General features: G+C 35.5%; 5 protein-coding genes across 5 annotated transcripts in view; 2 read left to right on the top strand and 3 right to left on the bottom strand.

Annotated features, from left to right (window-relative positions):
• The first annotated feature begins 18,407 nt into the window (after nucleotides 1–18,407).
• On the top strand, nucleotides 18,408–25,920 carry LOC142621118 (protein REVEILLE 6). Its single transcript, XM_075794428.1, has 8 exons — nucleotides 18,408–18,738; nucleotides 21,608–21,665; nucleotides 22,596–22,719; nucleotides 22,804–22,980; nucleotides 23,111–23,215; nucleotides 24,023–24,132; nucleotides 24,413–24,472; nucleotides 25,366–25,920. Exons 1-8 carry the CDS (start codon nucleotides 18,491–18,493, stop codon nucleotides 25,462–25,464), a joined length of 981 nt encoding a protein of 326 aa, XP_075650543.1. The 5' UTR covers nucleotides 18,408–18,490; the 3' UTR covers nucleotides 25,465–25,920.
• A 1,179-nt stretch (nucleotides 25,921–27,099) lies between these two features.
• Nucleotides 27,100–31,722, bottom strand: LOC142620168 (uncharacterized). Its single transcript, XM_075793581.1, has 9 exons — nucleotides 31,649–31,722; nucleotides 31,142–31,240; nucleotides 30,975–31,024; nucleotides 29,871–30,064; nucleotides 29,587–29,695; nucleotides 29,153–29,463; nucleotides 28,230–28,541; nucleotides 27,242–27,623; nucleotides 27,100–27,134 (listed from the first exon to the last, which is right to left on the bottom strand). Exons 1-9 carry the CDS (start codon nucleotides 31,720–31,722, stop codon nucleotides 27,100–27,102), a joined length of 1,566 nt encoding a protein of 521 aa, XP_075649696.1.
• A 2,988-nt stretch (nucleotides 31,723–34,710) lies between these two features.
• LOC142620000 (small ribosomal subunit protein eS10z) lies at nucleotides 34,711–37,859 on the top strand. Its single transcript, XM_075793432.1, has 5 exons — nucleotides 34,711–34,850; nucleotides 34,940–34,988; nucleotides 35,520–35,799; nucleotides 35,931–36,063; nucleotides 37,620–37,859. The coding sequence occupies exons 1-5, from the start codon at nucleotides 34,848–34,850 to the stop codon at nucleotides 37,695–37,697; spliced, it is 543 nt and encodes a 180-aa protein (XP_075649547.1). The 5' UTR covers nucleotides 34,711–34,847; the 3' UTR covers nucleotides 37,698–37,859.
• Nucleotides 37,860–59,650: 21,791 nt separating this feature from the next.
• LOC142619128 (heat shock protein 83-like) lies at nucleotides 59,651–63,002 on the bottom strand. Its single transcript, XM_075792198.1, has 4 exons — nucleotides 62,756–63,002; nucleotides 62,518–62,659; nucleotides 62,145–62,425; nucleotides 59,651–61,445 (listed from the first exon to the last, which is right to left on the bottom strand). The coding sequence occupies exons 1-4, from the start codon at nucleotides 62,891–62,893 to the stop codon at nucleotides 59,895–59,897; spliced, it is 2,112 nt and encodes a 703-aa protein (XP_075648313.1). The 5' UTR covers nucleotides 62,894–63,002; the 3' UTR covers nucleotides 59,651–59,894.
• Nucleotides 63,003–69,645: 6,643 nt separating this feature from the next.
• Nucleotides 69,646–72,089, bottom strand: part of LOC142619129 (heat shock protein 83) — a 3,347-nt gene continuing 903 nt past the window's right edge. The window contains exons 3-4 of the mRNA XM_075792199.1: nucleotides 72,029–72,089; nucleotides 69,646–71,404 (exon numbers count right to left, since the gene is read on the bottom strand). The exon at nucleotides 72,029–72,089 is cut by the window's right edge and continues 220 nt beyond it. Coding sequence (XP_075648314.1) covers nucleotides 69,854–71,404; nucleotides 72,029–72,089 — 1,612 coding nt within the window. The 3' untranslated portion in view covers nucleotides 69,646–69,853. The remainder of the gene's footprint in view (nucleotides 71,405–72,028) is intronic.

The raw sequence follows: 72,089 nt of genomic DNA on the forward strand, positions 1-72,089 counted from the left end.
ACCATGAAGATTAGACCAAAAAACAAGTAAAGAAAAGATATTCATTAACGCTGGACATATTCTCGACAGCTGCCAATAGATAATTTCTATAGAAGATTAATAAATCTTGACAAATAGCTCGACAGATATATCTATCGAGGTCTTGACAGATAACTTGATAGCTATATCTATCAAGAATTACGAAATCAGAATTTTCAAATTTAATTTTCGAGCCATGTTGACACGTATGTTGGATTTCTTTCCTCACAACTCTAGACATATATAAGGCAATTTTAAAGGCCGTCACATAGGAGAATACAAGAACACATACAAAAGGTGACCGATACTATGTATTTGCGTTTTAGGGTTTTGTAAACAAGTGCTTCTTGATCTTCATTGTTGATGAAGTGAAGAACTTTGAAGCCAACATCTTCTTCAAGTTGGTGAGTTAGTCACGTACTAGGAGCCGTGCATCTTTGGTTAGTCACGTATTGGGATCCGTGCAAAAGGGTGGAGTTCATATATTGAAGAATTTAGGAGTTCTGAAGCGGTAGAAGGTTTCTGCTGTGAGTTCATCTACGGAGATTGTAGAGTTTAGGGACAAAGGTTTTTTACTAGATCTGAAACTTCTCTTTACTATAGTGAATTGCTTTTTGGAAAGGTTTCCCCCTAGGTTTTTACAATGAAACTAGTTTGTTTCATTGGTTTTCCTAGGTCATCATATATTGTCTTATTTACTTTTCCCTTGTGCATAATATTGATGTTTGTTTGTTTGTTTATTCATAATAAATCTAATTAACAACTTGAATTTAAAATGTGTTAATTCTATCAACTGGGGTCTAAATTTCCAAACAGATTTGGTAACGTATTTGGGATTTAAAAGAAAAGTTAACTTGGTTTACCCTTTTGGATTTTGATGTGAAAGGAAGTTTTACACTTAAGCTTAAGGCCTCCCATTAAAAAAAGTTCCAAATTTTATTATATTAGTTGATTAAAAAAATAAGTGAGATATACACCTTTTTTTTTCTTATTTTTAAGTATGCCCCAAACTACTAGGCCAATAAAAAGTCGACCCAATTAAAACTTTAAAAATGTTTTTAAAAAATGTTGCAAAAGCGCCAAATCATCATTGATCATCTCTACTTTGGGGATTTTGATTAAAGTATTATTTTTTAATTTTCTTAATAGACTATATTGAAGCCAATCATGTTGCCTGATGTTTCCTACCCCCCCCCCCCCCCAAAAAAAAAGCATATATTAAACTTGATTATTTTGAAATTATTAGAGCATCGTAAATTTTAATGATTACGTGCCAAAAAAAAAAAACAAAAAAAGAGAAAAAGAAAATATAACTTAATTGGCATCTACATTACAACTTCAAAACAATAAGACAGAACAGTTTGGAGCCTTATTTTGTCCGATGTCGAGGGGAATCCCTCAATTCCGGCAAGCATGATCCTTATTCTGTAATTTTAAAGGAATTTTCTACGTAGCCTACAAATTGATAAAGAGGCAGTTGAACATAAAAAATAGGAATAGGATTTGGGTTAAGACTTAAGACTCTTCTACTTGCCGAAGTCAAAGGTTTTCCTTTTGGGTCTCCAATGGGCATCTTCTCGCAACATTTGGAGCTCTTTTCTTAAATACTCCGTTACTGTTTTTGTCTGCAGTTTCGCAATGAAGGGAAGCATTCATGAATCCAGCAGTGAACATGTTGTCCAATGTTGATCTTCATTGAACATATCGTGCCTTTTGCAATGAGCTATGTATGTTTCTTTGAAAATTATGAATGGTTAGCCTACCATATATAAGTTTTGCGTTAACAACATTTTTCATATTACTTTTATAATAAATTTTAAGTAATAGATTGTTACTAAGGATGACAATTTTACTCCACCTTGTCTTGCCCGCCCCTCCCCGCTTCGACCTACCCAGGTCTTTCTCACCCCACATAGGTGGTGGGGGTGACATTTTAGCCCCCACTATGAGGCGAGGCAAGGGTGGGTTTAGACATTTTAGCCCACCCTGCCCCTCCCCAACCCATTCCCACCTCGCCATTATTGATAAGGACTATAATTGTAAATTTTCATAGCCTAATTCCAACTATTTAAACAAATAAATCAATACTAACTTATTCAAATGCATGAATATTAAGATTTTTGTTTTTGTTGTAATATTCTCTTGTTAAACACTTGGATAATATTATTACTAAAAATTAGTTTGATTTGATGAGATAAATTTAGTTGTAATTTCAAGTATACTAAAGAAATAAGTTTTGTTAAAAAAAATTGAAATATTTATAAGGCAAATTTACATGAAGTAGAATTTTGCAAGGCGGGATGGAGCCCTACGGAGCCCAAGGGGCAGGGAAGTTTTTTCCATTATATGTGGCAGGACAAGGATGGGGTAAGACAAAACCATGTGAAACGAGGGTGAAGATCCCAACCTTCAGCCTCGCCCCTCCCCATTGCCATCCCTAGTTGTTACCTATTTTAATCTGAATCCACCATTAAAATTATTTTTTTGCCCACCAATAAGTAATAACCTGTCACTAAGATTTGTTGTGAAAATATTGTAGACATAACATTTTTTTTAACGTTAATGTTATATATCTTAACCAATTATAAAATGAATCCATCAATTAGAAAAAAAAAAAAAAGTAGAAAAATATCACAAAATTACAAGGTAATTAGTGTCATGTTAAAGTTTGTTTTGAAACTATATAAACAAATTGCACTTTATAATATGTGCTTGTATTCATTGCCAAAAAAAATTAAGAAAAATGTTTTGATACCCCTTGCAATTTGGTGTAATGGCACTTGCACTCTACAATTTTTCATTTTAGTCAATTTAATTCATAAATTTTACATATGTCAAATTGCTATTTTGGTTAGCTCGCCGTTTAATAAACTAACTTCCTACTCATGCGACATGCATGTGGACAAAACAATTGCCAAAAGTGCATTGGAACCGAAGTCATATTTATGTTTAGATTAAAATTTATTGAAAAATTATTTCAATAATCATTTTAAAAAGCAAAAATACAAACTTGACCTTCTAACTTTCAGTCTTTTTCATTTTAATCATCTAATTTTTAATTTTTAAATAAAACGCATAAACGTGAATGGCTAATAAGAAAATGGAAAAAAAAAATAACGGTTATGAATTTTATATCAAAACCCAAATTGAATTTCACGGATTTTTCATCCTAAAATTGCAAGTGAAGCTAGCAAAAACTAATCAAAGGGTGTTTTAGAAGAATTATAAAATCCCCAATCACACCTACTTAGAGGGTCACTTTTGCATTTTTGTCTAAAAATGCAAAAATATAAAACTGACCCTCTAACTTTCAGTTTTTTTTTTTTATTTCAGTCTTCTAACTTTCAGTTTTGTCATTTCAGTTCTCTAATTTTTAATTATTATCAAGTTAGTATTACGTTAAACTCTAATTATGTTCTGTCGTTAATTAAATCAAAACGACGTCATTAAGGCTTTTTTTAAAAAAAATCAAAATTTAAAGAAAAAAATAAATTTAAAAAAACAAAACAGAGGGACAATAGTCTCCGAGACGACGTCACCAAAAGCAAAAGTCTCCGAGACTCACCTGGTATGTACTTTATACGAGATTGCTACAAATTTATGTACATGTTTGTGTGCATGTACGTGAATTTCATTTCTTTTTGTTGCAGAGGAAGGTCAGGTGGAGTTGTAAGAGGCGGTGAAGTTACGGAGCAAGAGAGATCAAGAATCGCTGATGAACAATCGGAGCAAGAGGCAGAGAACCAGTTCTAAACGAGAAGAAGGAGAGGAAAGCACGGAAGAGAGCTTCGGAGACGAAGAATACTCCACCGTTGTCGTCGGCGACAACAACCACCGCCGGCTGGCGAGATCCTCAATGCACCGGAAAGTCGCCGATCAAATGATCAGCGTCTCTGTACAGAAAAAAGCTCGCTCCAGTAAAAATCTAAATCTCCCTAACACCTCATCGTTTTGTGATTGTAGGTACAAAGAAGAGGAAAATGGAGGGTGAGAAAAGTTCGGGTATGGTTGAGAATAGTGAAATCGAAAGTGAACAGCTTGAAAAGACTGAAACTTCTTCTTTACCAAAAGAGTGTGTCATTGGAATCACAACAAGAGGTGGACGCTGCAATAACAATGATAATGGAGGAGGAGGATCTGAAACCATCGGATAAAGAAGCCGGAATTGGAGACTGTGTGTCGCCAAGGAAGGAATCAACTACTCCTTGTGGTGGTGATGAATTGAATGCTGTTGAGGATGTTCAAGATTCCACAAAAGGGTAAGCCATCAAAGAATAAAAGAACATGTTGCTTTCTGTTTTATTTTTTGGATTTTTTTTTTTGATTGTATATGGGTTCTGTTTTTTCAGGGTTCTGACTGTTCCGGAGGCTGAGAACAAATGAGAGGAGAAGTTTGATTGACCCTCAGTTTTTTTCCTCTTTAAATTTCGAAATTTATTGTAAAAAAAAAAAATCCAAACAACGTCATTTTGGCTCAATTAACGGCATGACATAATTGGAGATAAACAAAGCACCAAATTGACAATAATTAAAAGTTTGAGAACTGAAATGATAAAACTGAAAATTAAGGACTGAAATGAAAAAGATTAAAAATTAGAGGGTCAATTTTGCATTTTTGTCTTTAAAAAAAATGAATTTTTAAATGAAACGTATAAACGTGAATGACTAATAAGAAAATGGAAGAAAATAATAGTTATGAATTTTATATCAAAACCCAAATTGAATTTCACGTATTTTCATCCTAGAATTGCAAGTGAAACTAGCAAAAACTAATCAAAGGGTGTTTTAGAAGAATTATAGAATCCCCAATCACACCTAGATTGCACAGAGCAATGATTCCTCCAAATTCTACTCCAAAAATCCAAAAATTTCACATGTTTAAGCCTATAAATCAGGTTCAAGAAAACCACCATAATTTGAGAAATCTAATCACGCCCAATTTAGGGGATTTCAAAGGCATGAGAATAGAAAAGCTTCAAAGAGAAAGTGAGACTCTATGAAGCACGGGTGCGTTTCGGGATTCGGGTGCGGGTGTGGGAGCGGGTGCGGGACTCGGCAATTTCTGAAAAAGTAGGGTGCGGGTGCAGCGAGGTGCGGCGATTAAAAAATTATTAAAAATATTTTTATTTATATTTTTAATATATTACTAAACATACTTTTTTCACATTATATAAACATATACCAAATTTAAGAACAATAGTAAATAATAACTAGAATACAACTTCATTATATAAACATTCCATGATGTTCGAAAATTAAAATACAACTCACAAGTTTGAAACTAAAACAAAATAAAAGATACATCAACAAGACAATCAACAAGACAACCAAACACCAATTTCATCATCATCAAGATCAATAGCTTCACTTCGAACTTCACTTTCACTGGTAGTAACACTAGTGCTAACATTCCCAATAACCATGGCCTCCAACTCTGGCTCATCAAGTGTAAGAGTTGCATTCTCAAGAATTCCAGCTCCTCCATGTATGTCGCTCCCATTCCAAGAGTCTCCTGCAATATCCCACATCTTTGTATCTCTATTTATGTACTCCGCATTGCGCCTTGACAAGAGTCGAAGATTAGAATGCACATATACCAAATCCTCAGCACGTGCAGGAGCCATTTTGTTTCTTTTTAAGGAATGAATAAATTTGTATGTGCTCTAATTCCTCTTAGCACATGAGGATGAACAAGGTTGTCCAAGAAGTTTAAGGGCAAAGGTTTGAAGAGTTGGAAATGCGGAGCCATGGTATTGCCACCAAACCAAAGGTTGTAAGACCCACCTATCTGTCAAGACAGCTGGTGAAGGAAACCTCCCTCCTGAAAATGCAGCAAACTCAGACTTCACCACATTTAATTCATTCACATCTTCAAAGAATCTATCCAAACACTTGCTCCCTTCCATAGAAATTTCATGATCTCGATGTGGAGGGATGCGTTTTTTGAATTTTTCAAAAGCCATTCAGTGGAGTAATACCTAGAGTTAAAGATTAAAAAACAAATATAAATGAAACGTGTGTTTTACTAGAAAGGGGAACTAAAGAAAATAGAAAATAGAAAATAAATGTACTTACCTAGGATTTAAGGAATGAGCCAAGCAGTGTAGTGGAGTACAATTTTTAGTCCAACGATTAATAAGAATATCATACGCCACACTCCAAAATGAGCTATACTCATCATCTTCCAAGCCTTCATGTCGATATATTGCTACCTTTACCTTCTCTATCATTGAATCCCACATCTCATACACAAGATGAAGACAAGGCTTATCTGTGTCGGTTACTCGTATCATATCATAAATAGGTTCTGTGAATTCAAGGATATAATCAACCTTATCCCACCAAAGATCACTTAGAATCATCTCTTTCACCTTTTAAGCTTTTCCAACATCATCCTCCCTATAAGAAGCCCATTACTCACTAATTGCCATGGCTTGAAAGCATCTTTTTATCAACTTCAACCTTTTAAGCATTATAACAACCGAAGCAAATCTAGTATCAGCAACTTGGAGCAATTTTAATGGACAAAATTCATTAAACATTGCCAACCTCATTGAATGGTTCATGATAAAAACACGTATGAAGGATGCATCATTAGCAATATGTGTAATCCAACTACATTCCTCATATGTAACTTCATTCTTTTCAGTGTTTTTTGCTACACAAATATTCTTCAAAACTAGATTGAGAGTGTGGACAACACAGGGTGTCCAAAATATTTTAGGATACTCATCCTCAATAAGAGCTCCAGCAGATTTCATCATATTAGCATTATCAGTGATGACTTGGACAACTTTCTCATGTCCAATCTCTTTTATAGCATCCCTCAACACCCCAGCAATATAATGTTTTTCTTTGAACTCACCTGACCCATCAATTGCCTTAATAAACGCTGGACCCCCATCTGATACAGCCATAATATTAATAAGAGGCCTCCTTTGTGGATCTGACCATCCATCAGAAACTATACTTACACCATTTTCAACCCAAAAGTCCTTAATTGGTTTCAAAAGTCTATCAACATGAGCTTTTTCTCTTTGCAAAAGTGTTGTTCTCAAGACATTGTATCTAAGAGGAACATAACCTGGAATGCTATGAATAGCAGCATATAAATAGGAACTACGATAATATGGGTTCCTTGCAAAGTTAAATGAAATCCCACCGGTGTAAAACATCCTAGCAATTTGACTATCCAATTCATGTCTAGCATTATTCTGGAATAATTTCTCCACCGTAGGATTCACAACCTTCCTCCTCTTATTACCATCAAAGGGATTTGTACTATCACTCTCTTCTTGTGTTCGAAATGGGGGAATACTCCCAATAGGCCCACGGCTTGGGGGAGGTGGGGGTAAGGGAATTTTTTTTCTCCGTTCTCTTTCTAACTTATCATTCTCAACTTGATCATGCATTTGCTGCATTTCCAACCTATGGCTCGGTGTCACACTAGGGCATACTTTAATACCTTTATTAACAATTCTTAATAAATGAGCCTTAACCCTAGAATAGGATCCCAAATAAATATTACCACAATAGTTGCACTTAAAGTGTGTGTTTCCACCTGATTTAACAGTAGAACCAGATGGTTTTTCTATTTTAGTCACATACTGCCAAAGAGGAGCTTCATCATTTGGCACTCCTTCATTAGATGAAGGTAAACTTTTTGTGCTAGTAGCTTCATCCATTTCAAATTCAACAGATTCAATTTAACCTACAAATAATTTCCAAATATATAATAACTATTAATTAAATAAAAAATCAAACCCAATGTCACAGACTCACAAAAAAATAAAAATAAAAAAATCAGATCATCACAGATTCACAACACAATCACAAATCTGAGTAACAATAACTATTAAGTATTAACTAAATAAAAAATTAAACATCACAAGACTCACAAAAAATAAAATAAAAAATAGAAAAAAATCAGCTCATCACAGTCCACAACACAATCACAGATCATAATAACTAATAGTTGCAAATTTAGCTATTAACTAACTAAAAAATCATCTATTAACAATAAACTAAGAGTGTGAGTGTGAGAGCCATCAGCTATGATACTTGACAGTGAGGGGAGACGGAGAGCAAGGGAGACGAAGTGGAGCGCTGAAAAATGAGATGTGCTGAAGAGTGAAGGACTGAAGGTAGAGAGTGGGAGAGACTTGAGAGCACTAGCTTGAAGAGGCAGGGGCTAGGGCGGCTGAGAGTACAGAACCAGACTTGAAAAAAAATGAAGAGAGGTTTATGGCTGCTGGGACGAGTGATCTGTGAGGGAGTTAGGCATATAAGGGTTTCAAATTTTTTTTTACAAAACGCAACCGTTTGGCATTTTTTTTTTCGGCTAAGTAAAACGGTGTGTTGCGCACCTGTTTCTTTTTTTTCTTTTTTTTGAATTTCGGCCGGTATCGGCCGATTTCGGCATTGCGCCAGATACAGACCGATTCAGGCCGAATCGGCGCGCGTCGGCCCGAATCGGCACCGTATCGACGCGAATCGCGCCAAAAAAATTGATTTTTTATTGCCCGACGCGGCATGGACGCGCAGGCAGCGGCGTTGCCTGCGCATCGCCACATCCGACACGGGTGCGGCGGCCCAAACGCCGCACCCGTGCTTCATAGGTGAGACTGTTGTGGCCATTAGGGATCAACAACTATGTGTGGGTATGGCCCTTATTAACTGATACTTTATTCAACAAACTGAAGCTAAAATTTGAAGCTTTTCGATTATATGCTGTGAAATAATAATTTTCAGTTGAAACTCTAATCTCTTATAACATGCACCGTAATGTTAGCTTTTCGATCGCACAAACACCAGAATATTATATAAGGGTTAGAAAAATAGGAGACTAATTAACAGAACCAGTAAAATAAGTTTGATAGATGAGTGGAAACTTGTCGATAAAATCTGGCTCCTGCAACCTTCCTCAAGATTCAATGGCAAGCTTTGGTTGTGTGCACTCACAAACCAAAACTTTGAACTCGTGTCAACTGTCAATGCTCAAAAGAATGAAGGACTTTTTTTGCTGAAGAATGAAGGGACTTGTGATAGATAAAAAATAGAGTGGGATATTTTTTCTGGATTAATATTCGTTTAATTTTAGAACGGGAAAATACCTCTTTTTATATAAGATCACTTACTAAAACTTTAAGGGAGAATTTGACAGAAATAACTACATAGTACATATTTTTCCTTCTTGATTGCCTTGTCTCCAACAATAACGTAGGATATTAAGGAGATTGCCATGAATTGGGGATTGCTGAAGCATAAAGGGAAGTGCTCATTTTACTTGATTGCATAAAGGGAAAAATGTAAAAATCGTGGACCAAAAGGGTTAAAGCGGATAGTGGGGTTGGGTGAGTCTATTTCTTTATGTTCATTTGCTAGTCACCTTGTGTCTAAATGAGGTGCAATACTTAGGTAGTCTAGAGCATCCCAATAGATTAGTCAAAATCATTTTTTGGAAAGCAAACCCAAAAAATCATCTACAACAGATTCTCTATAAGCAAAACTTTTCAATTTTTTTTTTGTAAATTGTTACGGTAGTTCTATTAATCTAGAGAATTATGTAACAACTCCAAATCATTATTTTATCTTAAAAAAATACTCAGCCATATAAAAAACTAATCTTTCTCTCTCATATAATCTCTTTTCCTTATCTATTGTTTTCTTAAGGGTCATCAAATAGCCCATGGCCCACAGCTCAACCCAAAAACCCGACGGCCCACTGGGCCAATGGGTGGCTTGGCTAGTTGTTATTGAGTCCCATGGGCAACCCACTAGCAATGGGTCAGGCCGTGGGCTAGTTTTTATGCCCATGAGTACCCGGTGGGCTAGCCCAGTAGCCCAACCAATTAGCCCAACCCTTTACCCAGCCCAATAACTCATAATTCATAACAAAAATATATAGGAGGTGTATGAATGATTGATTTTGAGAGAACTCCCCCAACCACTAAGATACTTTAAAGTAATTGTGCTAAACTTAGTTTACTAAATATATATATTTTTAGTAGTCTAGCAAATTTGAATTAACCATTTGACATTTTTTATATGTAAGATAAAAATAAAAAACTATTTGAAGCCTTAATAAAAAAAAAATTAAATAGGTTTTCATCAACAAAACAAAAAATTATATAGATTTGACTGTAAAAAAAAATTGTAATTAAGTATTAAATTCTTTGATTCTTTCCTTTAAAAAAATAGATTGATTATTCTCTTATAATTAAATTGATTTTTTCCTTACAAAAATAATAAAATAATATGCTAATACAAACCTATGGGTAGCCTATTAGGTTCAACCTGGTAGCCAGCTCGCTAAAGACAAAATGGTCAATGCCATGGGCAGGGTCATAGGCTGGAGTTTTCTCTTTCGGCCCATTATACCCAGACCATTGTGCCCATGGGCCAAGTAAAAATGGGTCAGGCCAGCCCAACCCGGCCTATTGATGACCCTTATGTTTTCTCTTGGTTTCCTCTTTCCTCCCTTTCTCTTTCTTCCTCACGAGAACTTTCTCTCTTCCTTATCTCAACGGCTACAAAACGCAGAACACAATCTAAACATAAAAACATTTTTTCTCATAAACCAAATGAAATCAGAACAATAAAAAAAATTAAAAAAAAAAAGAGAGAAAAGAGAGAGACCCGGCCATCTAGTTTTTGTTCTCCACCAGCTCTCTCTCTCTCTCTCTCTCTCTCTCTCTCTCTCTCTCTCTCTCTCTCTCTCTCTCTCTCTCTCTCTCTCTCTCTCTCTCTCTCTCTCTCTCTCTCAAATGAGGTTTTTCGTATTATGAACTTTGGTTTGTGATGGTCCGTGAAGTTGTAAAATTATGCAAGAGGTATATGGTGAGAAATTAACTATGTACTGTCAACAGTACAGGAAGTAGAAAAACAAGAACAAAAGTGAAGACTAAGAGAGGAGAAAGAGAAAGAGCTAGATGTTTTGGAGTGAAGTAGAAAAACAAAAACAAAAGTGAAAAAAAAAAAGTGAAGATAGAGAGAGGAGTGGGTATACGTGTGAGGAGGAGCGAAAACAAGTAAAAAAAAGAAGAAGAAGAAGAAATGTATGGATGAAAAAAAAATAACGAGAAAAAGGAAAAATAAATATAACAAATCAAATTTGAGAAATGCTACCACAATATTTCACAATAAATTTAAGTGATAGATTGTTATTAGCTAATATTGGTGAGTAAAAAAATAATTTCAATAGTGGGTTCAAATTAAAACTAATAACAACTTACCACATATAATTTTTTTTTTGAAAGTATTGCAAAAATGTTGTAGACGTTACACTTCTCATTAAAATTAGTTAATCTTACAACTCACTATATCGCTGTAACAAGTGCTCAATGATATTTGTTAAAAAAAAAAACATTATTGGAAAATTTAAAAATATTACAGTTGGAAGATTAAAAAATATAGATGTTAAGAATTTGAAAAATATAATCATTATGAATGAAGGAAGGAAGATTAAAAAAAGCAAAAAGAAAAAAGAAATAATGAAGAAATAATATTTAATGAGATAGAGAAAAGATATAAAATCTGTTGGAAAGTGTATTTGAAAAAGTAAATAAGTAAAAGGTAAAAGTCACTGTTTATTCTCTAAACAATATGAAAGACTGTTGGAGATACTTTGAGAGCAATGCTTCGAGCACTCATAAAGTAGATGGGCTCCACACGTGGGTCCTACCCACTTTGTGCCTAGAGTAGTACTCTAGGACTACCTAAGTTTTTCCCTTAAATGAGACCAGTTGTCATTATTTTCCAAATTTGAAACTTTTTTTTTTCAACGTAAGGATTTGACGGATTAATTTTTCCCAATTGTATATCATACAAAATAGTTCTCCATCATAAAATAGATGTATATATTATTTATTTTTTGTCATTTGTAGTTCTATCAACCCCGGCCCTATATCAATTGCAAAAACACAACAATCATACAGCCTGCAAGGCACCAGCCTGACAAGTTGCTAAATTCTTTTGCTTGTGAATGTAGGAATGTGTTATTCATGTTTCAACAGAACACCAAGGAAGTAAGATTATGTTTGATAACAGTTTTTATTTTCTATTTTCAAAAACCTATTTTTAGGAATATAAAGAAGAAACAATTTTCTTGTATTTTTGAAATCAAAAACATGTTTGGTTAGTTGAAATTAAAAAAAAAATAGTTTTTTGAAGAAAAGAATAGAATATACTAAAATATGTTATTACTAGGATTTGAACTCTAATGCTAACTTATTAAATGAGACAGATTTATTAAATTAAATGTGTGTTTTCATTGACTTTTGAAAATTAGAAATTGAAAATAGTATTTTGCATGTTTTCAGTTTCCTTCACAAATTGAGTTTTGAGAACAATTTTTATTTTCTGTCCATTTTGGGTTACCGAACAAGTTTTTTAGTTTCAAAAATAGAAAATTGTTTTTAGAAACAGAAAATAAAAGGAAAAAACAGTTACCAAACATACCCTAAGGATTCAGATGTATTGGTAAAGAAAAGAACACAACTTGATGCTATAATATTTGTTTCTTTTTTACTCAACAATAAATCATATAAGCTTCCAATTTTGTACAATTGTACCCAAAAGAAAAGGTCGCCATGTAACAACAAAGAAACTAATTACATATAATATATGTATGTAAGATTTTTTTTTTTTTTTTCTCTATCAGAGGAGCCGGGAAAATTTAGTTCGGTTAGTGACGATCAAGACAGGGACTTGGGCCAAGCCCACTGAATAGGCACAATGAGTAGGACCAAAACTGGTATACCTATTCAGATGGATGTCACAATTGAACAACAGTTGGACCAAAGTTCCAGCTCAAAGTTGAAAAAAAAAATATTAATAATAATAAAGTCTTAGAGAAATTTCATAAGTATCTTCACCTTTCAAATCCGCATTCAAATTTCAATGCATGGCATGGCATGGCATGTACATGGATTTGGATAAGGTACAATACCATTCACTATTCTTCTTACACAATTTTTGTTTTACTATTTTTAATTTTTAATTTTTTTTATTTAAGTGCTGGAATTGAAAGTTACTTAGTTACTTTTTTCAACTATCAATCTCAATTATTGATAGGTATTGCATCGACGGTATTGTAGGGACATGATTTTCAAACCAAGCCCAAAATGTAAGGGATCTTGGCCTAGTGAACCTAGAACAATAAATTTGTAGAGAGTGGGTCAAAGAGTGGGTCAAAGAGCTAGGTTTTAATGCATGGATAACAGTTAATATGGTTGTGGATGATGAGCCAACAAGAATTGAACCCGGTTTGTGCAAGAAAGTTTGTCCTCAGCACAGTCCGAGGAGCTCTGTTTTAGTATATATTAGATAACAATGGTTACAGGAGTTGTTGAGATTGCTATAGTGATTTCTCTTCTCCTTTTTTCATCCCCCTTTCTCTGGAATCTCTACCCTTATTTATATTGCATCTCTCCCTTCATCCTTACCCTACACGTGGACTACATGTGGACAGTTGATGGTTTATGTTGATATTTGTCCCATCAACCCCCTCTAAAAGTCTTCTGGGGTGGCTGTAAGGCTGTCATAATACTGTTCAGAGGTCACTTCTACATTAATGTGGTGGTAACAACTTTCCCTTAGATATTTTTGAGTCTTTATCCCTCTTGTACATTCATGATGCTCGTTGCTATCATTAGAACTTCCTGAAAGGTCATCCTTGATCATTAGGATCTATACCAAATTTGCGTTTAGTTTTATCCGAGGAGATAGTACTCCTCGGACTCGGACCACCCATGCTTCTCGGCTAAAACCACATGCTCTCGGCCAAATTCCAAAATCCATGACCCCACAATAGCCCCTCAAAACTCTGGTTTGCTCCTCGCGTCCGAAGAGAAAAGTGGGGTTTTGAATTCTTAAGAGTTGATTTTGCTTTGATCCTTTAATTTACACCTATGGGAGTGTCGTTTCATGCACCCCATATTTATATTGTGAATTGCTCCTTTTAGAGCTACCAATTAAAAGATTTGGTTATAATCTTAGGCCTGTCTTGACACTTAGTGAAAAACAAATAGATGTTGTGGAATGATAATTCCCCAAAGTATGTGGTCCGAGGATCGAGGCATGATCAAGTTTATAGTTTAAATACCTTAAAGAGAGGTGTCATGAAGTGTTAATTTTCTCACATCATCTGGTCCGAGGACCGAGGCATAATTGAGTTATAGTTTAAACACTTTAAAGAGAGATGTCATTATGTGTTAATTTCCTAAAAGCAGGAGGTCTGAGGACCCGGCATAGCTAAGGCTCTTTTTAACACTTAACAGGAGGTATGTGGGACCTAACGTAGCTAAGGCTCTTCTTAGTAGGAGGTCTGTGGGACCTGACGTAGCTAAGGCTTTTCTTAGCAAGAGGTCCGAGGACCCGGCATAGCTAAGACTCTTTTTAACACTTAGCAGGAGGTCTGTGGGACCTGACGTAGCTAAGGCTCTTCTTAGCAGGAAGTCTGTGGAACCTGACGTAGCTAAGGCTCTTCTTAGCAGGAGGTCTGTGGGACCTGATGTAGCTAAGGCTCTTCTTAGCAAGAGGTCCGAGGACTCGGCATAACTAAGACTCTTTTTAACACTTAGCAGGAGGTCTGTGGGACCTGACGTAGCTAAGGCTCTTCTTAGCAAGAGGTCTAAGGACCCGGCATAGCTAAGACTCTTTTTAACACTTAGCAGGAGGTCTGTGGGACCTGACGTAGCTAAGGCTCTTCTTAGCAGGAGGTCTGTGGGACCTGACGTAGCTAAGGCTCTTCTTAGCAAGAGGTCCGAGGACCTGGCATAGCTAAGACTCTTTTTAACACTTAGCAGGAGGTCTGTGGGACCTGATGTAGCTAAGGCTCTTCTTAGCAGGAGGTCCAAGGACCCGGCATAGCTAAAGTTCTATTTAACTACTTCAATAGATGTCAGTGTGTGTTAATTTCCCCAAAGTAGGAGATCCGAGGACCCGGTATAGCTAAGGTTCTGTTTAACCACTTCTAAAGATGCCAGTGTGTGTTAATTTCCCCAAAGCAAGAGGTCCGAGGACCCGGCATAGCTAAGGTTCTGTTTAACTACTTCAAAAGATGCCAGTGTGTGTTAATTTCCCCAAAGCAGGAGGTCCGAGGACCCGACATAGCTAAGGTTCTATTTAACCATTTCTAAAGATGTCAGTGTGTGTTAATTTCCCCAAACCAAGAGGTTCGAGGACCCAGCATAGCTAAGGTTCTGTTTAACCACTTCAAAAAATGCCAGTGTGTGTTAATTTCCCCAAAGTAGGAAGTCCAAGGACCCGGCATAGTTAAGGTTTTGTTTAACCACTTCTAAAGATGCCAGTGTGTGTTAATTTTCCTAAAGCAGGAGGTCCGATGACCCGACATAGCTAAGGTTCTGTTTAACCACTTCAAAAGATGCCAGTGTGTGTTAATTTCCCCAAAGCAGGAGGTCCGAGGACCCGACATAGCTAAGATTCTATTTAACCACTTCAAAAGATGCCAGTTTGTGTTAATTTTCCCAAAGCAGGAGGTCCGAGGACTCGGCATAGCTAAGGTTCTGTTTAACCACTTCAAAAGATACCAGTGTGTGTTAATTTCCCCAAAGTAGGAGGTCCGCGGACCCAGCATAGTTAAGGTTCTGTTTAACCACTTCTATAGATTAGAAGATATCAATATATACCTTCAAGAACTAGCCCTGCCACAAAGCCCCTTTGAATTATTCATATGTTGCTGCCACTTCCTCTAATGGAGGTTCAGCGAACTCGGCCACCAAATTCGCGAGGACCTGGCCCTTGACAGAGGTACGAGGCATGTACTTGATGTCAGAAGCCCCCAGAACTGTGCCCCATTCAGCAATCCTCCTCGTATAATTCTCACTTTGTAGTATAGACCTGAGCGGAAGCTAAGTTAGGACAACAACTGTGTGCCTCATGTAGTGACTTGCTTACATAGTAAACTGGCTACCATAATGGCTTTCCCTAGGGACTCTTACTGATGGGTGTCTAATCCTATCATATCTAACCGTTGCATTCACTATCCCACAAGCTCTTTCCACAGACGACGCCAATTGTAGGGACACGATTTTCAGACCAAGCCCAAAATGTAAGGAATTTTGGCCTAGTGAACCTAGAACAATAAATTTGTAGAGAGTGAGTCAAAGAGCTAGGCTTTAATGCATGGATAACAGTTAATATGGTTGTGGATGATGAGCCAACAAGAATTGAACCCGGTTTGTGCAAGAAAGTTTGTCCTTAGCACAGTCTGAGGAGCTCTGTTCTAGTATATATTGGATGACAATGGTTATAGGAGTTGTTGAGATTGCTATAGTGCTTTCTCTTCTCCTTTTTTCATTCCCCTTTCTCTAGAATCTCTACCTTTATTTATATTACATCTCTCCCTTCATCCTTACCCTACACGTGGACTACATGTGAACAGTTGATGGTTTATGTTGATACTTGTCCCATCAGCCCCCTCTAAAAGTCTTCTGGGGTGGCTGTAAGGCTGTCATAATACTGTTCAGAGGTCACTTCCTCATTAATGCGATGGTAACAGCTTTCCCTTAGATATTTTTGAGTCCTTATCCCTCTTGTACATTCATGATACTCGTTGCTATCATTATAACTTCTTGAAATATCATCCTTGATCATTAGGATCTATACCAAATTTGCGTTTAGTTTTATTTGAGGAAATAGTACTCCTCGGACTTGGACCACCCATGCTTCTCAGCCAAAACCACATGCTCTCGGCCAAATCTCAAAATCCATGACCCCACAAGTATTGCACCTGATCTCAATCCACTTTTAAATTGAGATTATAAAGCCATCAGGACATCCCCATTTCATGTGGAAATGCCCACCAACTCCACCATTTGTTGCTTATAACAAACAGTAATACCACCCTCCATGATCACAAGTATAGTTTGATCAATCCTATTATTACCATTACTATGCGTTTATTACCTCACAAACAACAATTTTAACTTAATCTTCGCGGGATCAAAGATCTACCTCCATAGATTGGTCCCTGATTTAGATAGTACGTTTGTTTTTTTGTTCATATATCTCAAAAGATGCCAACAAACACCAAGCTTTTAGTTCTTGCTGGAGGCCTGGTTGTGATTACTAACTCCTTTCTAAATTTCCTCCCACCAACAAAATAAAATGTTGGATTTTGAAATTTAAGAGGAGTGGAAAATTAGGAGTAACATACAAAATTGAGATATTTTTTGCTTTACGTAGAAAAAAAGAACCTGAGATGGGCAGTTGCATGGTCCAATATTTGTAGGTCCCATCCAAAATATCTTTCTCCAATGTGTGCTTACGTATAGCACGTTATGTGGCCTAGTTTTTAGCCACTGATGAGCACCTAGAAAAAGCATCGGAACCCCATTCAACATGTGTTGCCACGTGCGCATCCTTTCAAACCAAAGTTTATCTCTTCTTGTCCTTTCCTTTCCATCGTGCTATTACCTCCTCTAGTCTCTCCTCTAGTCTAGGTTCAAATGGGAAATTATATGGTAGTTTTTGGGTCACGGTAGTCCATCACTTTTTTTTTTTTTGTTATAATAATTTGATAATTATTACTATAAGAGTGATTTGAATTTTTTTTAATAATAATTTGATAATTATTATTCAAATGTCCCATACATCTAGATTGGAAACACTCATCGCGAGTTATTTTTACTAATAAAATTATCTCTTATTAGTTATTATATCTCATAAATTACTTAGTCATAGGAAAAGACATGATTTATTCCTAATTCTATGACACAATAAAATTTTAAAAAGTATAAAAGTTATTTTTCAAGTTTTTTGTAAAATTGTTCAATTAGGAATATTTAAATTTTAATAATTTAATAAACCTTCTTTTAGAAGAATAATTTAATAAACCTGTATAATAAAAATAACAGAAAGTTTATTTACAAATAGTAATAAGTCAACAAGGAGTTAATCAAATACTTTTTTGTGATGCATTTAACAAAGCACTCTTGACTCTTGAGCAACTTCAATTAATATTAAAATCAATGCGTTGTCTCAAAGACGGCTTTGAGTATATTGATAATATTTTTTTCCAATTAAGGAGTATTATAAATATATAATCAAAGAAAAAGAAATACTTGACTATGTATCAACTTTAAAAACTTAAACTTTCTCAAAAAAAAAAAAAAATTTAAAAACTTAAAATACTCTACTAAAAATTATAATTAAAAAAATGAAAAACCAATAAAAGATCGTTATGAAAGAAACAATGACTTTAGATGCATCAAATTCATTCAATAATAATAACCTTCATGCTTTCACTTGCTGAGTTGGCAAAACATCATTGGTTACAAATCGCCAAATACCAAAACCCAAATGTACTCGATAACAACCCCAAACCCATAGCCATAAATAAACAATAAAATCCTCTGTAAATAGCTGCATTTCTATTTCTTTTGTTCGCTCAGACGGTTCAGAGACACAAACCCAAAACCCCTTTCTTACAAAAAAAAAATCAAATCTTATGGTATCCAAAAACCCGAACCCGACTGAGAGCTTTTACTTGGATCCGAACGGAATGGCTTTACCCGGACTCGGACCCTTCGCTACGACCACCGCCACTAATGCTACAACAACCTCCACAACGGCGGCGTCGACTACGAGTTCGGCGGAGGATCTGAGTAAGAAGATCCGAAAACCCTACACTATGACCAAGTCCAGAGAGAGCTGGACCGAGCCAGAGCACGATAAGTTCCTCGAAGCACTTCAACTGTAAGTTCTAGCTCGTTCTTTTTCTTCAATTCAAATGCAATTTTTTTTTTTTTTGGGTTTCAAAATCAGAGTCAATTACAGTGTGTAAAAGAGCGGAGTGGAAGGGAAATGGTGAATTAGTTGGTTGAGTTACTGGTTTTTAGGTTATGTTTGGTTGCCGTGAAAGTGTTGGGAAGAAAATTGAGATTCGACATTTCGGAGTAGTTAGCTAGGGAATTTAGGGTTTCTAGCTCTTTATTTATTTATTTATTTATTTATATTCAATGCCTTTTTGTTTCAAAATCGGAGTCAGATAGGGAAATGCTGAATTGATTGGTTGAGTTAAATGGTTTTTAGGTTATGTTTGGTTGCCGAGAAGGTGTTGGGAAGAAAATTGAGATTTGACATTTCGGAGTGGTTAGCTAGGGAATTTAGGGTTTCTAGCTCTCTTTTTTTCTTCAATGCCTTTTTTGTTTTGAAATCGGAGTCAATTACAGTGTGTGTATGTGAGAGAGTTTATGAAGGAATGGAGTGGAAGGGACATGATGAATTGATTGGTTGAATTAATGATTTTTAGGTCATGTTTGGTTGCCGAGAAAGTGTTGGGAAGAAAATTGAGATTCGAAATTACGGAGTGGTTAGCTAGGGAAGTCAGGGTTTCTAGCTCTTTATTTTTTTTCTTCAATGCCTTTTTGTTTCGAAATTGGAGTCAATTACTGTGTGTGCATATGTGTGAGAGTTTATGAAGGAATGGAGTGCAAGGGAAATGATGAATTGATTGGTTGAGTTAATGGTTTTTAGGTCATGTTTGGTTGCTGAGAAAGTGTTGGGAAGAAAATTGAGATTCGAAATTACGGAGTGGTTAGCTAGGGAATTCAGGGTTTCTAGCTCTTTATTTTTTTCTTCAATGCCTTTTTGTTTCGAAATTGGAGTCAATTACTGTGTGCGTGCGTATGTGTGAGAGTTTATGAAGGAATGGAGTGGAAGGGAAATGATGAATTGATCGGTTGAGTTAATGGTTTTTAGGTTATGTTTGATTGCCAAGAAAGTGATGGAAAAGAAAAATGAGATGCGAAATTTTGGACTGGCTAGTTAGGCCCTAGCTCATTCTTTTTCTTCAATGCCTTTTTGTTTTGAAATTGGAGTCAATTACAGCATGTGTATGTGTGGGAGTTTGTAAAGGAACGGAGTGGAAGGGAAATGGTGAATTAATGATTTTTAGGTTATGTTTGGTTGCCGAGAAAGTGTGGGAAAAGAAAAATGAGATTCAAAATTTCAGAGTGGTCAGTTAGGGAATTCAGGGTTTCTAACTCATTCTTTTTCTTCAATGCCTGAAGTTTTTCAAAATCTAAGTCAATTACAGTGTGTGTGAGCATTTATGAATGAGCGGAACGGAAGGGAAATGATGAATTAATTGGGTGAGTATAAATGAAAGAAAAATGAGCTTTGAAAGTTCGGTATGGTTAGTAATTCATGGTTTTGAGTGTAAAAGAGCTGTAGGATGTGTGTTTGGTTGCCAAGAGAATGTGTGGAAAGAGAATGATTGGGATTTGTAAGGAATTCGGGGTTTTTGAGATGGCTTTAGTGGAAGAGAATTTTACTTTGTGTGCAGTTGACTGGTAACAAAATGAGTCAATGTTTTGCCCTGAAATTTGATATCTTTTTCTCTTTAATAATTCAATAGTTGGGGAGAGGGGATTTGAACCCTAAACACCTTTGTTGGAAACACTAAGAGGTGCCAATTGAGTTATAAGGCACTTGGCATACATTTTTTATGTTTATTTTTTAATTTTGTATTGTATTTTGTTTTTAAGACGTGGAACCTCAACAAGGCAAGGTCCTTTGGACCCACCTTGGGTGGTAAACCACAGATACTTGACCCCACTTGGCATTTGTATTTAGATTCGTGAAAGCTAAATCTTTACCATGAAATGGACACTCTTCATTTCAAAGTAAATAGAGAGGATCCTAATCATATGGCAGACGGAGTATTTATGTGACAAGTTTTTTGATAATTCGATAGTAAAAGAAGAAATATGAAAATGTAGTGCCACAAGCCTTGTAGCTCAACTTGTACTTCTTTTTGTTTCAAACGGAGACGTATAGGGTTCAAATCCCCCATTTTCTATCAAATGATCAATAAACAAACATGAAACTGTGGTGATTTCTTTAAGAAATTGTTTATCTTTAGATGGCCTGTTTCAAGAATTAGAAGGTACATTAACCCAATTTATATCTTTAAGCACAAGAAGACAATGAGAAACAAAAATAATATAATAGTTGTCACCGTTTCATCCCCAACATTATTAAAAAGGAAAAAATATTTATCAAAAACTCTAGATAAAAAGTGAGAAAGCTTGTGAGGGGAAGATATAGTTGGATTTCCAGAAGAAAAATAAGATGGATAAGATTGAATCGGTCTTAAGTGAAATGGCACTCTCTCTCTCAAATTAGTTTATTGGTTTCAGGTTTTTGATAATTCTGCTAATCGTGGTAACTAGGTTGGTACTTGGTATTATTAAAGTAGAAATAATTTTATGATTCCCTGTTAATCAGTGGCAAAATGATTTATAGTTGATGTGTGGAAAAGGCAAGAAGTGATGAATTTGAGCTTCAGCATATTTGATTTGCTTAATTGGTTTAAGTTCTTCAATACTTCCATTGTAATGCACTGCAGTGAATAGGTTATATGACCCTTGTATTATGTTTCAAATTTGAGCATATTTCAAGAATTATAATACTTTGGGTTCTTTCTTAAGTCAGCTGAGAGGAGGTGTGCTTAAAACTTAGTTTACTTGCCTAGGTTTTTGTTTTTATTTTTAATTGTATGCTTTTATTCCTAATTTCTGAATTATTCCCTGATATTGTTATGTTCCTAAATTGTATTCAGCTTTGACCGTGACTGGAAAAAGATTGAAGCATTTATTGGGTCTAAGACAGTTATACAGGTAATCTCAAATGCAGAATTCCCATTTTGTATGCAAATTGTTCATACCATTGTATTTTCATGCTTTATGTGTGTTCTTATCTAGATCTGGATTATTCATTTACTCAGTAATCCAGGCTAATTTCTCTCACTTTTCATTAATTTTTTTTAGTAATTATTATCATGTTTTTTGAGTCAAGAAGATGAAGGGGTAAGGAGGTCTTCACTTCTGCTCATGTGTAATTCTGAACCTCTCTTTTCTACTTCTGTTTTTCTATAATAACATCTCATTGTTGAAAATCATTTGTCAAGGGTAAAATTTTCTCCATCTGTTATTGATTTTCCATCATGGTTCTCTCTCTCTCTCTCTCTTTCTTACACACACACACACACACACACACACACACTGACACATGCACACACTTTGTAGTGTCCACTGTCTCATAGGTTTTCTGTTTGTGAATATGATTGTATGATGCTTGTACACTTCCATTGAGCTGGCACTGGGAATAATAGAATTAGAGTTGAATAATTGTTTTGGCCTAAATTATTTGCTTAGGAATTTGAAGCATGCTTAAGCTTCCTTCTCTTACTGCTGTCAATTTACATTATAGTGAATAATATATTATATGAAGTTCATGGAGAATTTATGATTTTCCTTTGGCTGGCGAAAGACAACACAATTTCCAAAATCTTGTTTGACTTTAATAACTGCAGTTGTAATTTTATCTCTTAAGAAATATCATAGTAATTGAATTGAATACATTTTTTTATGTTTAGCTTTTTGAATGTTATTTCCTGTGATGTTCTTTAGGAATTCATTATAATGTGTCAAAAGTTGCCGAGGCAACAAATGTTTCTTTGACTTACCTGATGCAGTTATTGTAATTTCTTTACATTTAATTCATTTATTAATGAATGCAAATACCCACACAAACGGCACCTTTTGAAGATACGGAGCCATGCACAGAAATACTTTCTGAAGGTTCAGAAGAGTGGGACAAGTGAACATTTACCTCCACCTCGGCCAAAAAGGAAAGCTGCTCATCCATACCCTCAGAAGGCTTCAAAAAATGGTCAGCACAGTTCATTTCTAGTATGATTATTGTTATAACACAAACTTAGTGCAATCCCTGACTCATGTATGCCATATTTGTCAGTTCCAGTACTCTCACAACTGCCAGGGTCTTTTCAAACATCATCTGGTTTGCTTGAATCTGGGTATGTCTTAAGTCCCGATTCCCCTTCAATGCTTAGGAGTCCTATTACTAGTGCTGGTGTGTCTCCCTGGACAAAGAGCACTGTGCAGACAGTTAATGTATCACATGGGACACAAGGTTTGTTTCTTACAAATTTGGATTTCTCTAAAATCAACCTGATCTCTAGTCTATGAATGGATGGTCATCAAATCTTTCACAAAATTTTCATTTAAGTGGTACGTGTTTCCATGTAATGTTTACTTTACAGGGCCAACAGTGGCAAATAACAGTTGCAGTAGCACTGAAAGCACTCCAAGAGCACAAGCCATTGTTGAATCAACTGATAAAGGGAATCATAATCATCCATTGAGAGGTGAGCACTTTAATTCCATGTAGCTGTATTCTTTCTTTGTAGAAAAGTTCTGTTACCTAAGTGGTTTCAATAGTTTAACTGTGGTTTTGATTCTCTTCATCTTAGAGGTGAAATAAGTTCATGGAAAATTATGGAAGTGTATTTATATTATAAGATCAGCTAGAGAGTGTGATCATGGGTTCAAAACCTGTTGCGTGCTGCCTAACTTACCATCAGAAAGGGGTGAAAAATATTTTTATGAATGCTGGAAATTCTAAATTTCCAAAATGCGAACGTGGCTATTTTCCTGATTATCTATACTGAACACTTCAATGTGTTTGCAAATATGACATCGGTGTCTATGTTTTGGGCTTACCAACCACTGGTAGGTCTATGTGCCTATATCCTACAAATCAAAATGATGTTAAATTCCATACTTGCCAGACAATGTTTATAGTATCATCACTTGTTTACAATCAAAAATTAATATCTATTTTATGAAAAAAAGGTAGCTTGCAGCACTTCATTCTTTCTATGTATTAAAGTTGAAGAACCAGTTGTCATTGTGATGAATACTGGATTTATTGGAAATAAAGTGCTAAAAGTTGTGTGTGTGGCCAACTATGAAACTTAGACTTGTTTTCTTTAAGTTGAATGTTGTATCCACAGCCACTGGTCTTATTCTCTTTGTATGTATATTAGTATGGGGTTACTTTAGGTGTGTGCCTGTCATTTAATGACGATGATTACTTATAAAAATGATGGGTTTCGTGTATGAAAGGCAGGTTTTTATGTAAACATACTCTAATGCCCTTTTGTTTGATGCAGTTCTGCCTGATTTTTCTCAAGTATACCGCTTCATTGGGAGTGTCTTTGATCCAAATGCTGCTGGTCATCTGCAGAAGCTAAAAAAGATGGACCCTATAGATGTTGAAACGGTATGTAAACATATATCATGTTGATCAATAGTTACATACAATGTCATTTCTTGGTTATGAAAGATGCTGCTTAATTTACTTCTGGCACTTCTATTGTAAGTGCGTGCGTGTTGCAATTTAACTGCACTGAGTGTGCTTTGCTTTGAGATCAAGAAATGCTTTTCCCTTGACCTATGTGTGCTTTTAACAACACTGCTAAATCATACAATTCTATAAATAAAGTTATGCTTTGAAAATGACATGTATTAATTATTTATTCATATCCTTGGTTCTTCTCCAGGTGATACTGTTAATGAGAAACCTCTCCATTAATCTGTCCAGCCCTGATTTTGAGGAACATGTAAGTGCCCAATTCACTGAGCTACTAGTTTTATATAGTTGGAAATGTTTGAACAATCTGCATGATGTACCAACACTGGTAAAATACCCTTTGTTATATGACTTGAGCAGGGGTCTTAGTCCCACTTTGGCTAGCAGCCCAAAGTTTAATTCTAGCTGTGTATGAAACTGTAACATTTGAGGCTAGCGGCTTGCTTATGATCAATTATTCTTTGGGTTTGTCAATTTGCTGGTTACTTTTATGCTTGAGACAACATGCTTTAGGCATGGGTTCGAGTTCCCTCATTAGCAGTTCTTAAATTTCGAAATTAATATTTTCCTATAAAAAAAAAGTTTGATATATAAGTTAATGATTTTTTTTTTTTAAGGTTTTTGCATGAATGAGTTAAAAACTGACAAATCATGGTATAATAGAAGTCATCTGACTCTGTATTCAGCTAGCCTGCATGAGAGTAAACCTTTCTTTGAAATTTTAGACTTTGCTACATTAATTATATTGCATGATATGTATAATGGTCCAGTAAAATGACTTCAGTATCCACTGCAAAACAATTGCATTCCGATTTATTATGCTGGAATAACAAAATTATAGACAAAAGAATGTAAGGATAGATTAGAATACCTGATTACAATATGCAGGCTTATTAAACAAATTTGATTCTAATTTTTAGGTTCTATGACATAAGGACAGATAGGAAAAACTTTTACTATCACTTATGCATTTAGCAAATATTGGATTTTAGAATGTGGTTAATGAAAGGATTTACTGTGTATATAGTTTAGAGTTCAAGGAAAGGTACTTACTAAAAAACCGATTTTAAAGTAAAAATGTGCCAAAGTCGAAGAAAACTGATTCCTGGACTTTTCTAACGATTATCTTTTGTTGTTATGCAGAGAAGGTTGCTTTCATCCTATGAGATTGATACAGACACAACTAATTATGGTAATGCAGAAAAAGCCTTGTACAAAGATCAACCCGAGACTGTTGCTTAGCTTGGCTAAAAAAATGAGATAAAGAGTTTTGTTCTTACCTTGTTGGCTGTGCTTACTTTTCATTAGTTTTGGCACAACCAATATCGAAATTGCCAGGGGAAAGAGCAACAACCAGACAAGCTCCCAAGTTCATAATTTTCAATAAGTCCTACTTCACTGGTGTGTGACTAGTAATGTCTATAGTGAGGCCATTGGCTACATCGTTTAATAATATTATTTACTATTATCGTGTCATGTATATATATCTCTAAAGGAGAAAAAAAGGTATACATAACATAGTGCGGGAATGTATAGGTATTGATCTTGTTTTCTGAAGGTTATTTCTGTACAGTGTTGTTTATTGTTGTAATCAAAGTTTTGACTTGATTAATGCACCGATACCGTGCTATATCTTAGTGCATGCCAGTGTAATCCGCTTTTTGAAAGGTAGTTATTCATAATTTTCCCTGTTTAAAATCTTGATAGTTTATTACCGTTGCAATGCATATATGTCTTATGGACACCAGAAAGTCTGCATTCATACTGCATTCATGCTTGTCATCAGCATTTAAACGTTAAACCGGACATAGCCATATTAGTTATTAAACAGGTCGATTTGGATTTTTTTTTTTTTTTTTTTTTTTTTGAGAAACAGAATTTATCAGGATTCAACACAAACAAATCTCTATTGTAGCCAATTAATCTGAATATTATAACTAAAAATGTGTGGGAGGTCTCTGTATATAGCAGAAGTCGTAGAAACGGACCCGATAGAATTCTCAACAAATGAAATATCACATATAACCAAAATGCTAAAATTAAAGATGAAAATATCAGTCGTTCCTTAACTATTGAACTATATTCCTTTCTTCCTTGTATAGCCCCCAGCTTTTTACGATATGCTAATAACAAAAGTTAGCCTTTCGGCACTATGCGTCTATTACTACCTACATCACTAATAAACCCTGTTGATTGTTTATCCACAAAGTAGTTGAGAACCATGGAGACAATACGTAAAGCACTGTGAGTATGGTCTATTGTCTATACCAAGATCCCAAGTTAACCCGTGTGCCAAAGATACCTGGACCAGGGCCACTTCCAGTAAACAATTGCATCTGTCTTGCCCTCAGTTCCTCCTCAAGAAGAGCATCACACCTCCTGTGATTATTATCTCTACCAAGACGAGGATCTAAATACACAATGGAAAAACAGAAACAGTACAGAGAACTCATTATTATTTTAATTTAATTCTGAATGACTTTAACCTGAACATGTATAAGTAAGATACCTATATGGTAATGATTTGGCATTCCAAGGCCTCCAAAGTTTTGTTGCTGATAGGTTGGACAAAGATCTGGCATTGGGTTCAGGTCCTGACCATAAAAAGCCATTTGATTGATGGGAAAATGAGGTGTTACTCCTGTTAGAAGTCCATTTAATAGGTGAGGAGGAAGTTTGCCTGGGATGGACTGCTGCAACAGCAAATGATTAACAGGTCTTGGCTCACCATAAGGGTGCTGGAAAAGAAATGGAAGCATATTTGTAGAGCCAAAATGGTGAGGTGGATGGTTGCAAGGATAGGACTCTGACTCCTTGGAATTCCTCCTAGAATTTAGATGAGTTTGAGCATCTGGAGAATGGAAAGATGGCCTTCCCCTATAAGGCGGAGTGTGATGAAACTCTGAGTAGGACTGTTGTGCATGCAAAGTGTGCTTAGAGGTCTCCAAGTCCGTTAAACCATTAGATTTGCAGTGGACATTAGGACCGTCCAAATGCAGTTGAGAAGAATTTTCCTCACCGAGGGTGACATTTATATCAGATAGCTTCTCAGCATTATGAACTGGGGAACTTGAGCCAAACAAATCAGCTTTGTCTAAATTATCAGACAAAAACCTGAAGTCATCAACTGTAATCAGACTGTCCTCATCAGGCAATAACCAGGAGTAGTCAAAGGTCATCAAACTCTCTTCATCAGGCAAAGAAATTTCAATGGTTGAATCAGATTTTTCATTGAAGTCAATGATAGGATTAGGTTTCAACCCCTGTTTAGTTTGGACTGTTGATCCAGTTTCAGCCAAAATATCATCAGAGACCAGTGCAACTTCTTCAACCATTCGATGAGCAAATTCAGAAGAACATATTACGGGGCTTTTGATTTGATCAGATCTGACATTAAAGTGCTGGCAAATAAAAAAAAAATGGTCAATGTCAGACTAGTTATATAGATCACCCTTCAAAAACTCTAAAATAGTCGATGCTAGAAATTCATTTTTCAGGAAAAGAAATAATGTTAAAGTTGGAATTTTAAGAAGGCTGTATTCTAAGATGACTAACAACTTCAATGATCAGCTTCTTCTCCTCTTGGAGCCAAGGGGAGGGGGTATAAACTATAAAAGCAATGTAGACAAGTATGACAAGAAGTTAATGCTTTTTTTAATGCAAGAAGTATTGAAATATGTATCATGTTTATTTGTTATGTTTCTATTCTCGTTTTTATGCTTTTACTCTCTAATATAATGTTTCCATGTCAAATATTAAAAATATTAGCCCCTAGAATTATGCCTTTTTGAGTTGAGTTGCCAACCCAATTTATGCCTCTACCTTTCCCCTTTATATTTGAACCATGACCATAAGAATTAACACCCAAGTTCTAGAGCACTACCTACATGAGCAATAATTCACAGATCAGAAATATTGACTATACTTAACACATTCACATGAATTAGGATTCGAAATGAAATATCCCGGTAGAGATGGCATGGAATAATTTATTGAATTAACATTACCTCGACAAAATTGGAGAATTCATTGTTGTTTATTGTGGAAGCACTGCTGGAAAGATTTTCAAGGATTGGCGTTGACTGATCCTGACAAGGAATACCCAAAGAATTGTCTCTGGCGTCATCTTCAGCATAGAGTTCTATGAACTCATTCCCTTTGCTTTGATTGAAACGACAACTGGTGCGTTTAGTGTCATGCAACTGATTGCTGGGACCACTATGCTTCTCTGATTGTCTTTCCTCTGGACCATCACAAGCCATGTTGGCTACAGGGTTACTTTTGCCACATGTAATGCCCTCCCCAACCTTGTCACCAACCTGCATACGTAACAGACTTATTAAAGTGCAGATAGGAAAGAATCAACATGTCTATGAAATTTGGGGTGTTATTGAAAATACTACCAGAAATTTTGAGGAAAAGAAAATAGATTTAGAGCATAAATTGTGAAGATCAGTTGACTTTGGGGTGTCATTGCAAAGCTGGGGGTGATTTTAAGGAAAATATGCTAGAAATAGAGTATCATTGTTACAAATCATTTGTGACTTTATGGCGCTAAAATATAATTTCTTCCCAATATTATAAGTTGAAATTTTATACTACCAATCAGATAACAAGAATTTAATCAGTGAGAGGAATGAATTTATAGTGTAGGCAAACTATAAGATGTATTGTACCCACAATCAAGCTCTACTCATGTACAAGTGTTTGTGAGAAAAGCAAAAAACTCATCAAAGAAGGGAAACAAAAGGACAAGTACACTCTTAAGTGAACTGAGAGACAGACATAAATAAAAATTAGAGGTAATATTCAAGTGAAATGCCTTCGTGTGGACTCAACTGTCAGATACAAGGATTGAGAAGTAAAGAAAAGAGATGCAAATACAGTAATTCTCTATGCATTAATTTCAACAAGCATGCTAACTACTCACCTCTGCTACAGAAGAATCAGTTAAAGATTTTCTTCCAAGGCTCTCCTCAATGAATCTGCTTGTAAAACCTGGAGGTGAGGTTGGTATGAATGCACAAGATTCTATGGGAGAACTATTGATAGAATCGTTGTTTGAAGACGCAGATGCCACATATTGCTCTGATTCATTGCATTTGTCCACCATCCTCATTTCACTTACAGAATTCTGCAGCAGTGCTACCATACCTAAATTTTCTTTATGCTTGTTTGAGATTTTATTTTGCTTTTCTTGAATTCCTTTTTGCTGTTCATTCCTCATCAACTCAAAAGACGCTGAGTAGGGGAAATAATAATGCTAGGATTAGGAGACTTGCTAATTAAAAAACTTTGGTCTGCCAAACTATTAAAGCAAGAATGCACTACCAACACAACCAATATAAGACCAACTAATTTTACCTCTTCTCCTTCCTTCCTCCTCTGTCATCTCCTGACTTGAACACTCAGAAGAACTAAATGTTTTGTCATTATATGAGTCAATACTCTGTCTTCCTGAATGACGTACTGCCTGAAAAAACAGCCGGATTATATTATTGAAAAAAAAAAAAAAAACTTTTTTATCTTAGGACCAATAATGAGTAATGAGAATTATTAGATTATTGCTAAGATTCATAGACTTCATATGAAGATGTCGAGTGTTCACTGCATTGGTACCAACTGAAGATGTGAAGTATTAAACAGACCTGATATGGGCGTGGAGGCCTATATGGTTGATCACTCTTATGGAGCAGATGATAACCTTTGTCTCGAAATCCTAGAGTAGAAACCCCAACTAGACATTCAGATACTCTTGGAGAAGCACAATGTCCCAGAATTCCTTCATGTACAGGATATTTCCATGAAGATTGAGATAGGTTGTCATGATACATTTCCCAATCTGCATTACAAAATGAATGATTTAACAAGCCACAGAATCCTTCTTGACTTAACACTACAGTTTGGTAGAGACCTAAATTACCTAGTAAATTTGAACAACTTAATTACAATTGATATTTTTTTCCAGTTACAGAATTATGCTCATGATTAAGTATGGATATTATCATATCTATACTTCCCAAAACAAAATGAGGAGCTTTACTCATTCTTACCACTCCTGCCAAAACTGGAAATGACAACCCTCCATTTCAACAAAGTAACAAGTGAAATATGACATAGGTTGTGCAGCCTGCACAGTTTTCATCCCAAATTCTTATGTCAAGGCAGCAGAATAGGGCTGACAAAGCCTAGATCCCTAAACTAAGATCCCACTGCCATATGCTAACGATTAATATAAGCAATTCAATTAAGCAACACTACAACTACTAGGAATCATCTTAAAAATCCTTTCTTACCTCTTGCTTTAACTATTTATACTTTTAGCACTCTCTCCTCACCAATGCAGACTTGGATCTCTACTGCACATGACCAAACCAATTTTATTGCTAAATTGATAACCATCCATTATTGTTGCCACTTTTTCACCATTGTAATCTCACTAACTTTGTCAACTTAATCTGTAATTCCTATCCGGTTATTATAAGAATCCCATTAAATTTTAAACACAAAAAGGTTCAAGTAGAAGTTATTTCACCCTAGTCTAGATATCCCTAATATATTTTTAAAAGGAACGTTCAAATGCAATAAACTCAAAAATAACTTGGATAATCAAATTTATTCAGAGTCATATATCAATTGAAGATACCTCTCAAATTTCACAAGATACATAAATAAATGACAAAAAGTTGAACTGAACAAATTGAATTTGCAGGTCAATTATAATATAAGTGAATTCTAAACTATGCACCTACCTGTGTTATGCCTAGACTGAGAAGACCAAATGGGTGCATCATCAAATTCACTGTTTTGCCAACAAAACTAACATTAAACACAATCCAATCAACAGTGCACTAGTAATAAACATAACCATTAAGACATACAACAATTAACATAACTCACAAGGTATTGAGTTTCTTACCATAAAATCGATTGGTCGAACCCACACGGTAACTTCTTGCATGCATCCAAATCGGCTAAAGAGATCAGAAAATCTCTTGTATATGACACTTTTGACTGTCTGAATAATCAAAACAAAGCTCAATCACTATCTAAACCAAATAGAAATAATTGCACACATTGGTTGTTAAAAGAATTTTGAGTCCTAAATTAAATAACATTCCTCATTGACAAATTAAAACCCTATCACTCTAAATTTATGGATTCATACATAGCTGAGAAAAAATGGAAAACTCAAACATTTTATTTCCTCCTCTTTTCCTTCATTTTCTCGGTAACCAAACAGGACACCATAACCACACAAAAAAAAAAAAAAAAAAAAGTCATGGATTATATTAAAATATATTTAGCACATTAATTGTAATAACATATTATATTACATAAAATCGAACATGGATTATATTACATTGTAATATATTATAGTATTTTACATAAAAAGCGAATATGTAAAAATACAATAAAATATTACTTGTGAAGCTCTTTGACAGTCCCATCCAACTGACACTGTGCCATGGAACTTCGATTTTCACTTCCTGAGCTCATTTTCTCAGGAAAATTTCCAATTTCTGAATCAAAATGATTTTCCTTTACAAAAATCTTAAATCTCCGGTTCTCAAAAACCTCAGTTCTGTAACTAAAAAATGCTACGTATTCTCAGTGTGTATATCCAAGAAAAACGCTTAAGATCAAGACCTTTGCAGTTTGCACTAGAATTTACAGAGTCTCTATAGCTATATATAATAGTCAGAGTTGGTCTGTACTGTTTCTACAAGAAAAGGCACAATGAGGACCAAAACTCTTGTCACCTATACAACTACTCAGGAGGACTCTTTAACGTTTTTCTATGAATATTTTCTCGGGAAAGTTGGCGAGAAAAGAAAAGTGTCTAGGGCTCTGGATTTTGTTTGGAAGTATAGAAAGTGTGAGAGATTTTTTTTTTTTTTTTTTGTCTGAGGAATAAGGTGGTGAAATGAAATGAAATGAGAACGTTGCAGGACTTAATGATTGTTTTGTAGTAAGGGAAAATGCTAAAGTCACCGCTATTTTACAAATTATTGACCCATAGTTAGTGGTTATTGATAAGTAAAATGTGATATTAATGGGTGTTAGTAATTATTGGTAAATAAAATGTGATGTTAATGGTTTGACAACTGGTAAGAATTTGCCACGTTAACAATTTGTAAAAAATTTATAAAATAATATGTGACCGTAGCATTTTTCAATATAAACAGCTACACCAATCAAAAACATACATGAAATAAGTGTGTAGGATAATGTGATCTAAAATATTTGTTTTGGGAAATTTTGTAAGTAGTCCCTAAATTTTAGATTGTGTGTAAATTTGGTCCCCTAAGATTTCAAATGTGATAATGTGTCAAAATTATTATTGTGTAGTTGATGAAAAATAACAATAATGTTAAAATAGTCACATAAGTTAGAACATGTCCCTAAATTAATAATAAAATAAAATAAACTATTTGGATTTAGCTATTTGATCTTCATTACAAAGTAAACTCTTTGTCTACAATAGTATCATCCTCTGCTCTTCACCTTCTTTTTAGAAGTAGTAAAATTTTTGTGTCACATTTTTTAATCTTTCCCTCCAAATTCGTATCCCCAAAACCAGCCCCCAACCACTGCCCTTCATTTCAATCCAATTAGCTAATTTTGAAAGAGGTTATTAGCTGGTCTTGTTATTAAGAGTTTAAAATTAAAACCTGTTTGGTTCCCAAGAAAGCAAAGGAAGAGAAAAGTAAAGGAAAAAGAAAATTCTCAATCTTTAGTTACTGATAATGAAGCTCAAAATTATCTAAATCAAAATATTTTATTTTAAAATTAATGTCATGTGGCAGCTTATATAGCATAAAATATTATATTTTAATATCAGCATTAATCACGTCAAAATTTTCTATCCATCACTTAATGATATAGACCATTTTTGACATAATACAAAAAAATTATAGACTAAACTGACATATTTGATTCTCAAAAAAAAAAAAAAACTGATATATTTAAAACATTTGGGCATAAATTGACACACCATAAACATTGGAGATCAAATATATAATTTACCCATACTTGTTATTCACCAATCACAATCAAGTTGTGAAAAATAATGTCATCCTAATATTATTGCAACTTGTTTGACAAGTAAAGCAAGTTGTTATTTTTTTTTTAAGCAGAAAAAAAAAAAGGATACAGTTACTGATTTCCTGTGTGAGAGACTATTTTGATTATTTTAGTCAATAACTTCTGTATAATATATATATATATATATATATATAATAACATATATCTAATAAGTATTAATGAATAGAGACTTAGTTAAAGAATGTGTACTCTAATATCTAATGAGAATTTGTTTAGAGAAAATCTAATTATTATTACATTAAGAATTTGGTCTCTATTTTATCATTTTATTTTACCACTTAACATTGATATTCTCTTTTTTTATTATTATTATTATTATTATTATTATTATGACTCTTTGTACTTGATTTATTTATTTTTAACTTTACCCTTTATAGGTTTTGAACCTTAAGACATTGATAAAATATGAAATATTTTATTTTATTTTTATAAATGAAGTTTGACATATAAAAATTGAAAGACATATTTTTAGATGGAAGGGGTGGGGAATTGAATAACAATCAAATCCCCCTTTTCCCTTAGAGTGCAGCGACTAGTCTCTAGAATATTAATAAACATTTTGTTTAGGGAACGTCAAACTTAATTTAATCAAGATTTGATTAGAGCTAAATTGTTTTATTTAAAATGACCGCTTCTAATTTATCTACACTGATATGGTTTAGTATCTTTTTGAAACATCTTAAAGTATGAAGATAATTCTAAAACAAAAGTGCAAGGAGGTTGAGAACCATATATATAATTGAATCTAAAAAAAAAAAAAGTTCAAACAAATTACATGGTAGATTATTGTTTCAATAATATTTATTTTAGTAAATAAAACTTATCTCATATGATTTATTCAACATTAAACAATTATTTATTTTTAGAAAGGGCAATGGTGAGCGAAAGGGAGGGTGGTGTTCCAATTTTGTGGTACTCTATATTTGTAGTTGGAAGTATTGAAGCAAAATTATGACACAAGGATTACATTATCATTTGATTATTACTTGAAACCGTTCACAATCACACTCAACCTTTTTAGTTTTCCTTATAATCATGTGGTAAGTTAGTGGCATAGAAGAATCAACATACTACAAAAGATACAATCATTTTCACATTTAATTTTACAATTTGTTGACCTGTGTAATTATAAGTTGTTCATAAAAAGTAGTGAGTCGTATAAGCCATTATTGGGCGAAAATTGACAGCTATTCACAATTCGCACAAGTCATGAAATTGGGCATGCGATTGAGCCGTGCCTCTTGAATTATTCCAGAAGAAATTCAAATTCTGATATTGGGTTGAACTAATCAAGAACTGGGCCGGGCTATCCAACCTTAACAATAGAAAAATGGGCTCCTGAACCCAAATAAAAATTGGGTTACTGGGTAAATCCGGCCCACTGAACCCATAAGATATAAACCACCATTTTTACTAGGGCATTTTCTCTAGGGTTTTCAGCGCTCGAGCTCCTCTATATCTCTGTCGCTGCTGCTCCGTCAATAACTGAGAGCTCGTATTTTCTTCGCTTCGCAACCATGGTCTCTCTCTCTTTCTGAATCTGTATATGTGTTTGTGTGTGTATTTAGGCGTGTCAATATACTAATGTTTCGTTTTGTTCAATTTTCAGATTATTTCAGAGAAGAATCGCAGAGAGATCTGCAAGTACCTCTTCCAAGGTGTCTATCTCTATTCAATTTTAGTTTATTGTTTTATTGTTCGGTTTTTGTGAATTGGGTCACTTAGGAAACTGAGGAAAATGAAAGATTAATGAATAATTTAGAAAATTTTGACTTCTGTGATTAACTTTGTTTTTGTTTATTGAAATACTAAATAGAAAAACCAAAAGCCTCAATTCAATTTTTTAAGCAAGAAACTGTGGTGGGTTATTGTTCTAATTTTGATGTAGATATTTAGTTTTGATTTTTAATGTGAAAAATAGAGAGCCATTGAAGTCAGTGATTATTAATTTTCATTTTTGTCATCATTTTTTTAAGGAAGCATCAGAGAGAATAAGAATTAATAATGTTACATATTTGGATTTGGTTTGGTTGGGGGGGTTTGTTTAAGTTCTTTGCTTTATTGGTATCAAATTACAAAAACTTTGTATTTCTAATGGGCTTTCTGGTTTTGCTTTTTTTTTTTTCCTATTGATTGAGTTGTGTGAATCTGCTTTTGCATATTTTGATACATTTTTTTTATTACTGCAGAGGGAGTCTGCTATGCAAAGAAGGATTACAATCTAGCAAAACACCCAGAGATTGATGTCCCAAATCTGCAGGCAATTAAGCTCATGCAAAGCTTTAAATCCAAGGGTTATGTGCGTGAGACTTTTGCTTGGATGCACTATTACTGGTACCTCACCAATGATGGAATTGAGCATTTGAGGACTTACCTCAATCTTCCATCTGAAATCGTGCCTGCCACCTTGAAGAAATCCGCCAAACCTCCTGGCAGACCGTTTGGTGGCCCACAGGGTGACCGTCCACGGTAATATAAGATATCTTGTATATTTGGTTTCCTGGATTATGTTATTAAGGTCCTTTTACTTTTGTTTGTATGTTGATATGTTCATACATATAACTATTGTGTTTAATATTTTCAATTGTTTGAATTTCTAGTGGCCCACCTCGCTTTGAAGGAGGTTCAAGGTTTGGAGATCGTGATGGGTATCGTGGAGGTCCTCGTGGTCCTCCAGGTGAATTTGGTGGTGAGAAGGGAGGAGCTCCACCGGATTTCCAGCCCTCTTACAGGGTAATTATACTTTTTAATGGACTTTAGTTTGTTTAAATTGTTATTGTGAATTATACTATGCTTGAATTACATAATTAGATAATGGCTCCCCTTAAAGTTGTAACTGCTCTAGTCAAGAATATAAAAAACAGTTTTCAATTGTTTTATGTGCTTTGTAATCTTTCTGCTTCTGATTTTCCAAATGAACTTAATGTTTTGTTCATGTTAAATTTTATATACTTAATTTCAAGGCCTTGAATGGGCAGTGTTTACTAAGCAATCTTCTCCACTTCACGGATTGGACTTTTTAGAAATTTGTGCAAATATTTATTCAGGTTTTCTTTTGACACTTCCTTCAAATACTTCCCATGTACTAGGTTGGCAACCCTTTTTACTCTTTTTTTGAATTACAAATATTTATCCGGAAAAAATATAATAACTTACCAACGTTTTGAGTTAGTTTAATGAAACCACACTCCTTAGAATAAACTGTTTGGCATCAAGAACTTACAGTAAAGGGCATGATATTACACTCTTATTTAAAAATTACTGCTTCTGAATTCCTAAATTTTCAATGCTAGCAATGCAGGTCTTTTACATTTTAGATGATCAGAAGAACTCTTTCCATGTTAGATGCGTCCATGTTATCATTAAAACTATATGCTATTATGATAATTTATTTTTTCAGATTCTTTTAGGTTTCTAGCTAGTTGGGATCTATTGAGTTGAGCTGAGCTGTAGTTGTGATGTGAAATTTTTATGGATTGCATTTAATTTCATGCAGTCTCTTTTGTATTCTCAAAAATATTGCTAGTTATTGAGTGATATTGATTGTTGAGGATCCACAGCCAACCCTAAAATAGGGATTAAGATCCCCTGCCATTGCATCATCCAATCTCCTCCCATTTTTTTAGATGTAACACACGTGGCATCTTAAAATTCAAATAAATGCCATGTGTCTTGCGTCTGGTTGAAACTGGAGGGAATTGGAGGATTAAGCTATTTATTATCAACTATATAATATTTTACCCTTGAGCTCTATCTCTCACCTCCTCCTTTTGTAAGAGGAAGGTGGTGAGGGTGGGGTTGTGGGTTCAAGATACATCAGGCGCATGCATACCAGTAAAAGAGCAATGCAGGTGCATCCTGATGTTCCAATTGCTGCGTGTTAAATCACACAATTTTCAGGCAGTTCTATCATAATTATACATATCAACTAGTGGTTGAAAATTTTGTATTTTATCATTGTACAAAGTTGCTGTGAAATTGTTTTGTTGATTAACATGTATGGTTTATGATATTGAGCTACATTTTTATTTTACAATATTAATGTACGCTCAAATACAGACACTTGGGCATTTTTTTCTTGCATAATTTTTGGCACACGCGCATAGCTGGTAGGTATTAGAGCCCAAAGTGTAAACCTTTGAGTTGTTGCAATGTGAGTTCTAGACTCTAGAGAATGGTGCTTGTTTGGGTTCAAGTGTATTGTGTGTTTAGCATGTTAAGAACTGCTCCTACCTTTATTAATCATTTCTGTTTATATTAATTATTTTACTTGCTCTTTGATATTTCAGGGCCCTGGTGGAAGGCCTGGCTTTGGTCGTGGTGGTGGTGGTAGCTTCGGTGCACCACCTAGCTCTAGTTTTGCTTGAAAAGATGATTTTTCTTCAAAGTTTTTGGTTCTCTAAACTAGAATTTAAGAACCGTTCTAGTGTAGTTGCCAAATTTGAGTAGTGTATTTTGATTTTGCAGTATGATGTTGGGATTATGATGAAGATCTATATAAGTTGAGTTCAATTACTAGCATTTTCTAATTTGGTTGCTGCGCAAATGTCCTTCAACATTTCTGTTAGTACACGTGAAAGAAAAATATATCTATGATTTGCATTTTATTTCATCGTTTAGGGTTGAAACCTGAAGCATTACAAATTTGTCTTCTCCTTAAGCTTCCAAGGGGATGCTGCATTTACAGTCCATATGGGCATAGAGATTAGAGAGTGACTTCTTGCATATTAGAAGGTTGCCATATTGTACTTGTAGCTTAATGTGAGTTTGGATTGTGTTCCAAACTCATCACGTTTGGCGTTTGCATTCAGCAGCTCAGTCTCTTGCACTGTTTATGGGACACAGAAAAACACAAATTATTCATCATTTAAAATTGTTCATGGGACCCATGGGCACTATTCATTACTTAAAAATTATTCTATTACAATGTTGTCAACAATAAGATTTTAGTTTTCAGCAATAAGTAGTATTCAAATATATTCTTAACAACCACTGGAGTTAGTTTAAAACTATGAAACTTTGCTTGCTTCAGATGAAAAAGTAGAAGTATAAAAAATAGTAAGAGAATAGAAAAAGTAGAAGTACAAAAAATAGTAAGAGAATAGAAAAGTAGAAAGATAAAAGGAAAAAAAAAAATTAATTTTCTTTATTTGTGATTTTTGGAATAATGGAAATTTTTTTTGTTTGGATGAATAGAGATTTTTTTTTTTTTTTAGAGGTTTAAAGCTATGGCGTTCGCTTTTAAGAGCGTTTACAGTAAAACATCTAAAGTATTTAACTTTTAATAACTTAAAATATTACTTTATCTATTTTAATTACTTGTTTTATAATACACCCTACAATAAAGTTTTTATTTTAACATTCAACACATTAAAATAATATAAATACCGTAATAAATTAATATATTCAATAGGGTAAACTCTCATTACAATCCACCCAAAACAACCATCACCGGTACTACAACCTCTGTAAATCAGAATCCCCACCACCGGCCACAACCACTACAATGGCAACCACAACTCACCACAGGAAACACACACCCAAAAAAAAAACCCACAGACCTAGGCTCCCAGCTTCACCTTTGGCCTTCCTCTTCCAAATCACAAAACCCATCCACCTTCCTCTTTCACGACCATCACAAGATTTCAGCCACCACCAAATCCGACCCCTGAAATCAGATCCAAACGCCAACAACCCCTAAACCAACCAAAAATCTTCGATCTCAACAGTCGAAACCCACCAAACGCCAAAAGCCGATCTCAACAGCCATCGATCTCAAACACTGAAACCCAAACGCCGCTATTCACCGATCTCAACAGCCACCACACACCGTCACATTGATCTCAAACCCCACCGCATGCCCATGCCGCACACTGATTTCTTATCATTGTTGAGAGAGAGGTGAGAAAGGAAAGAGAGGTAGAGTTGTGTCTACGTGAGAGAGAGAGCTTCATGTGTGTAGGAATAAAATAATATTTTTTCTTATACCATCTGGCTACAATGGGCTGTTATCTTTAGCAGCACACTGTAGCAACGAAGAAAAAAATATACCAACCAAACAAATTAGCCCTCTTACTGTATGGTGTTTTTTCAATATTTGGTTTGCTAAAATGACTAAATAGTCATTTTAGCAACCTCACTGTGATTGCTCTAATGATAGCTTTTTATCATCAGTGTTTTAATGATAGTTTTTATTATCAGATCAAGGTATTAATAAGTTTTTGGTGTAGGTGAGCATTGAACCTCAAATCTCTACTTAACCATCAAAAACTTTACCAATTGAGTTAATTAGAACTCACAGTTGAATAGAGAAATGAAAAGATAAAAAATGAAATTTGTATAAATTTACTTATATTTTCTTATTAAAATAATGCTCAATTAAAAATAAATAAATAAAGGCAAACAACCAACCAAAAAAAAAATGCAATCACCCAAAGTTTATTTAAAAGGAAAAATTTATACCCAATAAAAAATAAGAAATAAATTAAAAACTTAAAAAGAAAAAACGTCCCAAAAAAAAAAGTATTGTATGGTACTATAATGTATCACGGATACACACATTATCGTATATAAAAAAGAAAAGAAAATATATATTTTTAAAATCAATGTCCTATTAAACCCAAAAGAAAAAAGAAAAAAAAAAAATAAACAAATAAACAAACGGTAGGCAAGCCACATTTACTGCCAGGTTGTGGTACCCCCCCCCCCCCCCCCCAAAAAAAGTAAAAAGAAATTGTGGGCAATTTTGTCTAAATAATTTTGCCCATTTTTCACTCCCATTTTCTCTTCAATTTGAAGAGATTGTGTTTTGGAGAAGGAAGCGAGAAAACTTTGGACTCATCAAAATCTCTCATTTTTTCCATCCTCAACCAAACAACTAAAAACATCATTTTCTCTCCAATTTTCTCCCCTTCATTTTCCATTCTCCCTAAAATTACTCAAACCAAATATATCCTAAGGGTTTGTTTGGTTGAGTGGATTTTATGGAGGAGAGAAAAAATGAGAGAAAATGGGGAGGTACAGAAACTTATTGAAATTTTTAATTTTTGGTTTGGGGGATTTTTGAAAGGAAAACTTGTGGGACTCGGGGATCTACCAAAATGTTTCTCTCCAAATTAGAGAGAGAATTGAAGAGAAAACCATAACAAAACTTCTGGACCAAAATGCCCTTAAGTGTCCCTGTGTACGGTACCATGTGCACAGTACTTTGCCGTTTTCTTTCTATTTTTGCCTTTGCTTTTTAGTTTGAACTTTTTTTTTTTGGGTCTTCTTTTTACTCATCTGTTCGGTTGGTTAGTTAATCCTACTTACCACTGTGTTTTCATTGGAAAATTACACTTTACCACCCTAAATTATGCACTAGATTACATTTTGCACCATAAATTATCCGACTGTACACTTTGCACTCTAAACTATCACACTTTGCACTCCAATGTTATTTTTGCTGTTATATTTAACAGAATCTTAGTGCATGTAACAATTATATGCTTCTTGCTTAGGTGGAACAAAGTTAAAAGACTAAAACACCCATCCTCAAAATCAATAAAAACAAAACCCAATTTTTTTCTTATTTTTCTCCCTCTCTTGTGCTTGTAGCCTCTTCCAAAAATCCAGATTTTTATAAACCCTAAATCCCCAATTCAAAAATTGCTTTGGCTCCACCACCGCTCCACCATCCATTTTTTTTCTTATTTCTCTCCCTCCCTCCAATATTTTTCCTTGAATTTTTGCATTCAATGATTGTAATTTTTGTTTTGGTTAATTGGTTTTGGTTTTTGTGTTCAGATTATTGGACGGTGTTGAAGGAGATCTGAGATTTGTGTAGGAATTCTTTGTTGGATCTGTTAGTTTTATGTTATGCGCAAAGATAGGCTGATAGTTTTGCTGGGAATTTTAATATCCAAAAAAGGATTTCTTAGAATTTCCCTGTGGATTCTTGAAGAAATTACCCATTAGTAATTACAGATAGTTTTGTACCATAATTCTCGAGAATTCTTTTTTTTTTTTCCTCTCTGTTCCTAATAGCTGAATCTGTTTGAATTATGCTCAAGTCTGTTTGAGTTGTGTTTTTTGTGTCAAATTTAGATCAAGTTGAGATGGAAAACTGTAATGGATAGTTGTAGTCTCAGCAATCTTCAATGACCACGACAAAAGAGGGTACTTTTTTAAGAAGGTTGAAAGTGCTAATTGTTTTTGTTTTAATTTATTAGTCCCATATATGGCTGAAAAAAATTGGGTTTTGTTTTAATTGATTTTGAGGAAGGGTATTTTAGTCTTTTAACTTTGTTCCACCTAAGCAAGAAGCATGTGATTGTCACATGCACCAAGACACCGGGGTGCAAAGTGTGATAATTTAGGGTGTAAAGTGTGCAATCGGATAGTTTAGGGTGCAAAGTGTAATCCAGTTCATAGTTTAGGATGGTAAAGTGTAATTTTCCCGTTTTCTTTTGTTTGTTTGTTTTCAAACTGGTGGTTTTTTTTTTGGTCAATGTGGCTTCTCTTATTTTAATCAATGTTGGAGTTTTTTATTTTTAATTGAATGGTGGCTTTCACCTTTATAATATAATATATAAAAAAATATAATGGAAAAGTATTTTTTTATTTAATGATTACAAAAAAAATTTATTTATTATATCATGTAATCTAGGCGTAGGAATAAATACAAACTACATTTTCTATTTTCTCATTTTTCTTTTCAAGCAAACATATGAGTTTTCTATCCCTCCACTTTTTCATCTTTCTAACGAAACGCTCTGAGAGAAAACTAAAATATTTTATATCCTCCAACTTTTCTATCTGCGCTCTATTTTTAATCCTTTTTAATCCTCTTATGGTTTTTAGGATCTCAATCTAGATCTTAAGAGTTTAAGATCCTATATCCCTAATTCATCTTGGATCATGTTTTGTGTGAGATTCCGATTTGGATGATCTAATTCCATAGCAAAACTAAAGATATTGCGCTATAAAAGAAAATTCAAAAATTTTGTAACCTTAACCTAATAAACAAAATCACAAAAGACAAAAGAGACTACTAAAGAGTAGAAGGCAATTGCAAGAAGTAAAGAAACCCAATGGTGACACCATTGTGAGAGAGACCATCATTGACGAAGGTGATTTTTTTTGTGTGGGTAATTCTGCTAACAATGACGAGAATGTTATTTGTAATGATCAACTGTACTTTGAGGAACCCATCTAAGATAACCAAAACTTTGGTCTTAATGACTAAGTGTGTTTGTGATGTTGTTTGAACCATTTTTATTTGTTTTGTGTTATTTATGTGAGACATTAGGTATTGACATTGTTATTTACGTTGAGTTGTTTATGTGAGACTGTAGGAGGAGAAATATTAGTTTGGCCAATTATAATAGGCCATGTCAAAATTTAGTGACAAATTCCAAATTTTTGTATCATTAAATTAATTAAATCAAATGATGACATGTGTCATCCAAGATGATATCACATTGGCAAATTAAAATTTATCACTTGTCATTTGGCCTACAAAATAAAGATAAATTTTGTATTCATAATTGATGGATAATTACCTTTATAAAAATAAATAAATAAAATAGAGATAATTAAATAACAATTAACAAATTATAGTAGGACTTTTTGTTGATTATTATCTTTATCAAAATAAAATATTTATCGAAATAGCTAAACAGAGTTTATTACTTATTTTCAAGGAGATCAATTCGAAGTGAGACTTATCCTTTCTCATTCCACCAAAATTTCAAGATGTCAAAGTTTTGGAAAAATTCTGCCTCAATTTAATCATTCTTATAGGAGTTGAATTTCAATTGGAATCAAGCTCAAAAGCCTCCATAGACTTCAAAAAGTCCTAAATAATTAAATTTTAACGGATCAAGCCTCTAAAGTCCTAAAGAAATTCAACCCAAAATCCTTCAAATTTAAAGAATCTTCAAAGAACAGCAAATCTCTAACAAGCTCAAAGCTAGAATTCGTTGATTGTTTGATCAATCTTCTGACCAAAGTGAAGAAGATTTCGTGTTCGAGTCAAGATTATAAAGTAGATAGAATCAGAAGATTACTCTTTTGTAAAAAGAATCAAAATTGGAGAATTGTATTCACTTAGAACTTGGTATTTGTAATTTGGTATTTGGTATTTTGTATTTTATTAGTAATTTCATTAATTTGTATCAAAGTATATTTATTTGTATCATTCACTTGGCGAAGTGGGTCAAAACTCCCAATGCTCAAAACTAGAGACATAAAGAATAAGACTTTTAATAAGAAAAGGAATATGGTAAGGAGGAATATAGCAAGGAAGGGAAATTAAGGTAGCTAAGCTACTAATACGAGGGAGCAATCGAATGCCCTTGTGCTGATCCTACGATCCGATCACTGAACCCTTTCATCGATCCTGTCCAAATGTCCTTGTTTTTCCGTATTGATATACTTTTTCTTTATGATGTGTCTTTTATGGTTATATCTGTGCTTTGAACCTTATATCCCCTCTACAGCTAACTCTGAATAATTTGCATAAGGGTGTAAAAGCGACTTCTAAATTTGCATAAAGGTCTCACCTTATGTTTCCTTTCCTCTAAAACTATTTACTTTCATAAGTTAACCCTGAATAATTTGCATAAATGTGTGGAGTACTTCTCGTAGTATTCTACCGACTCAACTTAAATTCGCATAAAGGGGTGGAGTACTTCTTATAGTCTTTTACAGACGCATGCACCTTCATCGCCTTAATGCCCATTACAATAGCTTCATCCATGTACTTTAGCATTTTCATGTTCTTATGTTCTCAATATCGAGAATTAAAAAAGATGCAGCTCCTTCAAAACTTGCAGTTCCTTCGTAGTCATGATTCTTTTACAACAGTCTCAGAACTTGGTATTCTTGGTAGTTAGTCTCCATCAGATTGTCCTTGCCTAGTTATTCAGCAAATATATCTAGTGTAGTATACAGAAAGCCCTCTAAATCATTTTGTAATTCAACCGCAATTTGCATAGCTTTGATTAACTTACAATGCCATGTGCGGAGAATTTTGTTAGTTTTCTCCAATATTTCAATATTTTTTCTTGTAAAAAATTTTAATGTTTAGTATTCTATTTTATAGAAAAAATAGAAAGACAATAAGACTGGTGTATTGATTTAATCATACTATATGAGTTTAAAATTTTGAAAATTGCATGATATTGTGACTGATATAGATAGACTTGTATCATGCTTACTAAAAAATGCAAATATCATTTTGATAAATAAATAAATAAATAAATATATATATATATATATATATATATATATATATATTCTACAATAATTTTTTTTACATTCTTAATTGTGTGTTATTAAATTTATTTATTTTTCTTTTGTTGGTAATTGTTTCCATGGTTACAAGATTAAGAATATTTTAGCAAGAGTACCATATTTCTAATCAATTGTTTATCATATAAATCTTAGTAAATTAACATTAAAATTTCATTATACTTAATTAGTTAATGTACCACTTAAAATAATTAATATAGAAATTTATATGTATTTATCATATTAGTAAATATCAATCACATAGAATATATACTACAATTTTGGTTCCATATATATATATATATATATATATATATATATATATATTTATGTACGTATGCATGTCTGTATAATGTCACTAAATGAAGTTAGGAAATCCAAATGGTTATGACTAATTTTTAGTGAATTCACAAATATTTAATTCTTTATGGTTTTTGTGTCAATTGTTGTCAAAGAAACTAAACATGAGAAAGCATGTCATATTATAAATCAATTATTATCATTATTATAAATAAAAATATTTTCTTATATAATATTTATAAAAATAATAATTTAAATTCCTATAATATAAATAATTTATGCATAACTATATATAATTAGTGTAAGAGCCACAGAATCAAACAGCCCAAGCCCACTTAGAACAGTGACTTGTACAGCTCAACCTTGGCCCAAATCAATAAATTTATCAGAGAGAGAAACAAACAACAAGAGGGGGCTTTGCCCAAGGATGAAAATAAGGAAGAAAGAGTTAATGGTCACGAATAGATGAATTAATCTCAATATAAGTTGACCCGAGGAGACCAAAGTTACACAAAAAATGATACTGTTCACTCTCTTCTCTCAGTGTTCTTCCTGTTTCTTTTTCTATTTTTTATACTTGTGTCTCAATCCCCTCTCTGAAAACCCAATTCTTTCTTATATACTCCTTCCTCCTTCGCATCCTGACCTCTTATCTTTACCTAACAAATCTCTTCTCATGACACTTGTCCCTTTTTGCATTCAAAGAAGGTGGTAGAATTAGTCTGCTTAACTGTGACTTACATTGTTCATGTCATTTCCTCATCAATGCAGTTGATAAAGTTGTTGCCCACCACTTAATGTGAAGGCAACAATCTACTCCAAACTAGAAACTTTCCTTATTATCATTGATTCTCTCTCTTCAGACCCTTCTTCCACCTGGAATGCCTCAAAGTCCTTTGTCTCATCCCTTCCTCTCCTCGGGCAACTTTCCTTCTTAAGCCCATGATATCCCCAATCCAGTACTGCAACTCTTCAACTTCACCTTTGGTCCTCGAGCACCCACAATAGCCTCCTAAAACTTTTGCTATTAACCATGAGGTAAAAGCGTAGTTTTAGTTATACAAGCAAATTACACACGTGCCACATGCGTTCCCACGTGGAAATGTCCTTTCACCTATCTCCAGCACACTCCTGACGCTTTGGTCTCCACGATTTCACATTTATAACGTTAGGCGGCTGCTTGTCTCCCCACGTTCTACGACTCAATCAAGATCATACGGTCCCCATTTTCCCTCATTTATGAGTGGAAAAATTACCGCTCATTTTTTACCTCTATATAAGGAGAGTTTAGGGTTGGCTAAAGTTCATTAACGCATTCTAGCAATTTGAGTTGAAGCAGCATCCTGGGAAGAATTTTTCCTCATCCTTACATTTCTCTCTTACACAAGTTTATTCTTTTCATACCATAAAACTCCATGGGTAGACTAAACTAGTAAATACTCCCGAGGCTAGGGCTGTTTCTAGGGCACAATATAGGATTCCCAACAGTGTTGAATCACTGGTCAAGAACAGACCTCCAGAATCCGTAGCTATTTCGATGATCGCCTTCATAGAAGGTGGGATGGAACTTCCCATAGGACAGGTCACTAGAGACTATCTCATGAACTATAGGGTAACCCCTACTCAATGCTCCCCAAACTTCTTTAGGATCCTCGGGTGTGTAGACATGTTAAACTGAAAAATGGGGACCAACCTTACTTGGCACGACGTAAACTAGGTATACAACTGCCAAAAAAGGGAAAATACCAAATAGTACATCAAATGTAGAGTCCCCTCTGTTAGGTTAATCTCTTGCCTACTTGATTCAAGCTAGGGTATAGTCGAGGACTTTCTCATCGTATCGGGAGACTGACATGATGGATTGCACTGTCCCACCCAAGAAGGGAAACTGGGTAAGATTCCTGAGGACCATAAATACATATGTATAACTCTGAAGAAATTTTTTTTTTTTTTTTACTAACTCTCAATTTTCACTGTTTTCATTGGCAGATGAATACCATATTGCCCCAGCCAAACACTTGGTGAACTTCCCAGACCTAAACCGGATACTAAAGTCCAAGATCTTTCTACACAAGGACGGTCAACTCTGAGCCGTGCACGTCATCCTCGGATACAAGCCCTCCACCAAACGTTCCCAAAGCCCGAGGAACATTATTAAAGCCAAAGACCCTCGGTTGGCCTTAATATACGTAGCTATCTCAAGATTCCTATTATCCAAACCTCTTCCCACTGGAACTCAAGACGCCCAACTTCTAGCCCCACTAGCAGCCGGGCTCCTCTACTCTTACGAACCTCCTATTCCTTCGGACGATGAAGCCAAGGAGCCCACAATAGAACCTATCCAACAAGAAGTGACAGATAAAGACTTCGAGGTCTTCTACCAGCAAGACCCTGAGGACTCTCCTAGTACCTCTCTCTGGCATTTGCACCCCACCCAAGTCAGTTGCAACCAAGAGGTTGCCAACATCCTAGAAGGAATGGGATTCGAGGAAAAGACTCCGGACCTGCTTCCCTTGCTCACATCCCACGCCGGGGGCTCCTCTCCAGCCATAGCGGTGGTGCCCGACCACCCACTCCCGTCCCAAAGCGTGCATCTTCCGTTGATGCAGCTGACAAGAAATGGAAGAGGGCCCAAGAAGGCAAAAGCACTGAAGGTGCTAAGGAAGGAGAAGTCACTCAATCCTCCCACCAGCCCCCAACCAAAGAAGCTCGAATAGGGAGGGGGCAACAAAAGAAAATCACATCTTCTGGGACCTCCAAGGAGCTTGGGGGAGACCAGCCATAGAAGCCCTTTGTCCGGAGGCCCCTTTTCACCCTTAGCTCTGGCAGTCTAGTGCTGGACGACACCAACTTAAAGGGCCACCAAAAAGGCAGTTTAGGCCTGGTGGTAGAATGCCTAGAAAATGCATTATGCCTGCCTAAAGACATGCAAGAGCTAAGGTCCTTTAGGAAGCGCGAAGTCTTTTTTGCCCTAAAACAGGACTTTGCAAAGGTATATAATTAATTTCCTTAGTATATAATGTTAAATCATACACACCTTATTTGACATCCACTTTATTCAATCTATCCAGGCTGCCTTTATGGCCGAAGAGTGGGTGGACCACTCCCTGGACTTGGCGAGAAAAGCCGAGACCAAGCTAGAAGTAGCTAAGAAAGGTCATGCGGAGGCAGACAAGAAGCTTAAAGAGACTCTTGCCTAACTGATTAAGGTGGAGAAAGCTTAAAAGAACGCGGAGTCCGCCCTGAAAAGCTATGAAAAACAAGCGGCGGATGCTCTAGAGGCCCAAAGAAAAGCAAAAAACAAGATGGCCTAAACTGTGGTGGAGCTCAAAAAACACAAATACAGTTGGAGGCCAAGGGTGCTAAAATGGCCAAGGCCGAGCAGGCAGCCTATGACGCGGGCATGACTAAGACTGCTGAAAGTCTTACTGCCTAACTAAGGGATGTTACTTGGGCCTTCTGCCTAAAAGTATGGGGCCAAGCATTAACTGCAGCTGGGGTCAGTGCTAAATTAGAGCTCAGGGCTCCTGATAGGGTATACTTCCCTCCTGCACTACGCCTAGCTCCTAGTCCCTCTCAGCCTCCCTCGGACCCTAGCTCTGCTCTCACCTCCTTCTTAGCTCAGCCAACCTCTACTCCCTCTACTGTCCCCACTAAAGATAGAGAGAAAGAACGGCCTCCTCCAGCCGAAGTGGTGAATATGGAGGCGAAGGAAATGACAACGGTGGTCCAATTGAAGAAGAAGAAGAAGAAGAAAGAGAAAGAGCAGGAAAAGAAAGGAGGAAAAGAAAAAGAAACCTCAGCATAGCTCCACCTCTAACCAAGAAATAGATAATCATTTTTGTAAATAGGCTCAAATGTAATTGGTACCTCTTTTTTCTTTTCATTGTACTTCATTTTTTAAACATCAATGAAAAAGAATTTAAAACCTACTTTATACTTCTTCAGCTATTCAAATTATACTTGTCAGTTTATATCTCATGCTCCTTTCCTTCCCTTATAACAATTTCAGTACACTAACCTTTGACTTTCTTATGCAATACTTCTTATCCTTCTGTTCAATCTAGAATGACTTGTAATACAATTAACAAACGGACTCACAGAACTTAAGAAAAATTCCAGCTAACACTTACTTTAAATTGAACTTGGAATCCCAAAGCAAACCCGCTAGCACCAACCCTGGAACTTAAGGAAGTACTCAAGGCCTTTTACTTCACTATCCATTTAGACAACTTCCTGCAAAGATCACTTCGTTCCCCATCTGTGACTCGATGAGCCACATCAGACCTAAATTTTGGCCAACACTTAGAAACTTTTTCTAGAACCGTTAATTCACCCAAGGCTTGTGACCCGAAGAGTCGAACAGGGCCTAGGTTCTGTTTAACACTTAGAATTTTTAACACAATGATAATTTACCCTAGGCTTGTGACCTAAGAAGTCAAACAAAGCCTAGGTTCTGTTTAACACTTAGGATTTTTCACACAATGTTAATTTACCCTAGGCTTGTGACCTAAGGAGTCGAACATGGCCTAGGTTCTGTTTAACACTTAGGATTTTTCACACAGACTGAGTACTTTACCCAATACATCCACAATAAAACACAGCTGAACAAAATATGAATAAACAAGGAGTTCATAGCATTAGCAATAGTAACGCCGTAAATTATTCACATTCCAAGGACGAGGAATTATATTTTCACCCAAATTTTCCAAGTACTACGCCCCAATGCTAGCAATGGAAGTTATCCTATATGGGCCCTACCAGTTAGGGCCCAGGTTTCCCCAAGCGGCGTTCTTTGCTATCTCCACTACCTTTCGTAAAACCAAGTCTCCAGGAGCTAATGGCCTCAACTTCACCCCTTTATCATACCCTTGCTTAAGCCTTTGTTGGTAATGTGCCATTTTTACCACAACTACCTCTCTTCTTTCCTCGACCACATCTAGGCTTCCCAAGAGTAAATGGTTATTTTCCTCAACATTAAACTAATCAGTTCTTAGAGTTAGGAACCCTGACTTTAGGGGAATCACAACCTCTGCCCCATAAGTCATTGAAAAAGGAGTTTCCCCTGTTGATCTTTAGGGTGTAGTACGATAGGTCCACAATACATGGGCAATTCATCCACCCATTTCTACTTAGCATCGTCTAACCTTTTCTTCAGTCCAGACACTATAACCTTGTTGGTGGCCTCAGCCAAACCATTCCACTGAGGATAAGCAGGTGTAGAATACCTATTCTTGATCCCTAACTCCCCACAATACCTTCTAAAGGCTTTACTATCAAATTGGAGACCATTATCCAAGATCAATGTGTGAGGAACTCCAAACCTAGTAACAATATACCTCTGGATGAACCTCTTAGCATCCACGTCCCTGATATTAGCAAGTGGCTCAACTTTTACGCACTTGGTAAAGTAGTCTGTGCCGACAAGGAGCCACCTTCAATTCCTTATAGCTCGAGGAAATTGTCCCACTATATCCAACCCTTACTAAGCAAATGGTTAGGGGCTGGATAATGGGTTTAGGACTCCCCCAATTTGATGAATATTTAGGGCATACCTCTAACACTGGTCGCACTTCTTAGCATAATCCTAGGAGGCTTTCTATATGCTCGGCCACCAATATTCCTGGGTAAGGGCTCTATGAGCCAAAGACCTACCCCCTGTGTGACTCCCACATATGCCCTCATGTAACTCTTCCAACAAGGGCTCCACTACTTCTGGATGCACACACAACAAATAAAGTCCGGAGTAAGAGCGCTTGTATAGCTTCTACTCTTTAGATAGATAAAAGCGAGGAGCACTTCTATGCACCTTCTTTCCCTCACCCTTGTCCGAGGACAATAATCCCTGCTTCAAAAAAGTTACTATGGGATCCATCTAGCTCGGCCCCACCTGGATGCTATGTACCACGACCAAGGGTCTCCTTATGAGACTAGAGCTATCCATATCCTTAATGATAACAACCCAAGGAAGATTTGCCCCAGGGAAGTGGCCAGCATTGCCAAGGAGTTTGCATGGGAATTCTAGTCTCTAGGGATTTGCTATAGAACAAAGCTCTTAAACTGAGCCCGGGCATATTTTACTTTAGCAAGATATCCCTAATCCTGTCATCTTGGGCTTTAAACTCTCCATTGACCTGGCCCACCACCAACCAAGAATTAGAATACAACTCCACCACATCCCCCCCTAACTAACGACCATAGCCACCCCAGCTAACAGAGCCTCGTACTCAGCCTCATTATTGGTAGCTAGGAAACCCAATCGTAACGATTTCTTCATTATCAGCTTTTCAAGAGTGATTAACACAATCCCTATACTGGCTCCCTTTCGATTGGCTACTACATCAGTATTAACCTCCCAAGGAAGAACAATAATGGCTAAAGTGACCATAACCCCTAATGTTTTATCCTTCTCATTCATTGTACCCTCGGTAAATTCTGCCACAAAGTTTGCTAGGACTTACCCTTTTATAGCGGTCTGAGGCATGTACTTGACATTATAGGCTACCAACATGGTTCCCCATTTAGCAATTCTGCCATATAATCTAATTTTCGTAGAAGAGCTTGCAAATGGAGTTGGGTGAGCACCACCATAATGTAAGCCTGGAAGTAATGGGAAAGCTTCCTAGTGGCATGCACAATGGCCAACACTACCTTCTCCAAGGTTAAATAACATGTCTTAGCCTTCTACAAGGACTTACTGACGTAGTAGACAGGCCTTTAGACCCCATCCTCATTTCTGACCAAGACGAGACTGAAAACATAATTTGTAACTGCTAGGTATGCATACAACATTTCCTCTTTCTCGGGCCTAAAGAGTATTGGTGGGCTTGATAAATACTGCTTGAGACATTTAAAAGCTATTACACATTCCTCGGTCCCTTGAAAGTCCTTCCACCTGTGAAGAAGCTGGAAAAAATGACGACATCGGCCTGCAAATCGAGAGATAAACCTATTCAAGACTGCTGCCATTCCAGTCAATTTCTGCATCTCTTTGAGATTCCGAGGAGGGTGTAAGCTGTTAATAGCCTTAATTTGATCGAAGTTGACCTCAATCCCTCGGTGTGTAATCATATAGCCTAGAAATTTGCCCAAGCTAACCCCAAAAGAACACTTGGATGCATCTGGGTGTAACTTATGCTCTCTCAAAATTGAGAATATTTCCCCTAAATCTGCCAAATGCTCTTCTACCAGCCTGCTCTTTATCACCATATCATCAATTTAGGCCTCCATATTTCTCCCAATTTGTGATTTAAACATCTGCGTCACCATTCTTTGATAAGTGGATCTTGCATTCTTAAGGCCAAAGGACATCACACGATAATGGTAAGTGGATCCTGCATTCTTAAGGCCAAAGGACATCACACGATAATGGAAGTTCCCATTAGGAGCACGAAAAGTTGTCTTCTCCTGATCAGATAATTATAAGGGTATTTGATGGTAGCCTTGAAAGGCATCCAAAAAACTCATACGAGGATGTCCCACTGTTACATCCATCAACTGGTCAATCCTAGGGATTGGAAAGGGGTCCTTTCGGCAAACTTTTTTCAAATCAGTGAAGTCCACACAGACATGCCACTTCCCATTCTTCTTCTTCACAACCACCATATTAGCCAACCACTTGAGGTAGAAGATCTCTTTAATCACTCCAGCTTGTTTCAACTTATTTACTTCTACCCTTATTGCCTCGGCGTGCTCTTTGGATGAATGCCGAGGAGGCTGCTTATGTGGTGTGGCCTTGGGATTCAAATTCAGTTGATGACATATAAACCCAAGATCAATCCTTGGTACATCATAAATGCTCCAAGCAAACACAACAATGTTAACTTTCAAAAACCTTACCAACGCAGCCTTTTCTAATTATGGCAACTAGGATCCAACTTGAAAATACTTCTCCTTATCCTGTCCTATTACCACTCTCTCCAACTCCTCAGATAACTCCCCACTTTCCTCGACCTCCTGCCCCTCTGCAAGGCCCTTTCGTTGCTATGGGATTGGCTCTTCTACCTCTACGACAGGATCCACAAGAGGCCGTGTAATTGCCAACACGAGACACTGCTTAGCCATTGCCTAGCTACCAACCAGCTCCCCCACTCTTCCCCGAGTGGGATACTTAACTTTCAAATGTAAAGTTGAAGAGACCGCACCCATAGCATGAAACCAAGGTCTGGCCAGGACGGGTAGCCTAATCATTCCTCGGGAGATCACCATCTTCCCATCAAAACCTACCAGTGGAGAATCGTACATTTCCAGGTCTTTGGGCTTCAAATTCAACCCTTTGTATAAATCAGGGAACATAATCTCTGCTCCGCTTCCTTGATTAACTAGAACCCACTTAACATCATATCCACTGATTCTAATGGTAACCACCACAACATCATCATATGGCTGGAATGTTCATTCCTTATCCTCCTCAGAGAAACCCAGGGTAGGGGTGACCATGACCTTAGCTCTTTTAGGAGCCTAACCTCTGGCATCTAGGTCAGGGCCCCTACTCACGAACATAACCCTAGAACAAGCCACCACATCACTTCCTGGCTTGGCAAAGATCACATTAATAGTGCCCAATGCTGACTGAGGGACATTACCCCTATGAAACTCAGCCCCCGAGTGACCAAACTACCCCTTAGGCTAATGTAAAAATTGATTGAGCTTCCCTGCCTTCACCAACTAGTTCAAATGATCACACAAGGTCCTACAGTCCTCTGTAGTATGTCCCTTATCCTGATGGTAATGGCAATAGAGGCTCTGGTTTCTCCTGGATGAGTCCCTACCCGTCTTATTGGGCCACTTGAAATAGGGCTCACTCTTTATCTTCTTCAGTATCTGATACACTGGCTCTTTAAACAGCGAATTGACCAATTGAGCCCCCGTGGATGACATCTGATTAGGGAAATCCCTCCTGGGGCGATTACCTCGATATCCTCCTCCCCGAGAACCTCTCTTCTATGGGAACATCTTAGCCTTGCATTTTCCCTGAATTTGGTCTTCTTCTACTCGCTTATACTTATCAATACAATCCATAAGCTGGCGCATGTTCAAAGCGGAATTCATTGTCAACGACTTTCTCAACTTATGCTCGGTAGGGAGCCAAACCTTAAAGGTTTTCACAGCCACATCCTCAAAGTTCCCATCTATCTCATTATAGGTTTCCCAACACCTATCCGAGTAAGTCTTGAGGGTCTTTCCTTCTCTCATCGCCATAAATAGCAAAGAATCTACTGGCTTGGGGACTCTGCTGCATGTTACGAATCTAGCCCTAAATGCCCTTGTCAGCTCCTCGAAGGACCCTATTGACCCCTCCTCCAAGGCATCAAACCAGCGTATAGCCACAGGTCCAAGGCGCGAAAGGAAAACTTAGCATATTATAACTTCCTTGCTAGAGTGAACTGTCATCTTTTGATTAAAGTGGCTAATGTGCTCTATAGGATCAGTCCTCCCGCTATAGATAGTGAACGTTGGCTGAGAAAATCAACAAGAGAGCCTAGCCTTGTTAATTCTCCTAACAAAAGGCGACTTAGAAATTTGCTGCAGGGCCTTACTCATTGCGTCACTCCCCATGCCATGATGAGAAGACCCCTTCTCACGCTTGTTACTACCTTTCTCCAACTTATCTTGGCGTGAGGAAGCAGAATAGGACTCACTAGATGGAGCTCTAGACCTGGGATGATATGAGCGATCCTTGCTTCTCCTTGAACCATCACTTGATGGGGAAGATGGACTCCTTTTATCAGGCTTCCTGCGCCTTAACTTCCTGCCCAGGCGATCAACTTCCAACTGCAACCTTCATGTCTCTTGATCCTGCAAAACATGACTCCCAGTCCTAGATTGACTTCTCTCAGTATGCTCAATGTGGTAAGATTCCACCATAACACTTGGGGTATGTTGCCTATCTCTCCAGCGCTCCAAGTTTACAAACTGGTTCTCCCTTTGTGAGCCAACCAACTTTTCCCTATCCTCGCCTATGTTAGCCATAACTACTCAGAGCAAATCTGCAACTCCTTGATGTTCCCACAGACAGCACCAATTGTAAGAGCCACAGAATCAGACAGCCCAAGTCCATTTAGAACACTGACTTGTACAATTCAACCTTGGCCCAAATTAATAAATTTGTAAGAGAAGGAAACAAACAACAAGAGGGGGCCTTGCCCAAGGATGAAAATAAGGAAGAAAGAGTTGATATTCTCAAATAGATGAATTAATCTCAATATAAGCAGGCCTGAGTAGGCCAAAGTTACACAAAAAAATGATACCGTTCATTCTCTTCTATTAGTGTTCTTCTTGTTTCTTTTTCCATTTTTTATACTTGTGTCTCAATCCCCTCTCTGAAAACCCGATTCTTTCTCATATACTCCTCCTTCCTTCACATCCTGACCTCCTATCTTTACCTAACAAATCTATCCTACACTTGTCCCTTTTTGCATCTGAAAAAAGTGGTAGAAGTAGTCTGCTTATTTGTGACTCACACTGTTCAGGTCATTTCCTCATCAATGCAGCTGATAAAGCTATTGCCACCATTTAATGCGGAGGCAACGGGCTACTCCAAACTAAAAGCTTCACCTATTGTCACTGATTCTCTCTCTGTAGACCTTTCTTCCACCTGGAACACCTCAGAGTCCTTTGCCTCATTCCTTCCTCTCCTTGGGCAACTTTCCTTCTCAGGCCCATGATATCCCCAATCCAATATTGCAACTCTTCAACTTCACCCTTGGTCCTCGGGCACCCACAATTAGTATATGCATTTACTCCATTAGCTAATTCAATGTATTTCTTTTTTTTTTTTTTAAAGCTAATTCAATGTACTAATACTGTGATGTAAATGCAATCTTTATTGAGGTATAGGTCTAAATAAAGGAAATCCCAAAGAATGCACCACATGGCAAAACATTATGCTCTCTTTTGCATTAGCTCTCCACTTTTATATATATACTACCCGCAGACCCACACGATGCGTGGGTATATATAAATTAATATGCTATGTAATTAGGTGTTTTATTTAAAATGTAATAATTAATTAAAGTATTCTTGTTATATAAAAAAAAAAATATTTTTGAAAGTATTTTTTTATCTCTTTATCTCTACAAGTATATCATTATATTATTTTTTGTGTGTTCGGTTAATATTTTTTTTTTAAAGTGAGCCATACTCTTCTAATTTTTGTTGTAGTGTGATACATTTTCTTAATATACAACTAAATTTTATAAATTTCATATTAATTATTCAAAATTTTCATCTTTTTAGTCTTAAGGAATAAGGAGATTATCATGATAATAAAAACTCATCATAAAATTACAATGTTATTTTACTTTATTATAATTTTTACTCAAACAATTGATAGGCATATTCAAATTTATATCCGCGTAAATTGTGTTTTGATATAAACTCAAATTCTTATTTCTAGGAAAAAAAAACTAAATATTAACCTAAACCAAAATTCAACCAAAACTATAAAAGGGAGAGAGAAGTTTTTGTGATGAGAAATTAAAAAAACACATACAAAAGTACATTTATAAAAAAAACCATCAACCTTAATTAGAGTTATAAGAAAGAACAAAAAATTCACCAAAAGAAAGTAATGAGAGAGAGAGAGAGAGTACTCACAATTTTTGTGTGGGAAAAATATGGATTGAATGGAAAAAATGATATTAAATTTATACAAAATAAAATGAGAAAAAAAAGAGTCTAAATATAAGAAAGAGAAAATAGTGAAAAAGTGTATCAGTAAAGTAGAGAGTAGTAGAGGAAATAAAAAAAAATGTAGAAAATAAGTGGATGATTTGGCTCAATGATTGAGTAGCAAAGTTTATAGCTTACATTAATATATATATATATAAATTGATGGAAAGAAAATAATGACACGGTCACTAGATTATCTCAACAGAAGAGTAATAACAATAAATACTATGTTTAACTTTTAGAATATAGAGCCTAGAAGTTATACAGTTTGTATATTTGATTACGATGTAGATTCCAAATTATATACCAATTAGCGCTTTTCAGCTGGCTATTATGTTAGTTGTAGTGCGCCTTCCCTCCTTCTCTCACTTTGGAATAATTTCGCAATATTTTCTTATGATGACCTAGTCGAGAGAGTACAATACGTCGGTGTAAAAGATTGAGTGGAATTTGTGACTAATTGCTTCTTCACAACCTGAGATTTGTGTTTGGGTATGGGTTGTAGCCACGAGATCTGTATTTGGGTTTGCCATGGGAGAGAGAAAAACTCAACACAATGAGAGAGACAACCATGCCTCACTGAGATTTTGGTTATGAGTTTGTAGCAATGAGGTCTATATTTGTGAGAGAGAAAAACTCAACAGAAAAAGAGAGATAGCTATGCCTCACTGAGATCTATGTTTGGGTATGGGTTTGTAGCCATGAGGTTTGTATTTGGGTTTGCCATGCGAGAGAGAAAAACTCAACACAAAGAGACAGAGTTGTACGTGAGGGAGAGAGTGGTTGGAGGTGAAGACTATGATATTAGAGAACTATCGGGTTTTGAAGGCTGATAGTTCAAAACTGGATTGATTTTCAAAGTTGGGTATTGGGGGAAGGAGAAGGGTAGAGAAGATTTTTAGGGTTGGGACTTGGAGGTTATCGGGGTTGTTTTTCATAATTGTGGACAAAATTTCAGTTTTAGCTCTTTTTTAGATGAAATTTTTGGGTTAAAAATAATTTTTTTTTTTTTTTTAATAATGTTGATGAGTAAAAATATAGGAACTCTAAAAAAAATCAAATATTAGTCAAATGCTTCGGTTTATATTATATATAGACGAGGCCTAGCAAAGTATTTACATGAATTTATTCACCAAGATCGTGGCCGATAAATCAAAGTTCATGAATTGAAGCCTAGAAGAATACCTTCAAAGAGGGGTAGCCTTCTGAGGCCTACCGCTATACAACTGCACTTGAATATGATCTGAATTCCAAACAAATCATAGCACAAAAAACGAAAATAATATCTACCGAAATTTAACAACGAGCCATGAAGATAAGGAAATCTAGAGTATATTAAATGTATACAATTAAGTACAGTGCGCAATGAAGCACCACAAACACCTTATAGAACCAAAAGGAAAAACATTCATTAGTCCCTGTCCCAGGTCACAAAACTAATAGAAAACACTATCAGATCTCCCTTTGAACACAGACATAATATCTCACACACGCCTCTACCAGCATACTAAAAAACCAAAAATACCAAAAGCTAACAAATTCTGAAGGCTAAACACTCCTAATTTTAGGAGCTTAATCCACTTCCTCCATCTTGCTCTCCTCAGCACCATCCTCCTCCAAAGCAGGCATATCAGCATCGTCACCACCGGTCTCTTCCTCATCGTGACCCACACATACATACACTTGTGAGCGAGTCCTTAAAACCAACACAAATAATAAAAAACCATTCAAGGGAATTCTAAAATGCATTTTAAATTAATATAAGAAAATCTACACAAAAAATTAATATCTTTTGATATTTTGCTTCTTTGTTAGAGGTTTGTTTTACACGGGAATAAATTATATTGTGATTTTTTTTTTCTGAAGTCAAAGTTTTACTATGGATTTTATTAATAAAAAAAAAAAATCAAGTGCACATCATTTGAATTATGGATTTTTTTTATGGACTTATAAATTTATCAAATTGTGATATTTATAAAATTGTATTGTGAGCATATATGCACTTGAACTTTTAGCTTGAAAACAACATTAATATCTCTCTCTCTCCCTCTCTCTCTCTCTCTCTCTCTCTCTCTCTCTCGCCTTTAAAAGGCATTGATAAAAATTAAATATTTTCTATTTCAATGTTAAATGAAGTTTGACATGAAAAAAAAATATTGATTTTATAAATAAAAAAAAAAGAAATTAAAAAATTGATGAAAGAAAGGAAATAACCAAATTATTAATTGGAAGGGGAGCAAATCAATTTACACACATTAACTTTCTAAACTTTGACATGGTCGAGGCAATTTCCCCCCTCCTCCCCTTCTCTCGACCCCTAATTCCGTCATTGGTGATTCCATGATACTATCTACAAGTTTTGAACCAAATACTTCATAAATCTTATAATACCTTTGGAACAACTTAGAACTTGGATTAGCCAAGCTATATTTTATTTTTAATACTCTGAAGTTTTTTTCTTGCTTTTAACACTCTTGCACTATCTTCATTGGTATATGTATATATTTTGAATAGCTCAACTACAATTTGAAATAGTTTCAAATCAATCCCTAACCATTAAAAATCTATAACTAAATTCGTGAACTTTTCAAATTGTTTCAATTCACACCATTTATGAGTCACTATTAGTCTATCACTAAAACTAATATAAATTGGGTCATGTTAACTAGTGTTAGGATTTTTATTAATGAATCATTTTAGTAAACTATTACTAAAACTAATATAAACTGGGTCATTTTAACTAGTGTTAAGATTTTTGTTAATGAATCATTTTAGAAGAGTTTTGATACTACTTTCATGAGAAATATAAAAAGTTGTTAAAAAAATCAATTGTTTTTCTTTTTTCATAAATTTTTTTCTTAAACTAATGCCTCAAGGGTTTTTAACTTGAAACAACTCAGATGCTGCAAAGCATGGTAGCTTTGTAGACTACTAATAAGGCCAAAATCTATACAAAGTGCATTTTAGGCCTAACGCTAAAAAATTGAACTTAAATACATTCTGAATTCCAAACTTACAATAACATAGAAAACTTAAACAAAATTCCTACCGTAATTTATCTACCAACGAGCCATTAAGGAAATCCAGAGTATATTAAAATTTATAGATGAGTACAAAATGCACAGTTAAGCACCATAAACCTTAATAGACCCAAAAGGAAAAGGGTCATTCTCAAATCCCAGGTAGCAAAACTAACAGAAAACACTATCTCTTTGAACACAAACATAATACTGTAATTCACACACACCTCTACCAACATACTAAAAACAAAAGCCTATAACAAAGACTGAAGACTAGGGACTCCCAATTTGAGGACCTTAATCCACTTCTTCCATCTTGCTCTCCTCAGCGGCATCCTCCTCCAAAGGAGGCATATCAGAATCATCACCACCAGTCTCTTCCTCATCGATGCTAAGACCAAGCTTCAACATCCTGTGAATTCTAGCTGCAAAAGTGTTGGGTTCATCTAGGCTGAAACCAGAAGTCAAGAGGGCAGTCTCAAAGAGCAGAAACACTAGATCCTTGACAGACTTGTCATTCTTATCAGCCTCAGCTCTCTTTCTCAGCTCCTCCATTATGCCATTGTCAGGGTTAATCTCCATTGTCTTTTTGCTCGACATGTAGGAGCCCATGCTGCTATCCCTCAGTGCCTGAGCCTTCATGATCCTCTCCATGTTTGCTGTCCATCCGTATTCCCCAGTCACCAAACAGCAAGGAGAGTCCACAATTCTATCGGAGACAACCACCTTCTCAACCTTGTCTCCCAAGATGTCCTTAATGGTCTTGCATAGGTTCTCAAAAGACTTCTTTTTCTCCTCCTTTTTCTTCTTCTCCTCCTCGCTCTCATCATCGAGCTTCAAACCCTCCTTTGTAGCAGACACCAATTTCTTACCATCATACTCCTTTAACTGCCCAACTGCGTACTCATCAATGGCGTCAACCATATAGAGCACCTCATAACCCTTCTTCTTTAGCCTCTCCAAGAATGGTGAATTCTCAACAGCCTTCTTGCTCTCACCAGTAATATAGTAAATGTCCTTCTGACCCTCCTTCATTCTTGTCACATAATCCTTCAAACTAGTCAATTCATCACCACTCTTTGTTGAGTGGTAACGGAGCAAATCAGCCAATTTGGCCCTGTTCTGGCTATCCTCATGCATACCCAATTTCAAGTTCTTAGAGAAGGCCTCATAGAACTTGTTGTAATCCTCTTTGTTCTCAGCGATCTCATTGAACATCTCAATGCACTTCTTAACAAGATTCTTCTTAATCACCTTCAAAATCTTGTTCTGCTGCAACGTCTCACGAGAGATATTGAGTGGCAAGTCATCAGAATCCACCACACCCTTAACAAATCCAAGATACTCCGGAATGAGTTCCTCACAGTTGTCCATAATGAAAACCCTCCTGACATAGAGCTTGATGTTGTTCATCTTCTTTCGGGTGTCGAAGAGATCAAATGGAGCCCTCTTTGGGACAAAAAGAATGGACTTGAATTCGAGCTGGCCCTCAACAGAGAAGTGCTTCACAGCAAGGTGCTCTTCCCAGTCATTGGTCAAGCTCTTGTAGAATGCAGTATATTCTTCTTTTGTTATCTCTTCTGGCTTGCGAAGCCAGATGGGTTTCTGCTTGTTGATCAGTTCCCACTCGTGAGAGACCTCCTTGATCTTCTTCTTCTTCGATTTGGTCTCCTTCTCTTCGTCAACTTCCTCAACAGCTCCTTCCTCTTCCTTCTTTGGTTCGTCATCTTCATCGTCACTAATCTCTTTCTCGGTTGTTTTCTCAGTCCAAAGATAAATGGGGTAGCTAATGAATTCAGAGTGTTTCTTCACAAGGTCCTTAATTCTCCTCTCCTCTAAGTATTCCAACTGCCCAAGGCAATAACAGTACACAAAATTAATACAACACTAACTATGCATAGATCAGTCTAATAAAACAAAGAAGAAGAAGTATACGTAAATTAAAGAGATCAGCAATATGGATTTTTTAACTTTTTGTTGATTACCACTAAAGTTCACGTAAATTGGCGAGAACACACATTCTAATATGGACTTCTTTTTCTTTTTTTCATTTGGTTCTAAGAATTACAAATAGAACCAAACTAAGTTATGTATTTATTTATTTTTATAATAAAGACCAAAAAAACTAAACGAAATTTGATTAAATTATGCTTGATTGTCTCCAAACAAATTCTAAAATGTCTCCAAACATATTGCAATTAAATTATGTGTGTCCTTTCTACAATTTCTCTTATTGACTCTATAATTCAACATAATATATAACTAATGAACATACTTGAAAATTTAAATATAAAAAATTAAATTTATAAATTATCAAAAATAAATAAAAGTACTAAAATTTATTTTAAATTTCTGGAAATTTTGGTAAAAATTCTAATTGATTTAACAGTATAAATTTCTTGAAATTTAATCATCTAGAATAAACTAATCCTAACAATTTAACACATCTAGGACCTGAAAAGGCAATGTAGTACGTATAATTTTATGAAAAATAGTGTAATTTAACTTTGCAACAAAGTAATTGAATTATTGAATCGAGAATTTTACCTGGTCCTCTTTGAGGAATAGTGTGATCTTAGTACCCCTACCAAGTTGCTCTCCATCAACATCCCTTGTCACTGTAAAGGAACCACCAGCTTGTGATTCCCATATGTACTGTTCATCGTCATTGTGCTTTGTGGTCACAATAACCCGCTCAGCAACAAGGTAAGCCGAGTAAAACCCAACACCAAATTGACCAATCATGCTCACATCTGCTCCGGCTTGCAATGCCTCCATAAATTCCTTGGTCCCAGACCTCGCAATTGTACCCAAATTGTTCACCAAATCTATAACCCAGAAACATTAAAAAAGTGTAAGCAAACTAAAAATCACAGTAAATATTATTATAAGAAAAGAGAGAAGCATAATATATAAGTACCCGCTTTGGTCATGCCGATACCGCTGTCGATGATAGAGAGAGTCTTGTTGACTTTGTCAGGGACGATCCTAATGAAGAGCTCTGGCTGAGCATCCAGTTTGCTCTTGTCTGTGAGGCTTTCAAATCGAATCTTATCCAATGCCTACACACATGAATTCAAAACCAATCAGTCTTATTTCTTATCTGAAGAAAAACACACTAAACAGAGTGACCGAGAGAGAGAGAGAGAGAGACATACATCAGAGGAATTGCTGATGAGTTCACGAAGGAAGATGTCTTTGTTTCTGTAGAAGGTGTTGATGATCAAGCTGAGAAGCTGGTTGATCTCAGCCTGGAAGGCGAAGGTCTCTGCATCAGCCATCTGCACGTCCGCCATTACTGCACCAAATGAAAAAGCGCTAGAGAAAACGAAAGAAAGAAAGAAAGCGAGAGGGAGAGAGAGAGAATATTAGAAAGCAAATTGTTTGTTGTTAATGAGTGAGTGTGAGAGATTGGTGAGTGTGTATTATATAGTAGAGAGAAGAGGAGAGGGTTTCCGATTCTGAGGGAAAAGAAAAAGGAGGGAGAGGTAACTTGGGGAGTGGGTCGGTTTTCGAATCTTTTACGGCTCTCTGGGGTCACTTTGATTTTGAGGTTTTTTTTTTTTTTTGGATAAAACGATGTCGTTGCTTTTCTAATCTAGAAAGTTCTGTCCGTCTCTGGAGTCTGGAATGTTCTGCAGGGGAGTCCTACTCGCTCGTGTTTCAGACTTATTAGTATTTGTCTTGGTTTTTTTTTTTTTTTAATTTTTTGGGTAAATTTTACGGAAAATGATACGTCCATAATATTTTCATAACAAATCATAACTAGCAAGTTATTACTAGTTGTTATTATTAAGGCAAAAAAGTAATCTTAGTGTTAGGTTCAAATTTGAACTAGTAACAACTAACCACCTATGATTTGTTGTAAAAATGTTGTAAACGTAGCACCTCTCTAAATATTATTTATGTTCCTAAACTTTAGGGTAAGTTTATTTTATTTTTTTTAGTAAAATACTATTTTGGTTCTTAAACTTTACTAAAAGTTAGTTTTTCATTCTTAAACTTTAAGAAATTCATTTTTCATCCTTAAACTATTGAAAAGTTCATATTTCGTCCTTAAACTATTGGAAATGTTTTGTTAATGTTCTTAAATATTACTAAAAGTTTGGTTTAAAGACGAAAATATTATTTTTCCCTTTTTTTTCATCTTTAAATTAAAAAAAAATCATCCTTAATTTATTGAAAATTTTATTTTTCGTCTTTAAACTAATGAAAATATTTTACTTCTATCCTTAAACTTTTCCAAAGGTTTATTTTTCCTCATTAAATTATTGAAAATTTTTTTCAATCCCTATTTTTATTTCTAAACTATTAAAAAACATCTTTAAAAAATTTAAGAATGAAAAAAGAATTTTCAAAATTTAGACACGGAAAACAAATTTTTAGTAAATGTTAAGAATTAAAATAGTATTTGTAAGGACCGAAAATCATGCACAAGCCCAACAATAATAGTGTTTAATAATTCAAGGCCCAAAACGATGAATTTGTAGAAAGGGTATCAACAACAAAGTTTATCGCGTTCTGATTCTCCCTCCTTCCCTTTTTCTCTCCTCTCTTATTTATACTCCTTGCCCTTACTATCTCAGCCATACACCTCTCATCTACTCAACCCCATTTATTGACATTTGTCCATTCCCTTGTGGTCGGTAATGGAGAAAAGCTCTAGCTCTGTGCCTTGTACTGTTCAGGTCATTTCCACATTAATGCAACGGATAAAGCTGGTACTCCCTATTCAATGCGGTCAGAAAGCTTGGTGCAGAACATTCAATGCAACGTTCATAGTTATCTATCCCAACCCAGATATTTGCAATATACCCCATACATCACCAATCTACCTTTCGTACTTTTCCGGACCATCCCACTTTATCCTCGGGCCCTTGACTTTTATTCTCCTCTATTCCTTACGCTTCCTAGTATGTCTTCGGGTTTTTAAGTCATCGGGTCTTTAAGTCATCAGGTCCTCGGGCCCTCACAGTATTTTACCTTTGTTTTTTTCTAATGGGATTGTCTAGCTTTTTTGAGTATGTGATTCTCATGGATGGAACTATGATTGGTTAGTTCTTAAAAAAATATTCAAAAATAATAATAATATACAAGAAATAAATTACCATTTACTCAATATTAATAAAATATATAAAATAATATTTCTTACTACATATCTACCCAATCATTTATTATCTATCAAAATGTAACTTGACAACCTATTAAGTTGCAACAATCACCTATAATTGGCTCTGATGGGTACTGATTTTCACCTTGAAGTCGTCCATAGAGGTCGTCCGTGACCCAACAGTATTGCAAGCACCCCAGAAAACCTTACCTATAACCATCTCGTCCGGAGAAGAAGAGACTAGGATGAGGTCATCGTGACCAAGGGATAAGACGCTCGTCCAGGGTGTCGGCGATCTCGTCCTTAATAAATTCGTCCGTAGACGGAACGACTCCTATTCATGAGCTAAGCACACCTGACAAGGGGATGCTAGAATGAGGGTATCATACTTAGAAAAATCCCCGAGTATAATGTAACAATCCCTCATTTTACGCGTAACTTCCAAGTATCCGTTGTAGTACATAACTCCTAAGCGGTTATGGAAGTTATTTTTAAATACTTACGCCTCCTTGAATCCAGGGGAGGTTATAATTGCGATAACCGTCGATTAGAACACTATATAAAGGCTTATTCAGACAAAGCAAAGGTATGTTATTATTGCTCCCAAAAAATTGGAACTCCAAAAAATATAGAGAGAAAACTAACTTTGCCATCGGAGGGTTCTTGGCCGACAGCCCCGGTCACCTTTGATCGCTTTTCTTTCTTTTTTCAAGCCGTTAAAAGAGCAAGTGGTCCTTTCAAGTCCGAAGCATCCAACCTACTGATTTTCTTTGCATCATCAGGCTCTATATTAAATGTTGTAACAATTTTTTCTTTTAATGTACAAAATCAAAGAATCCATTAGAATTTTTTTTTTTCTTCAAAATATTTGAAAACGCTTGTTTCATAATTGCAATAAAAACTAAAAAGGTAAATAACAATTAATAGTACAATCATTCTACCACCACGCACCTTTGGCATGATGATCCCTTTACAAAAATAAGTGCTTATAGGGAGTGGGGGCAATGACTGGATCAGGGTTCAAATCTTCTAAAAGGAGTTTCACATACATGCATTTAGATTATTCTAAAATAGAATTATATTTCAGATAGAAAAACAGTACAATCATTCTATAAAGCAAATTGTACCAACCATGAAAGTGTATTGAATATCATTGTCCAATATTATTCTTACTAAAAAAAATAACTTATTTGTTTAAAAATAGAAAACACTTCAACAATTGCTTAGGTGGAATCAAGTAGAATGACATCACCAAAAACGAAAAGTATCAAACTTTTTTAACTTTTGGTTCTCAAACTTCAATTAAGCTAACTTTAATACCAAACATATATATAACTACCGCGCATTTTTGGTGCAGTAGTTACTTCATAAGTATAAATATTTGGAAAGTATGGGAAGCAAGAGCCGAAGTTTAAGTCTTCATGAGAGAACTTTACACACATATACACCTAGATTAGGCTATAGTAGAATTTCTATCATGTATAAAATAAAAAAAATTAAAAAAAATATCAAACATATATAAGTCAATTGATTTAGATTTTTTGAGTTGGCTTTCAATTTAGAAGTTCCAAAATTTAATATAAAACACGTATAAGTTAACCATTTTATATTTTAGATTCTTTGGGTAAACTTTGAACTTAACATGACTAGTTTTCAATTTGGGAAGCAAAATATATATATATATATATATATATATATATATATATATATATATATATATATATTTTGTATTTACTTTCATATGAATAACACACACTCCTATTCTTCTATTAATAGCTCCATCTTAACTATTCTCATATTCGTGGGAAGTGAACTCATCCCACACACACCAAGTAACTTTTATATTAAAAAAAATCTCTCTGAGGTGGCCCCAACGGTGGAGCCAGGGTATGATCTTTGGGGGGAAAAATATATATTTATAAGTGACCCACACATACATACATTGCGCGAGTCCTTAAAACCAGAGAAAATAGTAAAATAGCATTAATTTTCAAACTATATAATTAGTAGTTAAGGTTTACAAACTATATTTTTTACTAGCATCTCGAGTCTAAAAGACTCGATTTTGGGGCTATAAATCGAGTCTTTAATGCTCGATTTTTATGGTCTGATTCTGTCTGATGTAGCATTTTTTTCACGTGGCAACTACTTGAAAATCGAGTCTCTAAGACTCGATTTACAAGCCAAATGACTTATGCTCTAAGTCCATCCATTCCCAGAGCAAAACCCACCCAAAAAAAAAAAAACGGAGGTGAGTAAGCCCACCTGGGTCACACAACCTGGGCGCGCGCCCAGGCCGCGCGCCCAGGCCACGCGCCCAGGCAGTGCGCCCAGGCAGCGCGCCCAGGCAGTGCAACCCAGGTGGGCTGAGTGCGTTCGTTTTTTTTTTTTTTTTTTTAATGGTGGGTTTTGCTCTAGGAATGGATGGACTCAGAGGAAACTTGTTTTGGTTGTAAATCGAGTCTTAGAGACTCGATTTCCAAGTAGTCGCCTCGATTTATAGCCCCAAAATCGAGTTTTTAAGACTCGAGATGCTAGTAAAAAATATAGTTTGTACAACTTAACTACTAATTATATTGTTTAAAAATTAATGTTATTTTACTATTTTCTCCCTTAAAACCAATCCAAATAAAAAAAAAACATTCAAGTGAATTCTAAAATGCATTTTAAATTAATATAAGAAAATCTACCCAAAAATTAAATATCTTCTAATATTTTGCTTCTTTGTTAGAGGTTTGTTTCCACGGGAATAAATTAAATTGATTTTTTCTTAAGTCAAAGTTTCACTATGGATTACATAAAAATATTTGTTGCAGTTACACAAAAATCAAGTACAAATCATTTGAGTTATGTTTTTTTTTTTATTGACTTATAAATTTATCAAATTGTGATATTTATAAAATGGCAAGATTAATGTAAAGTATTTAGGTGCTATTCCTTAAGTTCCCCTCTAAAGATTTTGCCATATGAATTTTTCTACATGGGATGAAAGTGTATTTTTTAGTTAAATAGCCACATAGCTGAATCTTAAAAAATGAATCTATGAAACAGTACCTAAGGTACTGTACCTAAATTTTATCCTTTATAAAATTATATTGTGAGCATATATGCACTTGAACTTTCAATTTTTAACTTGAAAACAACATTAATCTCTCTCTCTCTCTCTCTCTCTCAATTTTTTGCCTTTAAAATTCATTGATAAAAATTAAATATTTTCTATTTCATTTTTTGATGAAGTTTGACATGTAAAAGAAATAATGATTTTATAAAAGAAAATTAAAAAAATTAATGAAAGAAAGGAAATGACCAAATTATTAAATGGAAGGGGAGCAAATTAATTTACACACATTAACTTTCTAAACTTTGGCATGGTTGGGACAATTCCCCCCTCCTCCCCCTTCTCTCGATCCCTAATTTCATCATTGGTGGCTCCATGATACTATCTACAAGTGTTGAACCTAATACTTCATAAATCTCATAATATCTTAGGAACCATTTAGTACTTGGATTAGCCAAGCTATATATTTTATTTTTAATACTCTGTAGTTTTTTTTTTTCTTGCTTTAACACTCTTGCACTATCTTCATTGGTATATGTATATGTATGGACCGTGAATAACGGCCCAACCTGACCTCACTGCCCGCTTCTTGAAACCGGCCCAGCCTATTCTGACACTGAACCAAGCCTAGTCAAGCCCAACGAAGCACCCAGACTACATATCTCCAGTCATACCGAGAATAAGAGATAATGTCTTAGGAGAATCTGCCTACTGAGCATTAACCCGTGTCACTAGTATGCGGTGGGTCCTTTTTGGTCAAGAATATAGCACAGATGGGCCCACCGGCTTAGGGAAGATCCCCCTTTAATCATAATAACCCCACTAAGGAAAAGCTATAAATAAGGGAATATAGATACGAATCAGGGGTAAAACAAAATGGGGAAAGAGAGACACGAGAGTAGTGAGAAAATACATATTAGGAATTAATCAATTATGTTCGAATTTCAAGAAAAAAGGCTCGGCTACATAGTCACCATCTCGGCTAAGCCAAAAAATTAAGAGTCTAGGGCCCAAACAACCCTTTAACTCCATCAATAACCTGTAAAACCATCTCTTAGACCACTCATTGTGGGCTAAGCCCAACCCATAATACAAGTAAATTGGGGGGTCTGAGCCCAAAATCCTCATATAATTGGACTGAGCCACCATAGTATATATTTTGAATAGCTCAACTACAATTTGAAATAGTTTCAAATTAATCCCTAACCATTAAAAACCTTTAACTAAATTCGTGAACTTTTCAAATTGTTTTAATTCACACCCTTTATGAGTCACGATTAGACTATTACTAAAACTAATATAAATTGGGTCATGTTAACTAATGTTAGAAATTTTGTTAATGAAACATTTTAAAAAGTTTGTATACTACTTTCTTGATAAATATAAAAAGTTGTTAAAAAAATCAGTTTTTTTTTCTTTTTCCATAAAAAATTTCTTAAACTAATGCCTTAATTATTTTTTCAATATAAATTTCTTAAACACGCTGTGGCAAACACACGGTATGATTTCAAACATGAAAACGTGACCTGTATGATTTCAAACTTGAAAACTGACTTTGGAACGTTGGTTTGCACAGTGCATACTGTGCAACAAGTTTTTCAATATAAATACCGCTGAAATTTGTTGAGAGGAAAATCCCAGAAAGTGACCTCAGCTCACTACGCCGCTCTCTCTCCCACTCCTTTTAACTCGAAAACAACCCAGATGCTGCTGCAAAGCGTGGTAGCTTTGTAGACTACTAATAAGGCCAAAATCTATACAAAGTGCATTTTAGGCCTAACGCTAAAAAATTGAACTTAAATACATTCTAAATTCCAAACTTACCGTAACATAGAAAACTTAAACAAAATTTCTACCGTAATTTATCTACCAACGAGCCATTAAGGAAATCTAGAGTATATTAAAATTTATAGATAAGTACAAAATGCACAGTTAAGCACCATAAACCTTCATAGACCCAAAAGGACAGAAAACACTATCCCTTTGAACATAAACATAATACTGTAATTCACACACACCTCTACCAACATGCTAAAAACAAAAGCCTATAACAAAGACTGAAGACTAGGGACTCCCAATTTGAGGACCTTAATCCACTTCTTCCATCTTGCTCTCCTCAGCGGCATCCTCCTCCAAAGGAGGCATATCAGAATCATCACCACCAGTCTCTTCCTCATCGATGCTAAGACCAAGCTTCAACATCCTGTGAATTCTAGCTGCAAAAGTGTTGGGTTCATCAAGGCTGAAACCAGAAGTCAAGAGGGCAGTCTCAAAGAGCAGCAACACTAGATCCTTGACAGACTTGTCATTCTTATCAGCCTCAGCTCTCTTTCTCAGCTCCTCCATTATGCCATTGTCAGGGTTAATCTCCATTGTCTTTTTGCTCGACATGTAGGAGCCCATGCTGCTATCCCTCAGTGCCTGAGCCTTCATGATCCTCTCCATGTTTGCTGTCCATCCATATTCCCCAGTCACCAAACAGCAAGGAGAGTCCACAATTCTATCGGAGACAACCACCTTCTCAACCTTGTCTCCCAAGATGTCCTTAATGGTCTTGCATAGGTTCTCAAAAGACTTCTTTTTCTCCTCCTTTTTCTGCTTCTCTTCTTCACTCTCATCATCAAGCTTCAAACCCTCCTTTGTAGCAGACACCAATTTCTTACCATCATACTCCTTTAACTGCCCAACAGCATACTCATCAATGGCGTCAACCATATAGAGCACCTCATAACCCTTCTTCTTAAGCCTCTCCAAGAATGGTGAATTCTCCACAGCCTTCTTGCTCTCACCAGTAATATAGTAAATGTCCTTCTGACCCTCCTTCATCCTTGTCACATAATCCTTCAAACTAGTCAATTCATCACCACTCTTTGTTGAGTGGTAACGGAGCAAATCAGCCAATTTGGCCCTGTTCTGGCTGTCCTCATGGATACCCAATTTCAAGTTCTTTGAGAAGGCCTCATAGAACTTGTTATAATCCTCTTTGTTCTCAGCGATCTCATTGAACATCTCAATGCACTTCTTAACAAGATTCTTCCTAATCACCTTCAAAATCTTGTTCTGCTGCAATGTCTCACGAGAGATATTGAGTGGCAAGTCATCTGAATCCACCACACCCTTAACAAATCCAAGATACTCCGGAATGAGCTCCTCACAGTTGTCCATAATGAAAACCCTCCTGACATAGAGCTTGATGTTGTTCATCTTCTTTCGGGTGTCGAAGAGATCAAATGGAGCCCTCTTTGGGACAAAAAGAATGGCCTTGAATTCAAGCTGGCCCTCAACAGAGAAGTGCTTCACAGCAAGGTGCTCTTCCCAGTCATTGGTCAAGCTCTTGTAGAATGCAGCATATTCCTCTTTTGTTATCTCTTCTGGCTTGCGAAGCCAGATGGGTTTCTGCTTGTTGATCAGTTCCCACTCGTGAGAGACCTCCTTGATCTTCTTCTTCTTCGATTTGGTCTCCTTCTCTTCATCAATTTCCTCAACAGCTCCTTCCTCTTCCTTTTTTGGTTCGTCATCTTCATCGTCACTAATTTCTTTCTCAGTTGTTTTCTCAGTCCAAAGATAAATGGGGTAGCTAATGAATTCAGAGTGTTTCTTCACAAGGTCCTTAATTTTCCTCTCTTCTAAGTATTCCAACTGCCCAAGCCAATAACGGTACACAAAATTAATACAATACTAACTATGTATAGATCAATTTAATAAAAAAAACATCAATATGGATTTTTTAACCTTTTGTTGACTACCACTAAATTTCACATAAATTGGCGAGAACACACATTCTAATATGGACTTCTTTTTTTACGTATTTTTTTAGTATAAGAGAGTCCAACAAACTAAACGAATTTTAATTAAATTATGCTTGACTATCTCCACACAAATTCTAAAAACGTCTCCAAACAAATTGCAATTAAATTATGTATGTCCTTTCTACAATTTTTCTAATTGACTCTTCCTATAATACAGCATAATATATAAATAATTTTTGCATACTTGAAATTTTAATGTAAAAAACTAAATTTATAAATGATCAAAATAATTAAAAAGTACTAAAATTTATTTTAAATTTCTGGAAATTTTGGTCAAATTCTAATTGATTTAACATTATTATAAATTTCTTGAAATTTAATCATCTAGAATAAACTAATCCTAACAATTTAACAAATCTAGGACCTGAAAAGGCAATGTAGTACATAAAATTTATGAAAAATAGTGTAATTTATTTGCAACAAAGTAATTGAATTATTGAATTGAGGAATTTACCTGGTCCTCCTTGAGGAAGAGTGTGATCTTGGTACCCCTACCAAGTTGCTCCCCATCAACA

Source organism: Castanea sativa, chromosome 12 (genome assembly GCF_040712315.1).
Source record: "Castanea sativa cultivar Marrone di Chiusa Pesio chromosome 12, ASM4071231v1".
In the NCBI taxonomy this organism is placed as follows: domain Eukaryota; kingdom Viridiplantae; phylum Streptophyta; class Magnoliopsida; order Fagales; family Fagaceae; genus Castanea; species Castanea sativa.

Coding starts and splice junctions, on each gene's coding strand:
- LOC142621118 (XM_075794428.1), top strand. CDS start 18,491: ATGGTATCCAAAAACCCGAACCCGACTGAGAGCTTTTACTTGGATCCG. Junction 21,666..22,595: donor GGTCTAAGACAGTTATACAG/GTAATCTCAAAT, acceptor CACCTTTTGAAG/ATACGGAGCCATGCACAGAA. Junction 22,981..23,110: donor TGTATCACATGGGACACAAG/GTTTGTTTCTTA, acceptor TTTACTTTACAG/GGCCAACAGTGGCAAATAAC.
- LOC142620168 (XM_075793581.1), bottom strand. CDS start 31,722: ATGAGCTCAGGAAGTGAAAATCGAAGTTCCATGGCACAGTGTCAGTTG. Junction 30,065..30,974: donor TCAGTCTAGGCATAACACAG/GTAGGTGCATAG, acceptor TTTGTAATGCAG/ATTGGGAAATGTATCATGAC. Junction 28,542..29,152: donor CTGATTCTTCTGTAGCAGAG/GTGAGTAGTTAG, acceptor TTACGTATGCAG/GTTGGTGACAAGGTTGGGGA.
- LOC142620000 (XM_075793432.1), top strand. Junction 34,989..35,519: donor CTGCAAGTACCTCTTCCAAG/GTGTCTATCTCT, acceptor TTATTACTGCAG/AGGGAGTCTGCTATGCAAAG. Junction 35,800..35,930: donor CCACAGGGTGACCGTCCACG/GTAATATAAGAT, acceptor TTGAATTTCTAG/TGGCCCACCTCGCTTTGAAG.
- LOC142619128 (XM_075792198.1), bottom strand. CDS start 62,893: ATGGCGGACGTGCAGATGGCTGATGCAGAGACCTTCGCCTTCCAGGCT. Junction 62,426..62,517: donor TATCGGCATGACCAAAGCGG/GTACTTATATAT, acceptor TCTGGGTTATAG/ATTTGGTGAACAATTTGGGT. Junction 61,446..62,144: donor TATTCCTCAAAGAGGACCAG/GTAAAATTCTCG, acceptor TGCCTTGGGCAG/TTGGAATACTTAGAGGAGAG.